Raw genomic sequence first — 72089 nt, 5'->3', positions numbered from 1 at the left:
ACGTACTTGCATTTTATTCAAAATGTGTTCAACATCAAATGAGGACAGCATGCCTTCCCTAGTGCTGTCGCCTTGTAAATTGCTTTGGCTCATTTGAATACAGTGAAATCCAGTATAAATTTAGAAGTAAATGTTACTCCCGAATGTACGAACCATAATTGGCACGTCATTCCATTGCAGCGGTGTTTATGTACGAGGCTCCCTCTTCTTCCAGTCAATGTGTCTTTCAGCGCACAGTAATACACCGCGCTTTCAGACAGTTGGAGACTCCTGATGGTGAAATTTCCCTCCTTGTTTGAAATGTCCAGAGATGCAGAGAATCGATCACCAATATCTTTCGCTCTCATGACCTCTCCATATGTAGGGATGTAGATCAAGAATATCGGAGGTGTACCTGGATCTTGGCGGTACAACTGTAGGGAATATTGAGCACCTGCAATTGTATAGCTGAAATGAATAGTCACAGAATCTGCTTCGAGCTGTGCTACTGTAACCAGCTTTTGTGAGACATGGTCTGCACAATTAACACCTCCAGAAATTTAGAAAAAACTATTCAAATGACGATTATAATAACTATTTACAAATTAAGAATATATATTTTAGCACTGTGAAACACAAATAAAGAGAATATTGCTAATCACATGACGCATCCGTTTTACAACTCGACAACATACCACTTAAGAGAACTGCTACTGTTCGGAATGATGAATAAATGAGAAGTGACATGGTTGTGAGCGAATAGTGGATTTAAGCAGAGAGAGCTAGAGTTGAATTGTATCAGCTCATAGATAATTGAGTGTTTGAACAGAAGAAACAGAAGCTGAACAGTTTTAAATCGAAATAGTGAAAATGTAATATCCGGATAGGGTGAGGATTGTTTCATATCTGGCACAGACACCATGTGACATATAATCAGCTGAGAATCCTTTTGTTCTGCAGACAATACGAACAGAGAGTTAGTCGCCTGACGCACCATGCGATTTGTAGTATGTCTTTTGGCTCTTGAAAATTGCTGTGCCATTCATTATTACAACGTTTGGTCGACAGTTCATCCACAATTCTGCCTCATTTCTAAGTCCGCTTACCAGTGAGATCACAACTCTACCGCCATCATTCGGAAAGAAACCGAGAAATGACGACTCTCTGGCGTACAACAAAATAATGAGGCATTCAGCAACTCTAACCCTGGTCCTTTGTCCTGGTCCTTTGAAGTGTAAAACTTTGCGTTGGGCTAGTGACGTGTAATATTGCATGTTTTTGCTGTTTCATATTGGAGTCTGTCCTGCATAGAGTTTTGTCATGAATAATACACACAACAGCTATAAAGTAATATTTTAATTTAACACACGCAGAAAGAGACCTCGGAAAAACTGGCCTTTCTAATTTTTGAATATATTGACCATTCACAATGGAGATCAGAGATCCGAATGTATGAAGGGGTGGAGGTGGGAATCTCTTGTTGTTTCACTGAACCTCGATAACACTGTGGGTAGCAGTTTGTAATATTGCGTGGCTGATTCAAAGACAATTACCCCAGAGATAATTATTGCAACTCATTTCTTGTTCTCGTTCAAATTGGAGAAAGCTTCTCTGCAGACTTACCTCGTATTTCCCAATCGAATCTCCTCAGAAACGGTGAAGGAGCACCACACAAGTCATGGCACACATCTGTACCAATGACACAGCTAACAAAAGGATGAAGGACATGAGAAGTGAATACAGGGAGCTAGGTTGGAAGCTAGATGGCAGGAAGAACAGAGTAGTAATCTCAGGTGTGCTACCACTCCATGGGCTGGAGAGGCGAGGATGAGAGAGTGAATGCTGATGAACTCTTGGCTGCAATGTCCGTGTAGGGACTTAGATACGTGAATTATTGGGATACTATCTGGTGAAGGTAGGACATGTCCAAGAAGGATGGTTGCACCCAGACTGGAGGGGCACCAATATCCTGCGCAAGTGGTTTGCAAGAGCTCTTCGGGAGGTTTTAATCCAGATTGGCAGTTGGATGAGAACTGCAGCTGCGAATTGGAGGATGAGGTGAACAGCGAGTTACAGCGTGCAGAAAATCTGTGAGTAGGGATACACACTTGATAAGACAAAGTTGCATCAGTGTCATGGGTTAAAATGTGTCCAGCTTAACGCAAAACGTAGCAGAAATAAGGGTGATGAACTTAACGTAGGGGTCAATACCTGAAACAGTGATCTTGTGTCCATTACGGAGGCTAGGACATCACAGGGGCAGGAATGGATGTTGAGTGTTCCCGGGTTTAAATGTTTAAAAATGATTAGAGCATAAGCAAAAAAAGGTGGAAGAGTGGTGTTGCTAATCAGTGATTGTATCACAGTTGCAGAAATGGAGGCCGTCGAGGAGAGTTTGTCTACAGAGCCAGTAAGGTTGGAAGTCAGAAACAGGAAAGGAACAGCCACTTTATCGGGAGTTTCCTACAGACCCTCCAGTAGCAACAGAGACATGAAGGAGCAGATCTGGGGATAGATATTGAAAGATGCAGAGGTAACAGGATTGTTGTTATGCGTGATTTTAACTTCTGCAATATTGATTGGAACCTTCTTGGTTCAAATAATTTGGATACAACAGCTTTTACCAGGTGCGTTCAGGAAGTGTTCCTGACTCAATATGCAGATACACCAACTAGAGGGGAGGCCACATTGGTTTTGGTGAAGGTGCGACATGTACAGCAAGAATTGGTTGCACTTGAATTGGAAGGGTACAAATCCCTCGGCAGGAGATTTCATTGAGCTCTTTGGGATGTTTTAATTTAGATTGACATGTGGGTGGGAATCGGAACTCTCAATGGAAGAGCATTTCGGTGATAGTGATAAAAAAGAAATCCCTGAGCTTTACTGTCGTCAGTCAGAAGGATTGGAGCAGGCGGTATGGGGAAATATCTATTTGGGGGAGGGGGAATTACGATGCTATAGGCAATAACAAGGGCGCTAAATTGGAGGCAGATGTTTTCAGGGAAACGCACGAGAGGAAAGTCGAGATTGTTTGGGAGCACTTGCTGACAGGAATGTCCCAGCATATCTAGTCAAGAGGAAGAAGGAAACTTTGTTAAGTTTGAGGAGACAAGGATCTGATGGGCTTTAGACTTTTGCAAGGTAACCAGGAAGTAACGGAAGAATGGAGTTAGGAGAGCTAGAATGAGGCATGAATGAACATTAGCGGATAGGAGTAAGATATTCTACGCTTATAGAAGGAACAAGAAGCTGGGCAGAGTCAGTGTAGCGATAGTGGAGGAAACTTGTGCCTGGAATTTAATGAAGTAGCGAGGGACTTACCGAAGCCTTTGCATCAATATTCACGATGCAGAGGGATTTTGAAGTTTCTGAGGGCAGCGTGAAACAAATTGATGTATTCGAACAGGTTGATATTATGCAGGAGAATTTGCTGAAAATTTTGAAAAGCGTAAGAATATATAAATCCCCTGGGCCAGACAAGATATGCCATTGGTTACGACAGGAATAGAGTGAGGAGATTGCTGTGCTTTTGGCGCTGATGTTTGTGACTTCACTGTCCACTGGAGGAATGTCAGATGATTGGACGGTGATGAACTATATTCCTTTGTTCAAGGAAGGGAAGAGGTATAACCCTGGGAATTACAGACCAGTCGGTCTTACGTCTGTGGTGGGCAAATAACTGGAGTGCATTCTGACAGACAGGAATTATGGTTAATTGGTAAACCATAGTTTGACTAAAGGTTGCTTGCATGGCTTTGTGAGTAACAAGTCATGCCTCACAAAACTGATTGACTTCTTTGAGCCTGTGACAAATACATTGATGAAGGTAGAACAGTGGATGTGGTTTACGTGGATTTTAGTAAGGCGCTTGCTAAGGTTCCCCATAGCAGACTCATTCAGAAAGGAAGCGGGCATGGGATATTTAGAAATGTGGCTGATTTGATACAGAATTGCCTGACTCACAAAAGACAGATGGTGGTACTAGATAGAAAGTATTCAGCTTGGAACTTGGTGACCAGTGGTGTTCCATAGGGATGGGTTCTGGGACCTATGTATTTAGTAATTTTTACAAATAACTTGGGGAGGAAATGGATGAACGGGTTACTAAATTTGCCGATGAAACGTAGGTTGGTTAAATTGTGGATAGTGTTGAGGGCAGTTGAAGGTTTCAACAGGATGCAGAACTGGGTTGGTAATTGGCAGATGGAGTTCAGCGTGGAAACATGTGAAATGATTCAATTTGCAAATTCGAATTTGAATGGAGAACGCAGGTTTAAAGGCCGGATTCTTGGCAGCGTGGAGGAGTAGAGGAATCTAGGTATCCATATTCATAGATCCCTCAAAACTGCCACCCAAGCTAGAAGCGAAATACGTTCCATCTTCCACTACTCTCTATTCGGAAGGCACATAGTGCATTGGCTTTCATTAGCCCGGGGACTTAGTTAAAAAGCTGGGTGGATATGCTGCAGCTCTACAGAGCCCTGGTTGGACCATACTTCGAATATTGTAGTCAACTCTGATTGCCTAATTGTACGAAAGATGTGAAAGCTTTATAAATGATGTAGAGGAGAGCTACCAGGATGCTGCCTGGATTGTAGAGCATGTCAGAGGGTCATAGAGATGTACAGCACAGAAATAGACCCTTTGAATCCAACTCGTCCGTGCCTACCCGATATCCCAAACTAATCTAGTCCTATTTGCAAGCACTTGGCCCATATTCCTCTGAACCTTCCTATTCATATACCCATCCAAATGCCTTTTAGATGTTGCAATGGTACCAGCCTCCACCACTTGCTCTGACACCTCATTCCATACAAACACCACCCTCTGCACACCCTCTTCATGAAAGTGTTGCCCCTTAGATCCCATTTATATCTTTCCCTTCTCACCCTAAACATAAGCTCTCCAGTTCTGACCTCTCTCACCCAAGGGCAATAAAGCACTTTGTGTATTTATCTCATCTATGCCCCTCATGAGTTTATAAACATGTGTAAGGTTACCCCTCTGCCTCCGACGATCTAGTGAAAACGGACCCGGTCTGCTCTGATTTGATTTTCCAAAATAAAGCTACTTGCATTTACCTAAAGTAAACTTAATCTGCCACCCCTGAGCCTATTCGCCAAACTGGTCAAGATCCTGCTGTAACCTGAGATGTCATATTAAGCAGGGCTGCGGGAGCTCGAGCGTTTTTCATAGGAGTGAAGAATAATGATCACAGCAAGGAAATTTAGAGATACACATAATTGTTCACTTACAAACTCGCTTCGATGGTACCCGTTACTAATTCATACTTTATTCGTCTGTGCCCACATGTGTCCGACGTGCAAATCGAGTAACAGTGTCTGGAGACCATAGTCATGGCTGAAGTGTCTGTAAAGTTCTATGTTCAACTTTACTTTTCAACAGGAAAGGAAAACTGGTAAAAATGCTTAATGCAAAATTACGTTGCTGCTCGTGTCCGGAAGACCTTTAGAATATATTAAGAATTATCTCGACTTCATGATTTTTATGCTAAATGGGTCGGGTCCTAACAGGTATCCTGACATGGATACACAGATAATGGAATCCGTCAAATGCTGAGCATTTATAACAACAAATGAGAGATTGCTGTTTCACGACAGTTATTTCAAATTAACTTAGCAACACTTCGTCTGCACCACTCAGTTTTGTACCAAAACTGAACTTATCAAAGTTGATGTATGGATTTAAAGTATTATTACACAATCACAATAGAGTCGTAAAGTGACTTTATTACAAGGCACACTTTAGAGATCATCATTTCTGCTTCAGACTTCAACAGCATTTTTTTTCTTAACATTGACTGCTCCAATTTTTTAAACGAAATCCATTTCAAAGGCAAACATCGTGGTGACTATGGAAGTTACTAAGGCAGTTATGTTGTTAACTCAGTGGTCTAATGCATGTCCGGCATCATATTACCGAGCTCCAGTAATAGATAATGCTAGTGCACTGTGATGGGCTAGTTAAATCACTGATACATGAGCTAATGCTGAAACCGATGATGGGGTAATGTGCTATATTAAGTGTAATATAGGAAACAGTGTGGCAGACGATGAATAGTTAAGAAAGATAAAGCAAGTACGCTTGGTTGCATTAATGTTATCTGAGAGGTGTAGGAACAACAATATTATAAACTGCAGTGGGACAAAGGCTTGGTGGACAATCAGGTAGCAATTAACTTATTTCTACAGCTTTTCTCTGCAAATTAAAATTTAGCTTCGTGAGGGATATTTTGCGTCTCCTCGTAATTTTTAACAGAACTTTGAGAGATTCTCCAACAACAAATTTGGCACCCCAGATGGAACCAGGAAGAAACCTTTCCCTCTATAAAGAGGCTGTAGCTGCAGGGCACTTTCCAGTTGAACCAACGACTATCATGAGGCAGATAGAATAAAATGATTGGGCAACCACAAAAGAAAGGGTAAGTGTTTTGCTGCTAATTTGGACAGTATTATGTCAAGTAAGTGACGTTCATAGAAACACAAAAGCGCAAAGGAAGCTGCTGGTGCGTCCCTCCAATACAAAAAAATCATCAGTTGGATAGTAAATTACAGTTTGAGGAGACGCAGAGGATTGTTCAGGAAAAGTGCGTGGGGTGGATGAGGAGGTATAGAATAAAGGGATTGAGACAAAATTCCACGTGGTGTGTATAAGTTGGGTGGATACCGTTCTGAAATAGTAAAGAAAAATAAATAAAAACTAATCAAAAAGAAAAGGAAAATCGGGGAAGTGTACGGGCAGAACTGGTAAGGATTATTTTATTGATAGTATTAGTGACTTTGAATCGTATTGAAAGCCGGCAGAATAGTAGTAGACTATCAAAAGTAAAATAGTAGAGAAAAGGTAAGTTTCCGAAAGTGCTACTCGACTGTGATATTCTTTTTTTAAAAAAAAGGACTGGATGATACTTAGACAGACGAAAATTTACATATGAACAATGCCAGAGAGCAGAACGAACAGCTTTTGGAAACAAAGACTTTGGAAGGAAAAGTCTCCACATTTTTAGCGCAGAACAGAGAGCCTTTGGATATGAAGGCTCAGTGAGGGAAAACACTTTTGAAATCCAAATTTAAGAATTAGAATAATCTTCTCCCAAATCGAGTGAAGAGTAAGTAATACACTATCCTGTAATAAAGGGGACAGTAGCGATAGAGGGGAAGTGGATTGGGAAGAACCTGACCCATTCCGCACGGCAACTATCATATTCAATCCCAGTTCCATTATGACAATAAATTTCTGAATAAAACAAGTGGCAGAACAGGCGAGGAGGCAAACATAATTAAAAGCTTTAAAATTGGAGAAAGAGACATTGCGATGTGCAATTGCGATTGTGATTGGAAATTCGAACGTTACTCATGTTACGGGAGCCAAGAGACTATGAGGCATTTCTAAATCATTCCAGGGGTGTTGAGAAGAGACAGGCAAAGAGTGATAGGAGGAGGGGAACAGAGGAGGCAGTAACACAGGCAAGAAGATAGGTACAAGCACAACAAGCACGAAAAGAATGGGAGGTAATGCGAGTAGAGGTAAGAACAATGACTGCAGATGCTGGAAACTAGACTTTGGATTATTGGTGCTGGAAGAGCAAAGCAGTTCAGGCAGCATCCAAGGTGCAGCGAAATCGACGTTTCGGGCAAAAACCCTTCATCAGGAAGGGCTTTTGCCTGAAGCGTCGATTTCCCTGCACCTTGGATGCTGCCTGAACTTCTGTGCTCTTCCAGCATCACTAATCCAGTAATACGAATAGGTTCAGAATTGGAATCAGATGAGTCTCACTGCAACAATTGTAATAAGGGAAAGAAACTCCCACGGGGGAGATACTGCCATTGCGTATAAAAAAAGTGGTTGGGGGGGTGATGGAGACAGCCGCAATTCATTCCTTGGGAACCTAGGATCTGGCAAGATTTAAATATGTGTTCCTCAGTTTACATGACGGAGCAGGAAAGTGGATTATTGCCTTTGAATACCAAAACCACGGTTGTTGGCTGTGAATAATGTGAAGGCACTGCTAAGAAATGTAGTGGGAATTCCAAAATTAAGAGCGATAATGGACCTATCCCGCCTCACGAGTGTGGTGGACAGTCTGATAATTGATTCTGCTGGGTTTGACCAAGTAAGACATAGAGTACGGCAGGCCCTTAGACTGTATCCAACTCAGGACAATCACAAAGCTTTCAGAGAGGATTCACTGGGAGATACTAAAAAAAACCCAGCAGCCGATATAGAAAACTAAATAAAAAGATGGTGGCTTGAAACAGAACAAAATGTGGGAGTTAGGCAATATTGATCACAATGCTCTGGATTGTTATTGTTGACGCAATGACCCCTCAAGTCAAATTTTAGCTGGAGGAGTTAGTGGATTTAATGTCCATTGCCCGCAAAGAATACTGATATCAAGTAGTCTATGCAGTCAAATGATACCAGAAAGGCTTAAGAAGCTGGTTTAATAACACGAAGTGGTGCAAAGAAAGTTGGCACTAATACAGCTCGAGGAACTTTAAATGAAAAGAGAGAAAAGCAAGATGATGTTGTCAGTGACAACTAGGTTGATCGGCGCTAATGAAATGAGCAACGTACAGGTCGAGACTGAACCCACTAACACCTCCTGGCAAGTGCCAGAAAACACTATGCCAAAAATAAAGTTTTGCAGAGACTTTTCCACAGATACCATAACAAGGGCAAAATGAAATTCATCAATAGCCCAAATAGAACTAAGATCTCCAAGAACAGGGACAAACAGGTGTGGGGCCAAAGGATATAGGGAGAAGTTTGTCTCAGAGAGGATCAGAACTAGTGTGTTGGGGGAGTTAGCAACAAGACTTTAAAAAATGAGCTTGCCCATATTGGCCCTGGTCCTCTCGGCCCCAGGGTGGATCTATGTATCAGGAAGGTCTGTCTGACCCTCCACAAATCCCGACAGGCCCGACGTGACCTGTAAATCACTATAGGATGTTTTACGGGTGCCCAAAGAACCAGAGTAGGAAAGATCAATATCCTGTGATAACACAGGAAGTTGAACAGAATCCAATTGTACAGGTCAGCGTAGAAGGACAGTTGATGCCTATGATGACAGATACTGGAGCTGCTTAAGCTTGCATCTAACTGCAATAAGCCTCCCACATTCTCATGCCAGGAAAATACATTGATACTGTGGAATTCTTGGGAAAACCACAGTTATAGATTCATAGATTCATAGAGATATACGGTGTGGAAACAGACCCTTCTGTCAAACCCGTCCATACCGACCAGATATCTCAACCCAATCTAGTCCCACCTTCCAGCACCCAGCCCATATCCCTCCAACCCCCTCCTATTCATATACCCTTCCAAATACCTCTTAAATGTTGCAATTTTACCAGCCTCCACCACATCCCCTGGCAACTCATTCCGTACATGTACCACCCATTTTGTGACAAAGTATCCTTTAGCTCTTTCTTAGATCTTTCCCCTCTCGCCCTAAACGTATGCCCTCTAGTTGTGGATTCCCCAACCCCATGGAAAATACTTTGTCTATTTATCCTATCCATGCCCCTCATAATTTTGTATACATCTATAAGGTCACCCCTCAACCTCCAACGCTCCAGCGAAAACAGCATTGGCCTGTTCAGTCTCTCCCTATAGCTCAAATCCTCCAACCCTGGCAACATGCTTGTAATTTTTTTTCTGAACCTTTTCAATTTCACAGCATCTTTCCGATAGGATGGAGAGCAGAATTGCATGCAATGTTCAATAGTGGCCTAACTAATATCTTGTACAGCCACAACATGACCTCCCAACTCCTGCACTCAATACACTGACTAACAAACGAAAGCATACCAAAGGCCTTCTTCACTACTCTATATACCTGCGACTCCACTTTCAAGGAGCTATGAATCTGCACTCTAAGGCCACTTTGTTCAGCAACACTCCCGAGGACCTTACTATTAAGTGTATAGAACTTGCTCTGATTTGCTTTTCCGAAATGCAGCATCTCGCATATATCTGAATTAAACTCCATCTGCTACTTCTTTGACAATTGGCCCATTTGACCAAGATCCCTGCTTTAATCTGAGCTAACCCTCTTCGCTGTCAACTATACCTCCAATTTTGGTATCGTTTGCAAACTTACTAACTTATGTTCCCATCCAAATTAGTTCCAGCAAGTTTACAAATGGACAGTAAAAGAGTCGACTTGCCTTTTTTAGTCTCTAAGGGGACGCCAATTAAATTGTTAGGTATGGATTGCTTTCCTGAGTTCAGAATTGAATTTGGAATGTACTCAAAAGTACTTCAGTGTAGAAAGAGTGAATTCTTGGTTGGCATTGTGGGAAGCCAGGAATTCCGGTATTTCATATATTGGATCGCACACATAGAGGGTTATATCTGGGACGCTTGGGAAAAATGGAGGAGAGATCTTTTACCGTTACTGTCTAAAGTTAAGCCAACCCAGTCTGAGCTGCATTGCACAGTGGTGCAATTCTTCACAACTTAATTTATTACGGGGTTTGGCATACTGTCAGAGATCAGTTCAGATCATGAGTCTGCTTTTCTCCACAGGGTGGATCAGTTAGAGCTGCTGACTTTGAGGACCAGGTAGGGGTTTGGATGCATGTGTTGGCTAGATAGGGCTGTTTCCTGTGTACTAAGTTGCAGCCATTGTACTTTCTCGTTCTTGTACCTTATAATTCTTCCACCTGTTCTCAATGGCGCGGCCAGCGTCGGTTTTCTGCTTGATCCGAATCACTTAGCATATATGTGTGGCCGTTTTGTCCTTTATGATGCCCTGTCCTCCAGGCTTCCATGATTTATCAACAGATCAGTCTGTGTGGCAGCACATTTGAGAGTATTGTTGCTATGGTACTCCTTCGACTACCAGAACGAGTCACCAGTGTGGTATGGTTGAAATTTGAGTGTTTCAGATGGTGTGGCTTTGTTTTGCTGGGCCACTTTGTGTGAGTATGACTGATGTTGTGACCTGCCGCATCTTTTAATGTCAGTGTGATATATGATGAGTTCGTTATGAGTTCTCAGTCTCTTCCCTTAAACACAACGTGGTGGATGTGTGGCCTGGAAAGGAGGCTGCGTCGGACGCTTGCCTTTGGTTCTGATTATGCCTCCACCAGTGTCACGCTCCTCCTGCATGAGATTGCTGTATTGCCATGGGCTCAGTTTGATGCTCTGCCCTCACCGAAATTTTGCAGCTCGAAACGGGAGTATGTCCCTGGTCTTATCAGTGCATGTGGATAGCATTGGTCAGCCAAAGCATAACCCCAATGTGTTCAAGCTCAGAAATGAGATTCCCGTGATCTAGGAGTCGCTTATCCCTGCCATTATTATTAACGGGAAGGCTGAAATGATTGATTATACCTATTACATTCAGCAGAAATTTATTAATTACTCTGATAACGCTCTCGCCATATTAGATGAGAAGATTAATGCAACTCGTCGGATAGCGTGGCAGAATAGGCACGCCTTGAACTTGTTGTTGGCTGAGAACGTTTGAGAACGTTCGGTTGCAACTGCAGGTCACGTGACACTAGGACTAATTGGACCTGTATTCACTACGAACACTGAATCCTGGCCCAGGTCTGGTTCCTGGGCCCAGCCGCTATGTGGTCCATTAGTAGCTGTTTGGAAAAGCGCAGCCAGACTGACCATATGGTACCTGCAGAGGGGAGCCTGCTGCTGAAGCCAGGGCTGTTTGGATAGTACTTTGGGTGATGGGGGGTGGGGGTGGGGGGTTGGTTCGGTAAGATTGAAATTGTTGCGGGTATAATGTTGCTTGTTGTTGCATTTGAAGTGAAGGGAACTCGATGGATGCCTTCTAACCCAAAATTCAACATTATTGTTTTCAATATATGACAGGATCCTTTTGGTCAAAGGAACATGCACGTGGTGAATATTAAAGAAAATGCTTTCCAGCCCGAGCCTAGCACACTAATTTAAATTCATGACTTTAACAGGCACAGGACTCATTAACCTAATGATAATATGCAGATGTCGCCCTTCACTGCAGCATGCGCCTGTGAGGATCCACTTCCTTTAGATATCACTGGATGTTCTTTGATATAATTTGAATTTACCACATGATGCACCGTCCTGTTGCAGCAGTAGTTAATGTGACAATGCTTAAACTTTTTTTTTCCAAAATATATGCTTAGTCGTGAAATCTGTGAACTGACAGTGCAAAACATTTCCACTTGTCGGATGTGGAATGCAATAAAATTCAAGTTGGCTGTACACAGCATGTTGCACTCTAAGGACCTTCTTTCGAATTGCTTTTTCTCAACTTTGGTTCTGCTTGATGATTATGGGAAGATGTCCAAAACAGTGTATGGTGGATTTCAAATGTGAATCTTCCATTCATTCAACATTTCACATAACTGATGAAGGAACAATATTAAACGTATCACCTGAGAGTGGATCTTACAACATGAATTTGAGAACTGTCAGTTTCTATCCCTTGTTCAGGTGACTTCTCTCAAATCTGTGAACAGAGCACTGAGCCATTGCATTTATATTTGCTACTCAGTCTGTCGTTTCTGTTAGTGGGATGGCTCTATTTCTTAAATATAATACCATAGAGCGAGTCTTACGTTATGAACAGTTCCCCGGTAAAATTAATTTCTCTATCTATGGACAAAGGTCACTGACTGGAAGGATGAGAAAGCAATATATTGGAATAGTTTGTTGGGAAACAAAATTGGAAACAGACCTCCACTGATACGTTGTGCAGTTAATTCTTAGTGTGTTTGTATCCGAAACTAATACATGAACATTTCTCTGAAAAGTTACTAACGTTAATTTATCACGCACTCTTTTGTTCTCACTTTAATTCACTCCACCGTAAATCTTCCTCTGAAACTGGTATTGTTCTTTCTTTTTCTCGGTATGAAAGAAACTTTTGCTGAACTCTAACTGTCACGCTCAGTGCTAGTGCTTTGTAGGGGCTGTATCATAACTCTGTATTAGTGTAGGATTCATAGTAAAGAAATACATGGCAAAGTCGGGGATGATGACCTGATTGATTAATAACTCGTTGTACATCGTGGATGTAGTAAATGTGAAAGAGAATCTTTCAGGAAAATCAGGATTCCTCTTTACAATCTTTCCTCCAACTACATAAACCATGGACTGTGGAGGGTGCCCTGGGAGCTGACTGTACCAGTAAACATTGGGGCTGTAATTGCTTGCCTTGAAGCTGTAGCTTAGTGTGACATTGCTTCCTAATTCACCGCCATTTCAGAGTTTGGATCTTCCATCATGTCTTAGATTACTTTTCTTTTTAGATTAGATTAGATTAGATTACTTACAGTGTGGAAACAGGCCCTTCGGCCCAACCAGTCCACACCGACCCGCCGAAGCGCAACCCACCCATACCCCTACCCCTACATGTACCCCTTACCTAAGGCTATGGGCAATTTAGCATGGCCAATTCACCTGACCCGCACATCTTTGGACTGTGGGAGGAAACCGGAGCACCCGGAGGAAACCCACGCAGACACGGGGAGAACGTGCAAACTCCACACAGTCAGTCGCCTGAGGTGGGAATTGAACCCAGGTCCCTGGCACTGTGAGGCAGCAGTGCTAACCACTGTGCCACCGTACCGCCCCTGACTCTTGCTGACTCCATTCTCGGAAAAAGGTAAAATAATATTCAAAATCATGTTCATTGCCGTCATTATTTTCATAATAATGCCATCTGAGCTGGAAACAGCAAGGGGAAATGGCACATTAGAAAAACTTACTGAGAATTGAGAGAACAATGTGCATTGGCGCCAGAAGATGGCTCGTGATGCACTCCGGGTTTGAAATTCTGCAGTCTGCAGCATATTTTGTCTGAGATCCTAGCGAAAACCGTTGCTCTCAATAACTAACACTTACTGCTGCATCAATCTCTGTGATATCACAGGGAAGGTGATGGCGGAATTGGAGTAGACTCGGATCTGAGTGAGCACATTGCTCCGTGTGAAAGCAGGTGTGCATCCAGAAATATTGAATGTTGTGTAATGTGTGACGGTCTTGTCACTGAGCACAGCATCACTGTCGAGCAAATAGAGATGGAGGGAATAAATGATCACGGATTGCATAATTTCGCGGTATAAATGGAAGCTAATACTTCCATTTTGACTGTGGCTGCTCCTTAAAACCTTTGCGTAATTAGTTTCACCATCACAGCTAATGCCACTTTCTAAAACTGTGCAAATTTGATTATTTCGTATCTGTCTTTGCAATAATATTCTGAATGTTAGCATTGAATAAAAACGCACTTACATTTGAAATGCTAGACTATACTAAGGTTAGAAGTGTAAAAGAACGTGTGCTTCTCTTCTTTGTCAATTGTCTCGCTAGTTGTGCACAGGTCACTGAACGTCAAACACGTGTCCACAATTTGAATGATGGATTCTATAAATCATTTTTTTCTAGCACTCAACAATTTTACAATGTTTTCGTTATGCTCAATAAGATGTGAGGATAATAATACTGTCTTGTCTAAAATCCATATGATTCATCTGTGCGATCATATCTCGTTTCTTCAAGTCAGTAAATCCCTGTCTCACAAATGCTCCATGATCTCTGGACTGAACTCCAAACCCAGCTCCACATTCCTTTCCTCTCTTCCTAGTATTCTCTATTATTCTGAATTCTCTTTTCGTTCTGCATTTGACCTGCCTGCATACTACTTACCATAAAAATGAGACCAGTCCGGGGTTTTAAGCTTTCACAGGATCTTTATTATTAACACAAGATGCGAGATTGATCAATGCGTTTCCAGGTGTTATGGTATTGACGAATTTGTTCTTTCACCGCCATTGACTGGCTTTATTTACTGTTCTGGAATCGTACATATATTCTTCTTGGAAAACACTTTTGAAACGAATGTTAGTTCGCGACTTAAAAAGCAGCAAAATTAGAGGAGAAATCGGCTCGGCCCAAAATCGGGGATAGTTTCACATTAGACTAGGCCAGAAGGAAGCCAGCCAGAGGAATCAATGTAACGGTCTGCAACCTTTGGAGCAGAGGGGCCTCAGCGGTCATGATTGCCATGTGTAAAATTTCGAAAGGTATACATCGGAAGGACAGGAGCAGTTGTAGGCAGAATGGACAAGAATAAATGTTTCCCATTGTTTAATGTCTCAATGACTGCTAGATAAATTTAACGTAAAATGCAATAGGTTCAGTAAAAATGTAAATACATTTTCACTCAGCCAGCGTGTCTCGAAAATCTGAAAGCCAAGTTTTGAGGATGGTAGAGGCAAAAACGCTGTTACATTTGATAATTCTTTTGGCATTTACTTGCGATGCCGTGAAATCCAAGGAAATTAATCAATATTGGAATTTGAGATTAATCACTTGTTAATCACTTGTTATTGACCAGTGCAGTTTTGAAGGTCAAAATGACATTTACATGTGCAGTGAAATTCTTTGCCTCTCCGACTCTATGTCTCACTGTGAACGTCTCTATGCCTAAATATCAGCTTGTGGATTCGTGTGTGTGTGTGTGTGTGTGTGTGTGTGTGTGTGTGTGTGTGTGTGTGTGTGTGTGTGTGTGTGTGTTTGTCTGTCTCTATGAGTATCTAGTTAGGTACAAATTCAACAAATTGGAAATGATTTTGGGAGCATGGGTTGATAGTAATTAAGTATGTTTTAGAAGATGTTGGCAGGAGCAGTGAGACATACAACGTACAAGGTTTGGAGGAATAACAATAACTTGATCAGGTCCCAATTCTTTTCCAGATTCTATCATCTTAAATTTTTGTGCGCTACAGTGCCACCCTCTGCTGGTGTATATTCGCTGCTACACGAGCAGTTGAAGCTGAAATGCTATTCACATCATTTTTCACCTCCTCATTCTCAATGCTCTATTTGTTTTTCAACTAATGATGTTTCCTTTGGCGACTTAGTGTAGAATTTTTCACCCTCTCATTTCGATACACCGTTTCAGATCGTTAAAAAACGCCACACTGCCCGAAATATAACATATTTTCCATTGTAATAATCTTTTCTAAAGTGATGTTACTTTGATTGGAAACAACCAAGTGCAATCGGTCGATGAATAAAAGCACTGTTTTGAACAGACAGAAAATTTCTCCAATGCTCTTTGGTAAAAAGGATAACCTCGTTTTCCTTTCTGTGCTCAGATTGGAGTCCTTAAAATCAGGTGAAATGCTGGTGTTCTAAACAACATGCTGAGATGTGCAATTTAACATCTTTGAACTGGGCGGGATTTCCTGGTTTCGAGATTCAGACACTACCACTACAACTTTAGAACTGTTTTCGTTTCCTAATCATCCTGCTCAGAGTTAGTGCTCACATCAGAAATAGAACTTGCGCTTCTTGCCATAAACACATTTGCCCGAAACTCCAAAGACACATCCAAATTTGTTGTTAGATTTTAACCATGGTGTGTGGGCTCGCTGGATAAACATCATTTATTGCCCATTTCTAATTGCCCACAGGGGAGTTGAGAATCGACTAAATGGCTGTGAATTCACGTCTAGATCAGTATAAGAATAGTAGTTTCCTTCTCAAAACTACTATTCAGGACTCAGATGGATTTTTAAAAAAATAGTAATGCATTCATAGTCATCACTAGAGTCCTAATTTCAGATAGTTATTAGATTCAAATTCCAACATGGTGGGTTTCAGATCGGAATCCCCAGAACATTGCCTTGGTCTCTAAATTAACAGCACTGCGATAATCCCACTGCACCTTGGCATTCTGTATTGTCCAGGACGGGAACCGACAACTAATTCCTGATCAATCGGTTCAAATGTGTGTATTGACATTCAGACATAATAATTAAGAATGACAAAAAATTAGTCTACGCAGCTCCAAACGAAATTTCTGGGAAAGTCTACTTATGATTATTTTCCTTGTGACAATCAATAAATCCTGCACTCATTCATTGGGGCATTCCATCTTTATTCAGCTGAATACACCCAGAAAGGGAGACTCATGTGAAGGCAGCGATAAAACCAAGAAGCACCCTGAGCTGAATGAGATCATAATGAGCCTCATAGCCGTAAATGGGTGAGATCATAATGAGGCAGTCTCCCTGCAGTCACTGATGTCACAGTGGACCTGACCACACGTAGTCAGTTAGATCATAACGGACCTGTCCCTGTACATAATTTGAGGTCACAACGCGCCAGGCATCTTGCAGTGAATGAGGTCAAAATGGACATGACTCCCAGAAAGATGTTCTGTCACTGCGGGCTGAGCCCCTCTACTACCTGGATAAGGTGAACATCGTGAAGAATTTATTCAACAGCATCTGGCTTCTCTCTCTTCTTCGCAACTTAGCCATTTAAAATGTATTCACTAAGATACAGTCAGAACTATTTATGACCATAAGAGGCTTTTCTATTTATTTCTAGTCTATGCTTGTTTCTGTTCATAAAGGCACATCTTAGATTAAATTTCAAACGCTTGATATTGTGTTTGATGTTATTCCTGATGTGAAATAGGCATGTTAATGACAGCTAGGAAAATTAGAAATTCCACATAAATCCTCACGTACAAATTCGTTTGGATGGCTATTGATAACCAATTCCTTACTTATATGCCTGTGCCCACAGATGGCCTGTATGAAGGTGGAGTAACACAGTGTTTGGAGACCATAGTGGTGACTGAAGTGCATCGCTGCAATTGGAGTATGGTTCAGAATCGGGGACGCAAGCTACATGTAGTGCAATCTGGAGAAAACTTTACACCAGCGAAGATTTTTTAAAACAATGTGGTAACATTAGATGATGAGGAAGTTTCAGGACCATATATATGGTAACTGCAGACACTTAAAATAAGTACAACCACTTCAATATAAGCAGTCTCAGTATGATAGGAATAGTCGTGTATTACTGCGTCATGAGGCACAGAATCAGATGAAAGCGAAAAGCTTGGAAATCATTCGCCAGTATTTGCAGCTTTATTTCATTTGTGCCTTCATCTGCTGTTGTAGTTTTCCATCTTCACAGAGATGGAAAACTGGTAGGCTTACTTGTTACACGTTGCTTGTCACAAACAACAGCCCGAACAACAGCATAGAACGTAAAATGTAGAACATTACAGTACAGTACAGGCATTCGGCCCTCAATGTTGCACCGACTTTTTATCCTACTCTAAGACCAAATGAAATTAGATCCCCTTCATTTGACGGACTACCATATACCTATTACTTCTTCCTCCTTTCCAAAAGAACTTTAGCACGTATTATACATTATTGCGAATTCACGAATTTATTTTCATGAAAAAATGAATCAGACCATAACAGGAATCCTGACATGGATACATAGGTAATGCAATCCATCAAACACTGCGTACTTAGAACTGCAAATGAAGGAGAGAAGTTACAAAGCAGTTAACTCACAAACTCAGCAACATGGAATCTGCAACATTCAGTTCTGTACCAATACTGAACTTATCAAAGTCGATGAATGGTTTTAACATGTCAGTATGTAATCATAGTAGACTCGTAAACTAAATTTCTTACGAGGAACTTTTTGGAGAACACCATTTCTGCTTCTTCTTCAAACAATTTGAACGTGGCATGAAACAAATCTCTGGCCATTTGTGTTTACTATGGTGAATTCTGAACACAGTTCTTCTGGCCTAGTAAGAAGATCACTATCAAAAACAAACCCCTCCAAAAAAAAATGCCTTGTCTGATGGTAACCAGATACACTGGACATGGACAGATTGCAATCCTTGGCAAAATGTGGCCTTAATTCCGTGCTCCATTTGATGATGTTCGCAATATTCTGATATTTGTACAAGATACAAATAAACTGAATTTCAATTTTGAACATAGAATATCGAACATAAAATAGTACAGCATAGTAAAGGCCCTTCAGCCCTCAATGTTGAGCCGACTTTTATCTTACTCTAACAACCAACCAAGTTGCATACACATTTTTCACGATAATGTGTGTGCCTATCCAAGAGAATCTTAAATATCTCGGTTTAAATGAGTCGAATGGCACTGCTGGCAGTCCATGCTACGTAACCACCAGGTGCTGTGTAAAGAACCGACCTTTGACATGTCCCCTTATCCTTCCTCCAAAGACCTTAAAATTATGCCCCCATCCTGATAACTATTTCTGCCCAGGGAAAATGTATCTTGCTATGCACTGTATCTGTGGATCACGTCGAAGCTTGTTTTAAATTGCAAAGTTATTAAAAATCAATGAGACACCTTTGTAAGGACACTGATGCAATGTGACAATCCCTATCCTTCATTGTCACTACCACGAATAGAATCGAAAATAAGACACATTCTGTTCTGAAATGAGCTGACACGTCGTTAACTGCTGACAACCGGTAGTGCTCATTTTGTGCTACAGTCATTGTAGCCATTTTTAAACAAGCTTAGACACGTACTCATAGATGACATAAGGCTTCAATGCATATATCAAAGTCACAGATGCAACCAATCTTTGATTAAAAAAAATCATTGCTCTGGCCTTTGTATTATCTGTATCAAAATACATTCAGCTGCTCTGATGAAAAACTCAGAAGTGTGTGGATGCAATCACTGAAACGGGAGTAATGTAAAACCGCAGTACTTCCATCAGTCTCTGTCAAGTATATCTAAACCAAGAGTACAATGAAATACGTTTTGCATATAGCATAATATACTCTCAGAATTTTCAATTCATTTTCAAAATTGCTAATCATTGTAACAGATATTCCCTATCAAACATGCAATGAAGGCATTGAGTGCTCTCCTGCACCTTAATGCATGGTAAGCACCAATATGACAGAAAATCTCACACATTCACTTTTTAAAATGCTAGAACGAAACCTGTTTCAATGGCAAACATCGTGGCTACTGGGCATCAAATACCCGTTATGAAGAAAACATTTTAAGCATTATTGTGTAAACGAATTGTTGATGTTTTCCACCTTGCCTGAATAAGCACAAGCACAAAGTATTCCATGTGTCATGTGCAGTATCAGTTTGAACTGCAGGAGAGTCCCGATTTCAATTTCATTCATTTTTCGCTGTCCTTGGTTGACGTTTTGAAATGTAGAATAGAGAAAGCAGTCAGCTGATTGGCTGGGATAGAGAACAATGCATCTGTCGATTGTTTAGTTGTTGTCCAGTACCTGTGTGTAGAACTACCAGTAGAGACACGGATATCAGGTGCATCATTTTATCTATTGACGCAACCCATTTCAGGGAGACCAGTTTGTTTCAAACTTGCTGCCCTGTCTTGGCAAGCATTTCGGGGCGTGCTTTTTATTTGTAACCAGCGATAATGAAGGATTATCTAGATTTTAAAGGTCAGCTTCCTCTCTTTTTATGAATATTGCTTGATGTGTTGTGGTTTATAGCATTTCTGTTTCCATACTTTTCATTTATTGTCACCATTTCGGATACGCTACTCTGAAAATCCCATAATTTAGCTATTTCTTGCATTGTATATCATCAGAAGAAAGAGATATCAATATATTCATTTGAAGTGAAGGAAAGTGTATGGATGCTTTCTGGCCCAAAATTGAACACTTTCGTTTTCAATACGCGACTGGATCATTCAGTTAAATAAAAACGTGTCCACCGAACATTTATATAAAAGCATTGTTGGCCAAACATCTCGCATTGAATTAAATTAAACAACTGATTAAACTACTGATAATCCACAGATGTCCCTTTTCCTGACAGCAGGTGTCTGTGATTATCCACGGCTGTTAGGCATCAGTGGAATTTAATTGAAATAATTTGAATTGATCATTTGATGTATCTACCATTGAGGCAGTGCATATGGTGACAAAGGTTGCACGTCTTATTTCCAAAAAATGTGCTTAGTCATAAAATTTAGAAACTTACATGACAACATATTTTGACTTGTCAGATACAAAATGTAATAAAATTCACGTTTCCTCTACACGGCATATTCTACTCATCGGAGCTTTTTTATGATTGCCTTTTCACAATGTTTAGTTCTGTTTGATGATTATTGGTGGATGCCTGACACAGGCTAATGTTAATTTCAAACGTGATTCTTTTATTCATACAACATTTTCGGTGACTGTTGAGAAGTAAAATTTAACACCGCATCTGGGAAACGACGTGTGCTGTCTCTGTGGCTTGTTCTGATTATTTTTCGCAATTCTGTGAACAGAAGGATGAAGCATTTCAATACATATTTCCGCATCAGTCTGTCCATCCTGCTAATTAAAAGGCGTTATTTGTGAACTCACATACCAAACATCAAGTTTTACATTATCAGAAGTCCACAAGTAAAATTTAATTTCTCTTGCGGTGTAGAGACTCACAGACTGGAGGGATGAGAAGACAATGTATTGGAAAAGTAGATAGGAAACAATATCAGAAAGAGATCATCTCTGATGAGTTTGCGCAATTCAGTCTTAGCACATTTACATCCTAAGCTAACATATTGATACAACTCTGAAAAGTAGCTAATTTTTATTTATCGTTCACACTTTTTTTTCTCACATTACTGGACTCATCTGTGACACTTCTTCTGGAGCTGAATTGTCCTTTCTCTTTCTAGACGTGAGTGAGCCTGCTGGTGAGCTCTAACTGGTACTGGGTTTTTGTATAGGCTGTGTCATAACTCTGTATTAATGTGGGCTCCAGAGCACAGAAATACATGGCGGAGTCAGAAATGATGGCCTTGCTGATTGTTAAGTCAGTATTCTTCGTGGATTTAGTAAATGTGAAAGAGAATCGTTTCGGAACATCAGGATTCCTCTTTACAACCTTTCCTCCAACTATAGAAACCATGTACTGAGGAGGTTTTCCTACGAGTTGACTGTACCAGTAAACATAAGTGTTGGTATCGCTTGTCTGCAAGCTGCAGTTTAGTGTGACATTGCCTCCTCCTTGTACCGCAATTTCGGAGTCTGGCTGTTCGACAGTGTCTTGCTGACTCCATTCTAAGAAAAAAACGAAAAAGCAACTCCCAAAATCGTGTTCATTACTGTCGTTGTTTTCCTAATAACGACACTTGAATTGCAAACATATGTGCCGAAGGAAATGGAATGTTATTGGAAATAATACTTACTAAGAATTGAGAGAATTACGAGGAGTGCTGCTAGAATACGCCTCATGGTGCTATCTTTGTAGTTAATTCTGCACTCCATGAAACTCTTTGTCGGAGATCCTGGTCAAAACTGTCCCACTCAATGACTACAGTGACGGCTGCAGCGATCTTAGCAGTATCAGCGAGAAGGGAGGGCGTGTCAGATCCATGACAGCAAGCGGAAGCTGTTGGCAGAACTGCAGGAGATTAGGCTTTGAGCAAACTCAATGCCTCATGTGAGAAGAGAAGCTGTGCACAGCTGCATCCGGGCCTGTTGGATGCTGACATGCCTGTGACCATCTTGCCCGCAAGCACAGAATCGCTGACGAAAAGATACGTGGGGAGGGGGGTGGGGGAGAATAATAGATCAAGAATTGCGTAATAATATAAAACAGATTGAGGCTATTTTGACTATTATGTCTTTGATTGCCCTTTGAAACATTTGTGTCGTTGGATTCACAGCCACAGCTTTTGCCATATGCTGTAGCTGTGCAAATTGTTTTACTTTCCAAGTTTCTATGCAATACCATTCTGAAAGTTAGTACTGAATTAACTTCCACTTACATTGGAAATTCTAGATTGTACTAAAGTTCAATGTACAAACGAACGTGTGTTTCTCCTTTTTGTCAATTCTCTTGATCGTGTTCCTGAGATTACTGAACTCCAAGCAAATAAAAATTATTTGGCATGATAAATTCTATAAACCCAGCGTTGCTAGCGCTCAGCAGTGCAATAGCATTTTCAGTAACCTTATTTTGACATGAGGAATATAGTATTTTCTTCTCTGAAATTCACATGATTCATGTATGTCTGATTATTTCTCGTTTGTCCAAGTTAATAAATCCCTGTCTCACGCACGTTCAATGATCACTGGGTTGAACTCCAAGTTCAGCTCTTCATTCTTTTCCTCCGGCCTGCTTCAGTCTCCTCTGTTTTTCTGCTGCTGTCGAGCTCCCTTCTGCATACTGCAAACTAAATCAGTGAGACCAATCCGGGGTTTTGGGCTTCCAGAGAACACTTGTCGTTAAGGAAGGTACAAGATTGACCAATATCTTTCCAGATGCTTTAGTTCTGACGAATTTGCTTTTTCGCAGACATTGCCTTGCTTCAATCCCTGTTCAGGAAACTGGATTCTTATTGTGCAAACTGTTGAAAGGAAAGCAAATTTCTGACTTTAAAAGCAGCACCTTTAGAGACAAAGCAATTCTACCAAAATCAGTATTGTTTTCACATCGCAGGTGAAGCCAACTGCACTGGCTCAGAGGGAAGCCAGCCAACAGCATCAAAACAATCGGCTGTAACAGTCTGTGATGAAATATATTCAATTCACATGTCTTCTTTATTTTCTTCACTTTTTTTAAATGAAACTCTATGCTCAACTATGTATTTGTTACAATGGGGATTGGGACACCGATTAAAAAGATGTCCCCTATCTCGGTAAGATGCTGTTCCCTCTGTGGAAGCGAATTTCTGGATCCTTAAGAAGGATAGGAAAAGTAGAACTGAGTTCGTTTTATGTCCCTGTAAATTCTGAGCGATTCTGCAGGAGCATTGTTATTGTCAGTAATGCAAAGTAACATTATCAATTAAATTTGATATATTGAGCACGAAAGAGGATCCATTTTCATTGGTCATAAACACACTTCCTTAACCATTCGATCAACAGTGACTTGGAAACATGTAACTGACATTCATTTAGGCTATTTCGAAAAACGTTCCACAGGCGGGTCTCTGCTGGTTTCTTGGAAGCAAATCAACAAATACCTCACAATGGCAGAGAGTGGAGTTTCTTGCTCTACTGATCAGATCCCAAATTCAGTGGTACCTCACTCGCTTATTCCAACACATCCAGAAACACCTCAAATTTGAATCAATATCAACGCTGCGTTTCAAAGAGTCTGAAACGTGAACCCACCCCTCGAAAATGGTACCACTCAAGCGCCCTCTAATGCACCAGTATCGTCACTTCAATGAGACAGAAACACAGTAGCAATGTGGGTTCTTTGGCCCCTTCCACCCTCATGTTTCAACATTACCACCCGATGAGTCACGAGCCTCAATACGAGATTACCACCTGAACCCGATAGAATTCCAAATGCTCCTATATCAGATACGCATATCCAGCGAGCATCCACACAAATATGGGTTGGAGAATTCGAAAGATTGACAACCATTTGACGCAATAAAAGATCACACATGCACTTGTTAACACTGCATCTCTTCAAGAAGTGAGTCAAGGGCAGCATGTCAGACCTGGGCCAATGGATAACGTGTCTGATTACAAATCAGGAGATTGTAGGTTGAACACTTGCACAGCTCAAGTGTAGTTTACAAATTCTCCCCCATTTCTTCCAACATTGTTTGCATGGACAATTCATGTTGCTCTGTAGTCACCGTTTTATCGTTATTATTGAAATAGATTTCCGTTTCATGTTTTAATTGTGATAAGTGCTTGCATCATTCCCCTTCATATTGTATGAAGAAGGGCTTAACTACCAACAGAAAATTACAGAAACAAATTTATACTTATTCATACCTGCACCTGATCCTCGATTATGTCATTCATTTCCGTCAGCATGTACTCCTGATGTTATATTGACCTGCTCTCTGTACAAATTCTGAAATCAGATTCCGTTCAATACCCAACACAAAATGAATTACAAAACTGATACACAAAACAAGTTACTCAGTAATCCAAGTTCCATAGAGTGTTCGTTTGCAGATTCACATGAATCAACTTTTCAATCACCTTGCTGGACAAAGATTTCAGATGTTGGTCTGACATTCATTTGTGACTCATTCACTCGGTGATTATGTAAATAAGTTTTTAGTGAGCCGACTATAAAACCCCACTCTTTTATTTTTCCTGTTCTCCTTAACCATTAGCTGAAGGAGAGCGACTCATTGATGGGTTTGTTTGAATCTAATTTTCTGACTGAGAAAGTGCAACACTGAGACAAAATGTAAATGTTTTGCACAACCCTGTATTGCACGCTATCAGTGAATTTATGCATCTGTTTTCAAATTACGAGTTGTGGGTAATATGTCTCTGCAATAAATATCAGATTATACTTGCTTATTTCAATTTAACTTGCCATGTTGACTGACATTCTTCCTTTGTTTTGATTGCAATATTTGCATTTTGCCTGCTCATTGTCCCTGTAAGTTCTGCTTTTATCTGTTGGTTTATATATAAGTTTGCACTTTCTGCCCCAACTAGTCACGCGCAGTTGATTATTTTCCAAAAGAATGCCTTTGCTATATTCTTTGATTAAATCAATGTTCCAAAATGTAATCCTGCCCTGACAAGGTTCGGAACCCTCACTACTTCCCTAAACGTTCTGTGACACAGATCTCAGCAAAGCACAGATGTCGGCAATCAGAACGGAACAACTTCCACTTATCCCAGTGCTGACACTATAGCCCAGCAATTGGAACTCATTTTTTCCCACCGCAATCTTTGAAGCATCCATTAATTCCTCTTGTCTGAAATCCCCCATCACACCATCTGTATCTTTATTTGATGCCTGCTCCTCATTCTGCTTATCCATCATTTGGCACGTCTCGGAAACTGTGACATTAATTGGGCAACATATTCTTGCGGTATCTGTCTCTTTGCTGCAAAGTTCACTGTAAATCTCACTCAAAATATTGACTCAATATATCACTATATTTTCTGTTGCTCCCTCCAATTTAATGGATCCCTGTATTATAACGTTACCTTCAGCTAACAATGCGTGAGATGCACCTTCCAATATCTCCTTGAACCTATCTCTGTAGTACTACTGTAAATCATCTCTATTAAGTAGTTTACGTGACCATTTATTTGTGTGAATTACACTAGAATTCTCGAAACGTGACAGCACGCTATTTGGCCCATCAAGACCACATCGACGTTGCGAAGAACGTCATAGCCAGATCAGCCCTACATTACCCATTTGCACACCCCAGCCCAATGCAGCTAACCTGTACGCTTTTCCAATGTGAGGAATCCAACAAATGGATGGAGTGAATGTTCAAGGTCCACACAAGTAGTCGCCCTACGGTAGATTCGAACTCAGTGTGTAAAGTTATACAGCAGTAGTGCTAACCACTGAGCTCCTCAGTGTCACTCGGCACTTGCCCTTGAAGTCGCACAAACTCATGGTCATGTCACAAAACGTGAAATGCAGCATTCTACCATAACTGAGTATGCATTGCAGTCAATCTATCTTGACTTTTATCACATAAACGGTTGTTCATTTTTTGTTTAAAGTTAAATCACAGCACCCTTGTTTTTGTTCACATTACCTTGAGCTCGCTCGCTTCTTAGCACACTAAAGCAGATATTTTTGCAATGGGACTGATAGTGTCGCCGTTAGTGTCTCCTTCCAAAGCCATATTTCAGTTGTTACTTCACCTGACAAATACTTTGCTTAGAGCATTTGTTTATTAGAGTAGAACATTTGCTGACCCTTATTGCGAACGTGGTTGGATTCAGGAAAAGTTGCACACTGTAGTTACTGCATGCTCCTGAAATTGGAATGGCCACGAACTCAGATGCCTTCCTATATTGGCTAACAGTAATTTCATTTTCATCAGCTATATACCTATTGAAATATTTACGTCATGTTGACGCAATAAGTATGTGTACTCTAACAAATAAACTAAATATGTAAAGTAACCTGACACTTGAAAAAAAAATTGAAGAGAAAAAGTAGACAAATTTACAAATAGAGATATCAAACACCAGCCACTGAATTAATGTGGACAGAAAGCCAGGTTTGTGGAGAGGTGGGAAATAGAATTCACGCTCAACAGTTCTTCCACAGGCGGACAGTAATAATTCATTTTGTCAATTTTGCATACTGAAGGTGTGAAACTGCACATTGACCTATATATTCACTGACCTTGGATGAGGAAGTGGAAATCTGGGTTAATAAGCCTGTCGATTATACAAAGGTGTGTGGAATTGTTGATAGTGTGGATGGCTGTTGCAAACTGCAATGGGACATTGACAGGATGCAAACATTGGCGGAGAAGAGGTAGATGGAATTCAAACCGGAAAAGAACGAAGAAATTCGCTTTGCAAGTTCGATTTTGAATGCAGAAAATAGAGTTAGTGTCAGGATACTTGGTAATTACGTCGGAACAGCGGTATTTTTGGGTCCATGTCCATAGATCTTTCGAAGTTCTCATTCAAGTCGAAAGATTCTGGAAGCAGCGGTATGTTTGTCAGCTTTCATTAGTTGAGGAATTGTGTTTGAGAGCTACGAGGCTATGATGCAGCTACATAGAGGCCTGGTCAGACCACACTTGGAATATTTTGCTCAGTTCTGTTCGCCTCTTTATAGGAAGGATGTGAAGCTGTAGAGAGTGTGCAGAGGAGACTTACGAGGATGCCTCCTGAACTGGAGGGCGAGTCTTATGAAGTAAATTTGAAGGAACTAGTGTTTTCCTCATTGGAGGGAAGAAGGATGAGAGGTGACTTGTTGGACGTGCCCAAGATCATGAGAGGGATAGATGCAATGAATAGCCAGAGACTTTTTCCCAGGGTGGAAATGGCTATCATGTGTGGCACAATTTTATGTTGATTAGAGGAAGATTTAGGGGAGAGTTCATGGGAAGGTTCTTTACTGGAGAATGCTGAATGAGTGGAGTACAATGCAAGCAGTCGAAGAAGAATCAGAGACTTAAGAGATATTTTAGTTTCAATTGGATAGGCACATGGAACATTGTACTCTGAAGGATATCGTAGGTTAGTCCGGACAGAGAGTAGGATAATCGTTCAGCACAACATCGAGGGCCCAATGACCTGTACTGTTCTATATTCCCTATTCGATGTTCTATCATTTATGTCGTACTTAATGCCTTCCCACAGTTATCGCTGAAACTGTCCACCTAATTGTTTTACTCGACTGGACACGATGTCAACGACTCCGATGACAGCTGTGACCTTGATTACACTTAATTTCCCTTTGACATTTCTCTCATTTTTGCTGATATTGCGCTACACCCTCTCTCTGTTTACAGTGAGTTGCACCATGTCTCTGATCTGTGAATTTAGACACTGTCTTAGTTGTTTTTTTTCTCGACACAGTGCCCATGGCATTATGAAAACGTGTTAATTACTGGATTAGACTATGTCTTTGTTCATAGTGCTCCTGGCGTGCCTGTATTGTTACAGGAAATTTCCATGAATTAGTTTTGTTTCAATTGCTCCTGAGGATGATATGAAAATTCTGCATTACATTGACCAAGTCTGCTTTCCTGGTAAATCTGGCAACATATTTTAACCCAACTTCCAGTTTAGCGTGGGCCTCTTGTTTCTCTCGTGAAATTAAACATTAACATTGTCCAATTGTTCCAGAACCAGCAGATCTGAACACGAACTTCAGCACTTGAACACCCATGCCAGGTTTCAGATTGTTCAGATCAAATGAAGAATTTTTCAGTTTCAATGTGACAACACCTGTGTTTGAAAGTCCCAATCACATTAACACCACATGTTTGCAAACTTTATTTTCTAAAAGTTCAAATGCAAATTGATGAAAATATTTTCTTAGTGTTAAAATGTCAGGCAGTAAAACACATAAGGATGAACGCAAAGGAAAACCTAAGGTGATGCTTGACATAATGGATTCAACTGGGAAATAGCAGAAATGAAAAACAGAAAGAAAGTCTGGAGACAGAAAACCAGCTCGATGTCTACCATTGATGGATCTACTTGATACAGAAATAGAGTTTGGATTGTTCATTCGGATGAACCAGAGAAATTGCAACGACCCTGTCGCAAAATGAAATACAATCATGCAACCTGTTTAAAGGCATGAATCACAGTTAATTTCTTGGTTTAGCGAACTGTAAGTAAGGTGTGCGTTCTTATTTAATTGTCCCTCTCGAGACTACCACTCAGAATAAATAAGTGACTATTTGAATATGTCACGGAACGAACTTTTACAGCGACAGTCAATTCCTCTCGATTTTGAATGAGGATGCATGCACCAGTCACTGCCCCCTTCTTTATCATTTGCTATTCAATTCTCGCGGCTGTTGGCGCTACTGGTAAGTCACTGATACTCGAGAAAAAGGTTTTCACCCGATCATGTATTTCCAGAAATTTCATACTTTCCCTTTCATGATTAGGCAGAATTTTTCCAATATTCCACAATTGGATTTTAAGGGAGTTCAAAGGGATTTCCATGCATATATTGCATTCGCGATCTTTGCTTGCCAAGGCATATAATCATGCATTACTTGCAATTTCATTACAAGGAAACACAAACTGTTCTTGTTTCTTGTATTCTGTGTATTTTTTGGAAAAATGTCAATTAGACGCCGAATTGTGATAAGCAACTATGCGTCAATATTAAACCATAACATTGTTCCACAATAACATCCATTCCAATTCAGAGAACTGTAATCTAGCGTTTTAGTCGATTGTAGGATTTTTACTTTTTCATAGTGCAGTGAACTTTTTTTCCACGCTGCAGTACGTGAAGTTGATTTTTTTGTTTCATGCCTTATGAGATGTTTTGTATTATAAACATACATTCAGTGATCATATTAGCTTACAGTGCATGCTTTGACAGGATGTGATAAAGTATACAGTTCCCACCGGATGGTGCCATTTTGAATGTTTTTTTAGGAATTCATTCGAATTTAATTCAAAGACGTTAGTGGCGATGCAATATTTTTATATCATTGTTAAATTGATTCTCTGCATCAATGTTTGGCATATGTTGGATAATTGTATTTTTAAATAATTCCCAGAAAAGGGTTGTTTACAATCATTAAAATGTCCGGTTACATTTGACCTCAAAATACCTCACTGTATTTCGCATTCATCAGTACAAATTAAGTAAACCAATTTAATCTCGGGACACATGCGATAATGCCAAAAGTTTTGATCAACCGAATGCATGAAAGAAGGGAACAGAAACGGAGAAGCCGAGTTCATAATTCCAGATAGTTTTGCGAGCGGATTTCCGAGATAAATCTATAACTGACACATCTTGAATTATCAATTTTCCGACACACGAAAAACAGACTGAAGTTAGTTGAGATTTCAGATCATTGTATGGTTTTACGGAATGGAAGTAGCTGAAAATGTGTTACTGGTTAAATCACATCAGGTTAGGCAGCATCCAAGGAATAGGAAATTCGACGTTTCGGGCATAAGCCCTTCATCGGGAATGATGAAGGGCTTATGCCCGAAATGTAGAATTTCCTATTCCTTGGATGCTGCCTAACTTGCTGTGCTTTAACCAGCAACACATTTTCAGCTGTGATCTCCAGCATCTGCAGACCTCATTTTTTACCCTACGGAATGGATGTAGTCAATCACTAGAATTTCTGAAAAGTCCAAAGATGAGATTGCACAGAATGAGACATCCGTCGAGAAGGGGGTTCACATCTATGAATTGAAAGTTGGCTGGGCTTGGTACGAATAATTCATGAACATCACATTATTCCACTTTCCCTGACTTAGACAATTCGCAGCTGGTTCTTACTCAGTGACCAGAGAGCACTACTTATTCTCAGAACTTATTGCATTGATAGATATTTCATGCTGCACTGGATGTCCAAAATCTGCCTACAGTTAAAGAAAAGAGACTAGAGGTGATATGTTGATGTTTGAAGTTTGCACAAAGCAGCAGGTAATGTTTGGAATAAGTTCAGTTATATTTTTCTCTTTTGATCTCTCACAGCCAACTTGTTGGCGATCATCGTCCTGTCTCGAGGACGGTGCGGTCTTTCCCGATGCATCACCTACTACCTGGTGGCAATCGCGGTCACTGATTTCCTTGTCATCACCATTGCAGTCATCCTTAACCGAATCAGCCGCATCTACTTCCGGGCAACTATCTTGTCTACCACTCCTGCATGCACTCTGAGCATTGTGCTCATCTTTGCCACCTGGGATTGCTCGGTGTGGCTAACAGTCGTCTTTACCTTTGACCGTTTTGTGGCCATCTGTTGCCCGAAGTTGAAGAACAGGTACTGTACAGCGAAGACTGCTTCTTTGATCATCGGAATAGTCTGTGCATTTTGCTGCATCAAAAATATTCCAAACTACTTTGTCTATGAACCCATCTACATTTTAGATGGGATATCCTGGTTTTGCAACATCAAAGCCAACTATTACATCTCACCAGCGTGGCAGGCTTATGATTGGTTCTTCCAGATCTATACACCTTTTCTCCCATTCTTCGCCATTCTGCTACTCAATGCCCTGACCATAAGACAGATCGTGGCGGCCAACAGAGCCCGAAGGAGGCTCCAGGGAGCCGAGAGGCAGCAAGACTTGGAGATGAACAACCGCAAGAGGTCCATTATTCTGCTGTTCAGCATCTCTATCAGCTTTCTCCTCCTGTGGGCCCCTCTGGTTGGTCATTTCATCTATATGCAGCTAACAGACGAGAGCTACTTCGGTGGCCTTGATTTCAGTGACCCTCAGTATATTTTCCAAGAGACAGCCAATACACTTCAGTTACTAAGTTCCTGCAACAACGTCTTTATATATATAATATCTCAAAATATGTATCGAGAGGAGTTGAAGAATATTCTGATCTACTCATTTGTCACACTCAGCAATTGCTTTAAATGGTGAGGGGGAAGAAATATCTCCTCATGTTGTTTCATGCTCAGTATGTACTCCTCCAATGTGTACCTTATATAGAACGTTGTGGAAACCCAGCACAAATAGCAATTTGATAGAACGCCTATTTTCCACTTCTGACAACTAATTGTAATCGATCCCAAGCAAATCTAGAACGATTGGATATTCGTCATTTCTTGATGAGAGGTGAACACATGATCAACATCCCGTTCCAACGCCACTCCCTAAATCCTTTCAGTCTGCAATATTATTGTCCAAGTGACAATTGTTAGTTTATTTAAGACTCTTCCTATTTCATTTCTTCGCAGCTTTTTTCACATCCTTTCATTCTTTACTGTCTCCTTTCCTTCCAGCCTTCCTTCTTCACTCTGTGCTCCTCTGCCATTTTTATTTCTCAGACATATCGTTTCTGTCCAAAACAGTCGCTACTTCATGATCGCCTGCAATGTAACATTATCCTCAAGAAGACCCAGCATCCAGTACAACTGTTTGAACTCAGTCCTCAAGAATGATGTCTTAATTTGATTGTTGATGCTGTATGTTTTACACACTGCTCTCTCAGTGATGAATAAATTAACCTTTCCGAAAATTCAACAGATCATTCCAACTAAATGATGCTGCAGCAGATATTTGCAGCAATCCCCAAAAACATCCTTGGTACAAAATTTAAAATCCAACTCAAATTCTTACAGTGTGAAAGTCAGAGAGAGAGAGAGAGAGAGAGAGAGAGAGAGATTAAACTTGAAAGCCTCACCAGATGCAGTGTCTGTTAGTTATTAACAGAATAGCCCTAAAACCCAACAGCCCAGACTTTTCGCTGTCTGTCATTTAGGACCACTCAAAAGAAAACCAAGGTCTGCATAATCTTGATAAAGGAACAGCTTCATCACACTTGCCCCGTGAAAAATAACGAACCAACAATATCCAAAGGTGGCTTCATTTTCAAACTCCTTAAAATATTTCTGAGTACTTTGAAACACGCATAAACACTATAAACATGCAAACGAGCGCAACCCCGCTCCGTTTTTGTTTGTTTTACTGCTGCCACCGAATGCCTCCATTTCTCATTCGATTCTCGACAATAAGTTGGCAATCGTGCTTTCTCGTCCTACCACTTGCAAACCTTTCAAAATTACTGGCTGTAACAATAAATTCGATCGTAGCAGTCTGTTAGTTTTGTTCATAAATTTCTCCATAAAAATCAATGTGTTCTAAGCAGGGTATATGCTTGTTTCAGATACATTACTGATAATATAAACATTGAAATGTTGCCACGTCAGCACCATGGTCATGTCCGCTTCTCAAAAGTCGATTGTTTCTGCTTTTGAACATTCAACTTCCTGAACAAACACCAGATAGGTCTTTCTATCTACTCATCGTCTTCTTGGAAGAGTGCAGCACCTAAACCCACACCACTCGCTTCGATAGTCACCTTGAATGGCCTTCCGAAATTAGGTGAGGGTAATATAAGGTCAATGGTTTACATAGTTTTGAGGTTGTCAAATGCATTCTGACATTCTGCTGTACACTGAAACGTCTTGTTTATCTTTAACAATTCAGTGAGTGGAACAGTCATATTGCTAAAATTTGGTATAAAGTTTCGATGGCATTCTCTCAATCCTAGGAACAGGAGACGAGTTCTTTTTGTAGATGGTTTGGGAAAACTCTCCAATTACCTCTGTTTTTGCATCCCATGGGGTCATTATCCGTGTTCAATACCATGGCCTGGGAAAGTTACCAGGAAAAAAGTGAGGACTGCAAATGCTGGGGATCAGAGCCGAAAATGTGTTGCTGGAAAAGCGCAGCAGGTTAGGCAGCATTCAATGAGCAGGAGAATCGACGTTTTGGGCACGAGCCTGAAGGGATTCCTGAAGAAGGGCTTATGCCTGAAACATCGATTCTCCTGCTCCTTGGGATGATGCCTCACCTGCTGCGCTTTTCCAGAAACACATTTTCAGCTCAAAGTGACCAGGCTTTAGCAAACTCACTTTTATCCAGGTTTATCGCCAAACCAGCCTTCCAAAGTTGATGGAAAAAGCCTGACAAGTGTTGTAAATGACCCTTCTGTATCACATATAATGAAGACCAGAAATCGCCGGATCATCCATATTTACAAAACATATTGATAAACCGGCATGGACCTTATTGGTTGGTCTCTGAAAAGGGGCTGGCGCATTTTTCATGCCAAGTAGCATGACTTGAAACTCATACAATCAATTCGGCATAAAGAAAGCCGAAAGTGTGTTTTCTATTTCTGACAAAGCTACCAACCAGTATCGTCCAAACCAGTCCAACTTAGAAATATGTCACTTGTCACGACTTCCAACACAATATTCAATCGCAGAATCTGACCTGCATCAGATTTTGTAATTGCATTGACTTTGCAGGAGTCCACGCATAACCTTTGTGTATCATTTGGTTTTGGCACCATTGCTATGCGTGAGCTTCAGTCACTGTAATTCATATCAAATATGCCTTGGAGTATGTGATTAATTTCCGTTTGAACACGTGACAACGTTAGATTGTCATGCCTATAAGGATGTTTCTTAACTGGATAAGCAGTATCTACTTCATTCATAATTAGGTTAGTACGTACCAGCATAATTCCCTTTATCTTCCCATGTGTCAGAAATAACTATTTCAGATATTTTCGGTTTTACTGTGGAAGGTTAACTCAATTATTTTTCCCAATTCATGACAATTTCCTCACTGTCTAATTTAACTTGATGGATGTCTAATTCAGAATACTCTGAACTTGGTTCTTCCCCATGTGTTGTAATCATTAACAAGTTCTCCTCTCGCTTTCCTTCCCTGTTCAATACCTTTTTGATCATATGCACAAGACAGTCGCTAAGAAATATTTATATTTAGAGTACTTATCAAAGAGTTCACCTTACTCAATCTCCTTCAGACTTGATGACGTCCATAAATTCTTACTCTTACAGGTTCGTGTATCACTGGAATTAACATTAATGCATTATCCCCGAGAGCAAAATTGCTCATCTTTGATTTTTGGCTGCTTCCTTTTTCATTGTATGCTGTTGTACTATAAGGACCCGTCTAGCCAACTACCTAGCTCTATTTAATCTTTCCTTAAAATTTGACACATAATACAAATATATGATTTCTGAATTCTCAGTACCAACTTCGCTTTAATCAATTTTAACGGTCCTCTCACTTTTTTACCAAAATATAATTTAAATGGACCCCGTTTGGTCGAGTCATTTGGTCTATCTCTGAACACAAAAAAGCTCAAACGGAATTCTCTTCGTCCAGTCATCGAGATAGTAATGACTATAGGCGTTCAACAATGTCTTAAATATTGGATGCCCCGTATCCACCACTCCCTGCAGTTCTAGATATTGCGAAGTAGATTTGAGTTGTTTTATTTCTAAGCTGTCCAAAACTTTCGTGACTACTCTTGAGTGATGTTCGACCCTTGATCTAATCTTATCTCTGTCAGGAGCCCATATCTTGTGAAAAACTTCACTAATTCCTCCACACTAATCTTCCTTGTGATATTGTTTAATGAAAAAAGCCTTTGCAAATCTACTCGGCACATGCATTATTGTGAACAACTACTGATTCCCACATTTTGTTTGACGTCATTTACCGACGCAATCAATTAAGAGTATCATGAAGATTTCCTCAAATGCACGGATATTTATGAAAGGTCCGTGTTAAATTAACGCCTGTGGTTTTCAAATTACCTGACTTTTATGACATGTCTGGCAAAATTCAAACAAATCGTTGTACAACCCTGGCCAGTTGTATACATACACACACACACGTGTGTGTGTGTGTGTGTATAGATAGATAGATAGATAGATAGATAGATATAGATATAGATATAGATATATAGACTGTAGCTCATGCACCACTCGCATCACCTCATTTCTATTACCAACTGATGCTACAATATGATGAACTTTTGTCCATTTCTCAACTGCCTGAATACATGATGGTCTACATTTCCTCATTAAGACGTCATTGTGAAAATATGAACATTATGGGGCATTTTCGGATTCATTTTCTATGCATTCATTTTGAGATGATTGCTTTAAGTTTTAATCTTTCTGATGTAACTCAGTTGACTTATCTGAGCGAAACATGGTTGCATCGTCATCTATCTGCTCTTGGTTTGTGCCAAACATCTGATCAAACAGGGTCTCTGCTCATTTTTCAAATTTCTTGTATGTACTCTTTGATCTCTCCTGTTTCAGCTGATGTGTTCATGACCTAGTTACCATACAGTCAGGAAATATTACAAACTATGTGCCCTGCAATATATTAATTGCCTGAGTTTTCACTGAATTTTCAAAGACAGTGGACAGCACTGCTACTGGTGAACCAGCTGTATCATTCGCACTTGCATTCCTGGAATTGAGAGTTTGTCCAGTATTCCTTCAACGAATTTTCCACTCTTCACTATATTTTTTAACCTAACTATACCTATTTATGCGCTTTTTGTCTCACCGTTAATTCCTTTATGAGAACTTTATCAGGCAATAGTCCTTCAAAAGTTCGAGAGGATCCTGTGTGTCTTAATATTGTAAACACTTTACATGTTCCTTGTGACGGATGGGAATATACTTTACCTTTGCAGATATATGATTTCAGTAGATTTGGCACTTTCTTCTTAACCAACCTCCGACCAGCTTGCAACTTCTCGTGCAGGACTCTCGCCCCCACTGTGCTTTCTCATTCCACATCAACTAAATTCACTTGTTTATTCTGTTTTCATACGTCTTCCCAGGGCTTCTTCTAACCCACCAACATTATGATTTCAAGACGCCTACTTTATTGTGCAAGTACTGAATGATTTGAACTTCTCTGTCCCCTTCAAAGTTTCGTTTTGAGCGTGTGGTAACTTATCCTTATGATCTTCACCGACATCTACTTTTCCCTTTCCACGTAAGCATTTCTCTTTTCTCAAATAACTATCTCCCACGTATTGAATTTGATTATGGAATTCGAACATTATTTTAGGGATCAACTCATTGTCATCAGCCAATTCAGCAGCTAATCTTGTGGTTTTAATTCTCTTCTACATCACTTCTCCTTACATCAGTAATTTTTAATGCTTCTGTCGAAGTGCCAACTTCTGAAATTCAAACGCTTTCTCTTTCTTCGTTTCCTCTCTCTTCATTTCTCACTCTCGTTATTAACTTGAAAGCATGCACTTGTCATTTAAGTGAGCGAATGCTTTTCTGAAAAGAGAGCCGTCAAGCACCTCTGAGGATTAGCTAGCAGTCTCAGAGTGTGAAGGAAAATTGAAAATATGCAGAACTTGACTGAGAAATGGATAGATGATTTAGTTGCTGTTTTGAAACCAATTCGAATTTAACAAATCGGTTTAAATTATGCCGCAGGATAAATGAACAGAGTCGGGTTTGAATTTATTGCTTTGCAAAATTGAACCAATGAGACAAGCAAATGTTGGGGACATTGAAAAGCAGGCATTTTGAAAGTCATTCAGAGTAAGTGCCTTCGACAGAGTTCCTGCCATCGAGAAAGTAACTGCCGTCGAGATAGACACAAAATATTGAAGCACTCCCCGTCAAAGGTATCTTTTCAGATGAAACATCATCGCAGTAAAAGAATGAAGACGACCCAGGGAGACCTACAGTCAACAGAAGAAAGACACCGGAGACGACAGCCACTGTATGGCTTTGAAATGAATTTAAATAAATGTTTATTGGAACATCATATTGTTGTAGAGTTGGAGGGAGGTACTATGCAGTCAAGAAAAAGACAGGGTACGAGTTGTGAAAGTTGTTTAATGTTCACTTTTAGAGTTAAAGAATAAATTGAGATAATTTTCCTTAAGTAGTGGAATTTGAGAGTTCTCTGCCACTTTTACTTGAACAGATTACGAGGCAATGTAACTTTTCAGGGCGTTTAGTTTAGTTAACTGAAAAGTTTGCCGCAATTGCGTTACACTTTTATCTGTTTCTTTCATTTCCTTTCTCTTCAGCTTGCAGTCGTAATTCCTTGTCCTTCTTCTCTAACCGAAGTTGTATCGTTTACAATTGAATTTTAGCCATCCATAAAGATTCTGTTCGCATTTGCAGGAAACACCAGTGCTGAGCTGTGGCTGCTGGCGACTCTCACTTCCTCACAGAAGAAGGTAGCTCCAACTCCAGGGTGTCAGATAATTCTTGGCCTTAAACACATTTGCAAAACTCGCAAGGTCAGTTCTTCGACCGCCAGAAATCTGTTGGTGACTGAAAGAGCCATTTCTAGCCCAAGAACTGTTTAAGTCAACCAAAATCAACACCTGGAACAAAAGACAAAAGCACCTACCACCTGCTGCCTAAATCCCGATTTAGAACTGCAAATCAAAATCCATACGAGCCTACAATTTGTTATGAAACAGGGCAGACCCCTCAAAACATTTCAAGAAAGTAGCCAAGACCAAAACTTTGCTAGCTATTTTAAGTAGGTGCAAAGTGAATGTTCCAGGAAAAAAATAACTGGTCAAAACCCTTAGTCTTTGAAAAACAGAATATATTTACAGGATTACTGAAGGATACACAACAATAGAATACAGACTAACGAATGGCTTAATTTCACCGAAATAAACAGATCATCCCAACTTAACTGTTGGGATGTTCCAAATACTTGCTACAATTTCTATAAACACCTATTGGCACAATAGGTAAAACCAAACACAAGTCCTTACAGAATAGAAGGTAGAAAGAGAGAGTGCGTCAGCTTGGACCTGCCATTGTGGGTCTAGAAGCTTTTTTGACACTACAGCTAAAAATATAAACAAGAGAAAAGTTTAATAGATAGAAATGACCACAACCCTTTCATTGTGCAGTTTTTTTTAATTGAAAGACACTGTCTGAGGCAATATCTCTTATTTGTTATCAAATTCACCATGAAACAGTACACACCAGACTTTCAGTTTCTGTTGCATTTATGATTTCTCTGATAAAAGGCAAGGTCTGCATAACCTTGTTAAAGGGGCAGCTTCGTCACAGAAGACACCCATTCTAAAATTCTGCTCTCAGTGATATGCTGTCTCGAGGTATCAGATGTTCTCACATTGCTGGTATGTGTTGGTTCTCACTTCATTAAACCAAAGAAGCAAGCATTTTGAAACAACATCTTCTACCAATTGAAAGACATTCCTCAGATTTCAAGTAATGTTTCTCTGAAGACATTTTATCTTGCTGCTCCACTTCATTTCGTCCCAGCTTATCATACAACACAGTTCATTTCTGCAACACAAATTGCCCATGTACCCTCACTCGATAATTGTAATTGTTACTAAGTCGAAAGACGATATGCTCACTTGTTAAATTAGATAGTGCGTTCTGATTTTTAAAATAAATTGAAAGGCAGCAACAGCTGCGAGAATGCAGAACAGTGAAGATACAGACAGTTCCAAAGTAGCTACACCTCACAAATGGCTGTTAAATGATACCAGAGTTTTGAAAAATAAGTCAAATTTAACCAATTAATTTAAATTGTGCTCAGGATACTGAAACACACTTGAGTTTGAATATGTTGTATTGACAACGTTGGACGAATGAGAGGGGACATTGCTGGGGGTATTAAAAGAAACGCACGCATTTTGAAATCTTATCTTTGCAACTGCCATCTGACGAAATAAACATAATGTTTCAAAGAAATTGCATTATTCACTATCCATCAAAAGGTATCTTTTTTCTATAAAAGTAAGATGACCCAGGCAGAAGATAGCAGAATTGGAAGACCGGAAGGAAGACCAGAAGGAAGAGAACATAACACGCTTATGGACTATGAGAAAATAAGTTAACGTAATGTTCAATCTTTGTGTTATTAGAACTGAACTTTGATAGAATTGCTGTAAGCTAACTGATAGTGGATAGGTGTGGGAAAGAGTGTTCGTTTTATTAATAGCTTTGGTTAGTGTTCCATCTTAGAGTTAAATAAATAATTACTTTTAATTTATCTGGTGTGCATAATAGAACTTCTTTCATTCCGACATTTTAAAAGATTACGAGGCGAGGTGAGTTTTTCTGAGCGTTTGTTTTTAATTAGCAGAAGGGTTTGTCTTCTGCATTGTAGCACACCTCACATGAAATCCTCGTGGCATCGCAAACTGCCCTTCTCTGATTCAGGCCCTCAAATCCCATTTCAAACATCATTGTACATAAGCTCAAACGTAACTATCAGCATCTCTATCATCGCAGTTCAGCTTCATCTTCATAATGATCACACCAAAAGTAACTCCTTGTGGTATGACCAATAGGATATGAGATGAAAGTGTGAGGTAATATTCTTGGTAAAGGGATTCAAAACCAGCCGTTTAAGACCATAAATCAGCAAAAAGAGCTGTTATCAATAATTAATGATTACCTAGAATCACTTGTCAGGAACAGACAATCTGGGTGAATGAAAAGGTATAGGGAACGAAATTGTCTTCCTCGCCTGGTTTGGCAAAGCCTGCCTGTGCCACCAGACAAACAGCAATGTAATTCTCTCTTTGCTTCAGTCAGAGGTCTGCCAATACCAGACTATATTCCAACAAAAGGAGCAGTGCTATGAAATATTGTGATTTTAAATAAATTAGCTGGATTCTAACCTGGTGTCATCAGACTTCTAACTTTGTCTAGCACAGTCTAACGATAGCATCGCTATGTTGCAGATAACTGTAAGGATCGGCAAATCAAAATCCACCCATGCCCGAAATTGTGTGCAAAAATTAAAGAAAGAACCTATTTGCGTTTCGCAGTACTCACTCAGAATATCTGTCCCACTCTTGGAGTTCCTTTCAGCACCTTGCATTTTGACAGAAGACATTGGAAATTAAGGTTGAGGGTGTCTTCTGTAACTCAATTTTGTTAAATTGTGGCCTCTCAAATCAAAGTCAGGTTCAGTACGTTGATGCAGAGAGATTTCAACAGAAGGGGCGAAAGAATCTGAAACCCAAATAAGGCGAGGGAGACGCAATCAGATGGGGATAAGAAGACACTGAATTGTACACTGATAAACCAACAGAAGAGACTGATAAGTCTAAGATGGTTGTCAATGATATGGAAAGGTACCAAAATAGTGACATTTGCAACCAGACACACATCCTCCACACGCGCACAAATCGACACACATTTGTGTGATAATTTGTATCTGAAGTGGGTAGACACAATTCCGTATCATTGCTGATTGTCGCTGCTCAGAGTCAAATTGAGTTCAAACTTCCTAAATGCGAGGTCATGCATGTGGGCAGGATAAACAAGGCAAAGGATTGAATAATGGCATGGGACATTGCAAAGCACTGAGGACCAGTGAGACCTTGGCGTGCCTTTCCACTGGTCCATTAAGATAGTAGAATACCTATGATAGTAATTGTGCAGTTAGGTTTATTAGTTAAATCGTAAAGCTACGAACGGTGAACTCATGGTGGAATGGCACGTAATGTTGGAAAGGCTGCAGCGAAATTGTTGTGTTGAGTTTTGGAATCCACAATATAGAAAGGATTTTATTGCGCAAGAGAAGATTTACTAAATGTTGACTTGGCGGAAGATTTCTACTTAGGAAGAATGCATGGACAGACTTGTTTGTTTTCATTCGAATATAGGACATTCAGCAGTCATGATTAGCATGTCACAAAGTATGAGGAGCAGAGATCGAAAAAGCAAGAATGAATGTAGCTAGAATGGACAGGAATGAATGATTCCCATTGGTGGACGCTTCTGTGACTGCTGAAGAAATTTAAAGGAACAGCCAGTGGGGTCACCAAAAATGCAAACTCTTTTTTTATTCTGCCAGTGATTTTTCAGACGCCCCAGTCAGTCATTGAGTATGGTAGAGGCAAAAAGTACACTGTAAACGCTTGCAAATTCTCCTGACAAGTACTAACAATGCGAATTAATACCAAGAATTATACCAAATGTTGGAAGATGAGACTGGGATAGTTAAATTCTCGTTAATGTCCAGCGCAGTTTTGCTAGTCCAAAGAATATTTGACTGTCACATTCTTTGTACGACTCTATGTCTCAATGTGCACTTGTCTACTTTTGAATGTCTGCTCGCGCATTCTCGTGTGTGTGTGTGTGTGTGTGTGTGTGTGTGTGTGTGTGTGTGCGCGCGCGCGTGTGTGTGTGTGTGTGTGTGTGTGTCCATGTCAGTATACATTTTGATATAATTTCAATATATTCGAAATTTTCTCCGAAATTTGTTTGACAGTTATCATGTTTTTTTCAGGAGAAGTTTGCAGCAGAAGTAGGAGATATAATATCTGGAGGGAAAATAATACATTTCTGATGGCATAGCTTCTTTCTGTTTCCACCATCTTATATATGTGCTGTACAGAGCCACATTGGACTGGTGTATATTCACTGCTACACTACCACAATTCGAAGCACATCAAGAATTCGATCAGAAGCCAGTGACACAAAGCACCATGTAAACTGACAACACATTCAACTTATTCACATGGTCACTTTAGAGGCAATGGCATTGATTCAGTTTCCAATGCATCAATCAGACATAAATAACATCCAAGTACAGCGGGTATTAGGCAAGTATAACCTTGGCTTATTTTAAAAGTGAATGGAGTTTGGATTTTATATTCTGATTTTCCCCTGAAGAGTTCACTGACGGTTTCTGGGTGCATGTGCCTGAGATTCCACAGAGATTCAAAGAGGCTGGAGCTCCGACTTCCAGTTTTGCACATCAATGGGAATGCATTCTTGCTTGAACGTGTAGAGATACAGGACTGTCAATTAATATAGCGCACAGACAGTTGAACAGGTGAATTTATTACGCTTCTGAAGTTTTTCAGTGAAATAATCTGTCGCAAAATCTCGACATCCTGAATAGCTGCGGCGGATACCAACGGTATACGTATATATGATGTAGGTGTCAGTATTATATACAGTACATCTATGTAGTTTAATTGGAATGTCGACGTCACTTCTGTCCCAAAATCTGACCAGTGTCCCAGAATCTCCATGTCTCGGATCTGACATAACTGAGAATGCATTACGTCTAAAAATATATTTGGATTCGGACAGGGTAACTCAGGGGATGCACCGGTTTAGTTTGTTAGAGCATTCCAAGTTAACACAACAATACAAACCTGTTAGAAACACACCAAAATAACCCAAAATGACGACTAACCACAATGCTAAATGACAGTTGGATGTTGGGAGTTGATATATCCAAACCTTGCTCTCGCAAGTTGCTGATATATTTGGACATGTCATCTCTGGACTATCTTTTGCCACTACTTGCTCAGTGAAACTGGAAACAAGGAGCTGGACTTCAATGAATAGAGACAGCGTGAGATGGGTTACAGTCAGTTCCCTTGCAGAGGGTGCATCCTCTGGAATTTTTTGAGGATGTAACTCTGAAAATCCAGTGGATGTAGTATACATGGACTTTCAGAAAGCCTTTGATAAAGTCCCACATAGGAAGTTAGTGAAATTTAGCAAAATTATGGCACATGGTATTGGGGCAAAGAACTGACATGGATTTAAAAATGTTTGGCTGACATGAAACAAAGAGTAGTGATAAACGGCCACCTTTCGGAATGGCAGCCGGTGACCAGTGGTATGCCGCAGTGATCATTGATGGAACTGCAGCTTTTTACAATGTATATTAATGATATAGATGAAGCTATTAAAAGTAATATTAGCAAATTTGCTGATGACACAGAGGTGGGTGGCAGCGTGAAATGTGAGGAGCACGTTTGGAGAATAAAGGGTGACCTGGACAGGCTAAGTGAGTGGACGGACGCATGGCAGATGCAGCTTAATGTGGATAAATGTGTGGTTATCCACTTTTGTGGCAAGAACAGGAAGGCAGATTAATACCTAAATGGAGTCAAGTTAGGTAAAGGGGCAGTACAACGAGATCTAGGTGCTCGTGTACATCAGTTAATGAAAGCAAGCATGCAGGTACAGCAGGCAGTGAAGAAAGCTAATAGCATGCAGGCCTTCATAACAAGAGGAATTGAATATAGAAGCAAAGAGGTCCTTCTGCAGTTGTACAGGACCCTGACGAGACCACAACTGGAACATAGTGCGCAGTTTTAGTCTCACAATTTGAGGAAAGACATTCTGACTATTGAGGGAGTGCAGCATAGGTTCACGAGGTCAATTCCCGGAATGGCGGGATTATCTTACCCTGTAAAATTGGAGCGAATAGACTTGCATACGCTTGAGTTTAGAAGGCTGAGAGGGAATCTGATTGAGGCGTATAAGATTGTTAAAGGATTGGACACTCCGGAGTCAGGAAGAACGCTTCCACTGATGGGTGAGTCCAGAACCAGAGGGCACAGTTTAAAAATAAGAGGTTGGTCACAACTGCTGGAAAGTATGCATGAGGTAGATGAATCTTAATGGGTGGACCAACAAATTGAATGTGCCAAATGCCAAGCTCCTGCCTTCAATATTGCTTTGATGATATTTTTGGCATAATGGACTGAAGAAGAAAACTTCTGTGGTCTGATTGAGAGTCAACTTGTCATTCCGACAGAAAAGATCCACTTGGTAGTGAGACTGGATACGACTCAAGTATGCTCTGATCTGAAACAATTCAGCTTCATCTTCCTCTGTTCAAACCTGCTACCAAGTCTGCAAAAATGTCGGCTCTTATTATTTACACATTCCTTACTCCTATAGCTCGCTTAATTGTTCGGTTCTCAAGGCGCAAAAAGCCCACGTGTCAGTGATATTCACTTTAATTGTATTTTATCTCGAATTGCAATATATTCCCTGAGCTTGATATGATGGTTGAGAAATAAATGAGAATGGAAGCATTAAGTTCCATTTCTTTCTGTATTTCTGAAGATGTTAACTGTGCAGACACAGTCGGACAAAATCAAGTAACAGTGACGAAATTTGAAGATTCGTTGAATATTAATTTCATCTCTGTTCCTTATCTGCTGCCTCAAACAAAAGCTGCTTCATTTTGCAATTGAATTCTTGCCATTCCTCTACATTCTAATGGTTTATCCAGCAAGTTTAAATGCTGAAGTGCTTGTATAAAATATCTCTCCTTTCCTCACAGAAGCAGCCAGGTCCAATCCACGCTTGTCTGCTAATTCTTGCAGTTTGGTCTTACTCATGTTTTGCAAAACTTCCAAAGTGACCGCATCCACTTCCAGAAAACGTTTAGGGACTGAAAGAATCATTACAATCCCAAACTTTGTCTACCCAATCAAACAAATTCCAAAAATGAAGACAATGACAACTACCACTCCCTATTTAAAATCCCGCAAAGAGTCTGTAATCTGTTATGGACTAGGCCAGACCTCTCAAAATATGCTTAAGCAGGGACCCCCGACCATACCTTTGCAATTTGTTTCATTAAGTGGACAGGGAAAATTACCTGGAGTATGTTAGCTAGTTTGATTACCTGGTTTCAACACAGACAAAATTATTCACACAATTACACAATGAAACATACACAAAAAAGAAGCGCTACAGAACTTAGTATATTCATACTCGACCTAGTTGTACTGTCCAGTATATAAACAACAGCCCCGATTAGCGTCTTTCTTTATAGAGCTGTAACAATGGAACAGCTGCTTATAGGTTGAAGTCAGAAGGACAGAAGGAGTGAGTTTGGCAGCCTGTTTCTAGGAGTTCCAGACTAAACTGCACAGCTGTGCTGCCGGCCACTCCCCTTTCATTATACAGTTCACTTCTAAGACATGACCAGTTTGACCTGAAGTCTCACCTGTTTACGTATGATCAAAATATCTCTCAAAATCCTTTTTCATCTCTGCACCAAATTGGCCGCCTCGGAGTGGAGAGGGTTTTATGACCCCTACGAAAAAATAATCAAGGACACAGTATTCTTGAGGAAAGGAACAGCTCTGCGAAAAATACCAGCTTTGTGACAAGTTGCTGGATCTGCAAATCTGTTAATGTCGATAATCACGATTCCATTTCTACATTACAATAGTGAGACATGCCTCGTATATTATGTTTATTTGCAGACATAGACAGATCGTCACTAACTGACCGAAGATGCAGTTTTATTGCTCACTGAATTTCGAAACAACTTGATATCTAACTGACCTGAGATACACTTTGATCTTTAACTGTCCTGAGGGACAACTTGATCTCTAAGTTACCAGACAGACAACTTGAAATCCAGTTGGCACACATCTTGGTCATTTCACCAGTCTAAAGATGTGCAGCGTCGGTGGCTCAGTAAAACTAAATTGTGCACAGTGTCCAGGGTTGTGAAGGCTGGACGGTGTGTAGGTCTGGGTGGGAGGCTTTGCAATGTTTTGTGTGGACTTGGTGGCCAAGTCGCCTGCTTCTACACTGTCGGGATTCTATGTATATATGAAATAAGTAGTTTCAGTGAATGAACACTGTTGTTGAATTCAGATTGAGGGGATGATTTCTCACGGCTGCACAGCTGTGCGGTTTAGTCTGGAACTCCTAGAAACATTATTACTATTTAGTCTGATTTTGTGGAGTGGTGATTCCGATAAACGTTTATATAGGATACACGAGTGAAAGATTTTCCGTTGTCACTCAGTGTTAGGAGCAGCTAAACACTGAGAGGAGAAGTTAGAATGAACAGTAGAAAACGGCAATATGCTAGGCATTATAAGGGAGATTTAAGAATTGTGCACTGTTTCGCCTGCCAATTCCTCACAGTAGACGAAATATGAATCTGACATCTGACTCCTCTGTTCAGAACAGAAGGATTCGGTGATGCAAAGGTAGTGTCTGAACGTACTTTGATCGATAAGTTCTCGTATTCAATGTATATCAGATATTTAAATGTTCATGCTGCCGCAAGGCTGTAGTGATTTTTTTTTTTGCGAGGCTCTTTCTGCTTCTTTGTATTGTGTCTTTCTGTCTCTGATAACACACCGTGCTGTTGGACAGTCACAGCTCACTAATGGTGAAGTTACTCTCACCTTTCACATGCTCGACATCAGCAGAAAATTGAGTCCAACATTCTCACCTATGAGAGCATCTCCAACGTTAAGGCTGTAAATAAGGTCGGTCAGGGCCTTATCCCAATCCTGGCGATATGGATGCAAAGAATATCCAGTAGCACTGATAGAATATCTGCAACTATTTGTTACTAAATCATAGAATCATAAAGTATGGAAACAGACCATTCTGTGCAACCAGTCCATGTCAGACATGATCGAAAACTCAACTAGTCCCGTCTGCATGCTCCTGCTCAATGTCCAGCTAAAGTTTTCCTTTTCATGTATCTGTCCAAATGTTTTTAAAATTGTTCAAGTTGCAGCTTCTACAACTTCCTCAGAAAGTTCATTCCAAACACTCAAACCCCCCTCTCAATAATCAATTTGTCTCTTGCGATTTTTATATCTCCCTCTTTTTACCTTATAAATCTGCCACGTTGTCTTAAAATCTCTCACAATAGCAAAAAGACAACTACCATTTGCTCTATCCATATGTCTCATGATTTTGTAAACCTCTATCAGATCACCTCTCAACGTCCTACAGTACAGTGAAAAAAGGTCGCAGCCTATCCAGTCTTTCGTTATAACTCAAATTTTCCATTCCCGGCAACATCTCCGTAAATCTCTTCTGAACTGTCTCCAGCTAAATAATATCCTTCTTAAAAATGGGCGACAGGAACTGGACACAGTCTTCCAGAAGAGGCCTCACGAATGCCCTGTATAAAATTAACATGACTTCTCTATTTATATACTCAAAGGCCTGAGTAATGAATGCAAGCATGCCAAACGCCTTTTTACGCACCCTGTGTACATTTGACGCAAAATGCTAAGAGTGATAAACCTGAATCTCTATGTTGCTCTGTTCTACAGTTAAGCCCAAGGCCATACCATTAATTGCATAACCCTTTCAGTTACACCAAAATGCATTACCTCACATTTATACAATTTGAAATCTATCAACTATTTTCAGCCCATTGACCCACTTGGTCCAGACCCCTTTTAAATCTTATAAAACTGAACCTTATCAGTGAAACTGATTCTTGTGAGACGAAGTCTGCCTTAACTGAACAAAATTGGAAATCGAGAATTTCAATATATTATCAAGATGCATTGGTAGCCAAATCATCTGCCGACTGAAAAATTTCCTAATAAAGAGAAAGTTCATTTAAAACGATATCAGTGAATCCTGTATGTGGAACAGTGCACAGGGTTTACCTAGAATTACAAGTTATGAGAGGTGCAGTTATAAAGAATCAATTTAAAAAGAACTCACGTTTGCAGGCATTTAGTGCGGATATACAGAGAGCAACCTGATTTTGAAATATTTTATCTCAAAAATTGAATTAATGATGAGTAGTATTCGTAGTATCTGCCGAATGGCTTGTTGCAGAGTCAGCAGTTAAGGTCCAACAACTAACTGCTCGTTTTTAAAATCACGTTCTAGACATCAGAGGGGCAGATATGAATGGAAGTGTGCAAGGGCAGGGATTAAATGAAGACATTCAATAATTTAAGTCTGGGAACTGGGTTCAGCGAAGAAAAATAGTTCACTTCGTCCTGTTTACAGTCCATATGAGCACTGTTGGACTGATAGTTCAGCTCCATGAAGTTGATGTATAGAGACGCATGATTCATTTACAGAAAGATATAATTTTTCTGGAGTTAATTCAGAGAATGTTTAATGAAGTGATCCTTGGTCTGAAAAGCTTTTTTCATGAACAAAGATTAAACCGGTTTGGCCTCTATACACTAGAATTCAAAAGAATGAAGGGAGATCTTATTCAAACTGTTGGGTTTCTGATGGATCTTTACAGGATAAATGCTGAGAGGAAATCTCCAAGTCAAGAGAGATTGTAGAACAAAAGTTCATAATCCTAGAATGAAGCAACGCGAGTTTAAGACAGAAATAAGGAAGAATATCTTCCCTCAGAGAGATGTAAATCTATCGAGAATTGTCACATACAGGTTATTGGGCAGAGTTCCGTTGCGAGTGACAGTTAACATATTTTAAAATGCAGCCTGCACCTCAAAATGATGCTAATTAATCTTAAAAGTTTTACTTGTTAAGTGGTAATCATGAGAATGCATATGCTTTCAACATTTGACGGTTTTATTTTTACTCTTACCGACATGAAATGCGCATCTCACTGGGAAAGATGCGATTCGTTGTCCTTCCATAATTGCCTTGAACATGCCTTGCGAATTTACCATCTGAATTTATAATTCACCATGTGATCTGCCTGCAAAGCATAAGTCAGACATACGGGATTGCTGGCGGACTAATATCACCAGAACACCACCATCTGACATCGTGGTCTACAGATTTTCGTGGGTTTTCTTTTTGCGGTTGCTTCTTTCGTTTTTTTCTATTTCTGGTATGTATGTTATCAATCAAATTGTGCCAGTTCTAAATTTAAATGACATGAATTTCATTTATAGTTTTTCGAGTTAAATATTACACGATGATATTGTCCGTGTGTAACGCAGCAGTTCGACTGAACATCACATTATCTACTGTTTTGCAATGGCTGCATCAGTCACCACTCTCCAAACAGGACAGGAGCAATCGAACTGATAAGCAGAAAGGTTTTTTTTTTACTCAGGTTAAACGTTCGTGTGGATATAATTGGACCACTTGGACCTTTAATTGAAAAGACAGAGTATTGAAACATGACAAGTCATTTGCGGTGTTTGGGGAGATTTGCAGCTCAGGTTGTAAGTTTACTCCCCTAGCGGGTAGATCTGTTCTCAGACGTATCGTCACCATGCTAAGTTATATCATCAGTGAGCCTCCGATAAAGCACTGCTGTATTTTTCAGCTTGCATTTTATGTGTATTCGGCTGCTATGGTTGTTGGTATCACTTCCGGTTCTTTTTCTAGTTGGGTGGTAATGGTATCCAAATCGACATGTTTGTTAATGAAGATCGTAAATGTTTTGATTGCTAGCCCTCTAGGAATACCCATGTGCTTATTTGTTTAGCCTGTCTCAGGATGGATGCATTTTCCCAGTCGAACTGGTGTCCATCATCGTCTGTGTGTATAAATGCCAGTGATAGTTGAGCACCAATATCAGGACTCTTAGCAGAAGCAGTTAGGCAGATATTAGAACGATCAGGCCTTTCCACGATCCAGCCAAAGATTTGAGTCTCCGAGATAGCAAATTAGTCATCACGAAATGTAACAAATGAGAAGAAACCCACAAACATACACAAAAAAAATCCCTACCGGTATAAAGTTCGCCAAAGTGGAAGAGAACAACAACAGACTCCCCCCTCCTGGATATCACAATAGAATGAAAAACGATTGGAAAGAGCCACAGACCAGCGTTTACAAATAAAATCCACACACTGACCAGATACTCAACTACAGAAGCAATCTTCCGATTACCCACAAATGGAGCAGCGTCAGGACATTGTTTACAAAAGCCATAACACCTGGCAGCACCAAGGGAATACGAAAAGCCGAGACAAAAACAAGTATGCAGTGTATTCAGGAATACCAGCTACCCAATAAGCACAGTCTGCTGGTTTCTACACGACAGACCTCAACAAGAAGACACAACACGCCAGAGTCTCCAGCAACCCTGCTGTACGTTAAAGACATCTCGGAAATGCGGATAGCAGGACTGCAGCTTCTGGTCAACATGCCACATACTGAAACAGCTCCTGTTAATTTAAAGGTCGGCTTACAATCAACCAGCAGAAGGAATGTCATATACAAAATACCCTTCAAGAATTGCAACAAACGTTACTGTAAACAGACGGGCAGGAAACTAGCTTCCAGATTGCATGAACACCAACTAGCCACTAAAACGCAGGAAACATATGACCAATATCCACACACACATGAAGAGGGAGCCCAATTCGACTGGGACAATTCATCCTTTCTTGGACATGCTATACAAAGCCACCCACTGGCATTGTAGGTGGCCTGGCATTCAAACTGGAACACATCGATTTGGACGCCATGTTCCAGCCTTACAACATGCCAACACACATAAATATGAAGTGGGACAGAACACAAGAGCATCATCGGAGTTACTTACCAAGGTGACACATCGTCTGAGAACAAATTTACCAGCTCAGGAAGGAAACTTGCAAGCTGATGACAATTACTCTACCATGTTCAAACAGCAGGTCAGTGGCTGTGGGCGCAGCACTCACTTTTTCTATTCTATCTTTTTCTGAATGAAGCTGAGAATGTTCTGGGAGACAAACACAAAAGATGCTGGAAAAGCTCAGGATGTCTTCCAGCTTCTGTGGAGAGAAATCAGAGTTAGCACGCCAGGCGTGAGTTCTCATTAACTCACACTCAGCGATTGACTGTCTGCAATCATGCGCTTGTTGAAACTACAATGGAAAGGGACCACTGTCCCTCTCACACGCTTTCAGTTACTCGTGCTGTCTCTCTGTCAATCTATCGGTCTCTCTCTCTCTCTTTTCCTTTCTCTACCTATCTCTATTGTTCGTCTCCATGTCTCTCTCTGTCTCTCCCTCCCTCTCTGCCCCTTCCTCATTTTCTCTCTCTCTATATCTCTCTCAAACTCTGTGTCTCTCGCCTCCTCTCACACTGCAGAGCATTTAATTAATCATGAACATATGATCTCGGTCATGATGTCATGGAAAACAGTTTGCATTATTTGGGATTGACTGAATCTGACGTAGGGTTTCATTGAACATAAAATATTAGTCACAACGTTTGTTGCTTCACTTTCAGTCCAGGATCAATCTGAAAATTCCGCAATTGCGTTCCCATCACCTGCTGGCTAATTTGGTATTGTGATTATATTTGCCCACTCCATCAAACTCTGCGATCATTGCCAAGATTTTGTTTTTAATCATTGAATGAATGTCGGCTTTAGTGACAAAGTTCACATTTATTATCTGTCCTTTAAAGGCTGAACGGCAGTTAAGAATCAAACACAAGGTCGTGGCTCGTGAATCACATGTCATCCTGACCAGTGAGAACAGCAATTTATTTCCCTAAAGTCCGTGAAATTATGACATTAGATTAATTAGCATATATTTTATGGCAGAGGGAATATCTATATCAATCAGAGGTAGTCTCATCAGGGAGAAGAAGAGATCAGCGCAAAAATACAGAACAAAGGGAAACTAAGAATGTCAGAGAAGAATCTGACACGAATTAGAGGAAGTTAATGTCGACGGGTCTCATTGCTTGGTGTGCAGCTGTCATCTGCTGACAATGTTTTCAGTACTGTATTTAGGGAACACACTCAGTTTCTCAGTAAATGAAGGCTGAACCTGGTTACGTTTTAATTTCAGGCGAGGAGATCAACACATTTAAATGAATTGGCATTTTCTTTCAAAGTATAAACTGGATACGACTTGCTTTCTGTATTCCTCGCCAATGATAATGGACTTATATACTATTAAAATGTTTTATTCTTAATCGTGAGTGGCTTTCCAGGGAGCGGTTTTCTTCCTTCGCCACTGAACCACCTTGTAATTGTGACACAAGAATGAGTAAAATGATTCAGTGTCATAAAATTAATCTGAATCTATTGTCTGGAACAGCGAGTACATAAATCTGCACTGCTGCTACTCGAGAACCTACGCTGGCAGCACCCTAATCTGGGACATGCAATCCTCTCGGAAAATTCTGAGTTATTTACTCAAGATACATGGAGGATGATTATAAACCTCCAGAATTGTAGAACATATTCTGTATTAACCTGCACAAAGAAAATAAGCTGAATAGATTAAGTATGCTGATGCTCTTCAATTGAAAGCACCATGTCTTTCTTTCTGGTCCAGAGATAAAGCAGAACAAGTACAACAACCTTGCTTCTGAATTTGGTGAGTGTATACTAAATGGAGCTTTCATACCGGTGAACTGTAGCAACAGTTCTGTCGTCACAGTGCAGAGGAGTTGTGCAGAAGTGCAATAAATGGGATCAACGAAGGTCTGGTGTGTTCATCAGGGCATCAACACACGGAGACAAAGATGTTATAAATATTGCGATTGCATTACACGGAATAAGGTGGAGAATTTTGTGAGAAGACAAATTGAATTTTATTGCGTCTTCTTTATTTGCAATGCTAAATGGTTTGCACCGCAAAACTCATGAATGCATTATACTTATGCAGAAAGAAACATTATCGCATGAAGCCGATATTGCCCATATTGAAGGATTAGTTTCTGAAAATAAAATTTATTATTCGATAATAACCAAAATAAAGGAGAAACCAATAGAAAGTGTGGCAAATGTAATCTGAATATCAACGTGGAAATGCGAGACGCATCTTGGGATGTGGTGTCTGAAGACCCTTCCGGTTGTGACTATGATGATCAAGGAAACTGGATAATAAAGCAGGTCCAAACCACATGGATTCTTTTCTGCCCACAGAATCCATCTGAACGTTGAAAGGCTTTTATCCATACTTAGTAGAGGGGCCAATTGACTAATGAAATCGGCCAAGTGATGGAAGTGTCAATGTGCTACATTTATCGGGATAATACCCATAACACTGAAAGTTTTGAATTTATTGTGAAAAGTGGTAAGCTTGGGGTAGAAATTAAATATATAAATTCGAGGAAAGCCGAGGTCAATATCATTAAATAGGATCTGGCAGATTTAGATGGGGAAAGAAAGCTTGCAAGTACATCTAATTTTGATGAGATTAGATTAGATTACCTACATAGTGGAAACAGGTCCTTCGTCCCAACAAATCTACACCGACCCATCCAGACTCATTTCCCTTCACTGATACACTGAACACTATGGACAAATCATCATGGCCAATTCACCTCACCAACACATTTTTGGATCGTGGGAAAAAACCAGAACACCCGGAGCCAAACCACATAGACAAAGGGAGAATGTATAAACTCCACACAGACAGTCGCCCGAGACTGGAATTGAACCCTTGTACGACGCACTGTGAGGCAACATTGCTAACTACTGCGGCACTGTGCCACCCCAGTGGGAAATTTTTTTATAATTTTTTAATGAGATCTGGAGGAGGACAGTGTTAGTCTCATCAGTTAGATTGCAGATGACACGAATATTGTTGGAGAAGCAAAACGCATCGGTGATTGTCAAAGAATATATGACAATATAGATAGACTGGAAAGTTGGATGGAGAGGTGGCAGATGGAGTTCAATCCAGGCAAATGTGAGGTGATGTATTTTGGGAAGTCTAATTCTAGAGGAAAGAACACTGTAAACGGAAGAGCCTTGGGAAAACAAAATTGATGAGCAAAGAGATCTGGGATTTCAGGTACATTGTACCTTGAAGATGGCTGCAAAGGTGGATAGAGTGGTCAAGCAGGCATATTGTATGCTTGCCTTCATAGAACTGGGTATTGAGTTAAAAGCTGATAGGTCATGCCAAAACTGTACAAGACATTGCTTCGGCCGCATATAAAATACTGTGTGCAGTTCTGGTCGCCACATTAGCAAACGGATGTGAAAGCGTTGGACAGGGTGCAGAGAAATTTTACGAGAATGTTGCCTGGTATGGAATTTGCAAGGCATGAAGCGAGGTTGAGTAAGTTAGGATTGCTTTCCTTAGAAAAATGGAGACGGGGGACCTGTTTGATGTCTACAAAATCATGAAGCGAACAGACAGGGTGCATAGAGATAATTTTTTTTCCCAGGATAATGGATTCAATAACGGGAGACCACGCGTTCAAGGTTAGAGGTGAAAAGTATAAGGTGGATACACGCAACAAATGTTTCATACAGTGGTGGCAGATGCCCGGAATGCATTGCCAACACACTGTTTTGGTCATACAATATCATGTCTGCTTAATTTAATTGAGTATCATTTGGAAAGGCTATGAAATTGATTAATGGAGGTAGGACAGTGGTTTACCTAGACTTTAGTGAAGCCTTTGACAACGTTCCACCATGGAAGCCTCTTCCACAACTTTAAAACATGAATCTGTTGGCAAAATTGTTTGAAAATTGGCAAATAGGAGACAAAAGGTGATGGTGGATCTCCATTTTTGTGATTGGAAGCCTGGAACGAGAGGCCTACCTCAAGAATCGATTCTGGCAACCTTGTTGCTTTCTATGGACATGAATGACTTAGACAAGAGTGCCGAGGATTTCATTAGTAAACCAGTTTGGTTTTTATTTTCCCCCCACAATCGACAACGGATTCACCGTCATTTTTTAATCCTTAATTCCTGATTTTTGTTGAATTCAAATTCCACCATCTGTCGTGGTGGGATTCGAACCACTAGGCCAACACTTAACCCATAAGTGGGACATGGTCTGGTCAAGACAAAGGGAATTCATGTAAATTCGTGTTTGTTGGTTGCCATACACACGATGCGCCGAATAGTTTATTACTGTGCCATATCACCCTCTCATGCTATTGAGCTCTTGTTAGAGTTCTGGAATCCAATGTGGGGTATTCAATGGTGTTTGGTTAAATCGCCAGGCTTCGACCTGTTGTTTGGCAATAAAGGAGAAAAAAAAATGCATAGTATTGATGCTAAACTCTATGTTCTCTCTCACTGGCAATCTCTAATCTGAAGATTGTGATTTATCAAATCTATTCTCACAGGCACGAAGAAGAGCAGGCCCAAGGAGCTAGAACGTGAATCACGTTTTATGCGAGAACTACAGTCAAAGACGACGTTTGAAACGTGGTTTACGTTAGAAAAATGACATATTCTTCCTAATTGTTTCCTCAATAACAGCGGATGCCAACTTTATATCATGTTAGATGCATGGATCGTTTGGAACTTTATAGTATCATTTGAATTACTGTGATCTGGAGGTCGGAACACGGGAGTCGCTACTACCAGTGCCCAGGCAATTAGACACGCTGAATTTCATCGAAGCTGTTGAGTCCAAATAAACCTAATGCCATTTAAATCCCTGACCTTCAAGGTGATATTACCAGCTGCACGTTTATCTCCAAATCATTTACCATAATGACTAATACGATATAAATACCCCCTCCCCCCTGTAGTTTCGCAGGAATACTAGAAACCTACCAAAAACCCTGCCCCACCGTCTCCATCTCCACCACCAATCACACCGTACCACATATGCCGTATGGCATCATGAAGGAACACCACTCCCATTTTCGCCAGGAAATTAAGGATGAGAAGTAAATGGTGACGAAACAAATGACATTAATGTCACATACAACAATATTTAAAACAGCAGGCATAGGTATCAATCTTAAATAAAGTGGAAAAGGCTCTCCTGTATGATCACTGGTCCTAGCCTCTCTTGAAATGCATCCGATCAATTGGAGCTGATATACTTCCCGTCAGTATCATTGCATTCTGGGGGCATAAGACTGTGAGATGAGACATGTCAGAAGACTTGAGGATAGGAATTAAAATCAATGTTTTGAAATACTCAATACCCTTTGCACAGAGCTGTCAGGACAGTGCACTTATTGGTGTCTGGACTGAGCAAGGAACAATCCTGATAGGTAATTATGATGCAGCACTGTCCATCATTTCCCTCATTGATAGAACATGGTTTCATTCTGAATTTGGAATAACCATATCTCAAATATTTTTCTCATTGAACATGTTATCTTTTCAGATATGAGTCATGGATATTCTATCATTCAGCCATTATCCTTGGATATTTATTCAGAAGGAAAAAAACAATGACTTTAATTTGTTTCTGTAAATGGACTTGGAACGACTATTATTTATTCTGGTACAGACAGCATCCGGACTCACAGCTTCAGTTTGTTTAGTGGAAACATTCAAGTGAATTTGAATGTAAAGTAGATTTTTCCGAAGACTGTTTCGGAGTCCAGGCAGTAAATAACTTCACCAGTTTAATTATCCCGGGATTGAAGCTGACAGCCACTTCATTCAATTACTGAGCTCTCTGACTCAGTAATTAAAAAAAAACTTTCTCTCCTGTGTACAAAAGCATTTACATCTCAGATTCTATTTTCTTGTTCTTTTCAACGTTAAATCCAAATTGACCATTTCTGTTTATCTTACCCCAGATCTTGACTGATTTATCTTTGCACGCGCTTGCTTTATTCATTCATGCAATATTAGCCTTTGTCTCCATTAATGGCACATTTGGCATTCAATCAATTACTTGTATGATAGTGCGTTACAATCCGTGAAATAACCGGAACATTAATTTACTGAATCTAACAGTTGGCAAAGTTTGTATTTATTTCATACCAGTCACCATCTTAGGTTACTTAATGTCTGGAATTATGAAGGGCAACAAATGCTGGCTTTATAGGTGACACTGAAAGCAATCAAGTGAATAAAACATACAGAAATCCTAATAGTACTAATTTCTTTTGCAAATTCTTTAACTTTATATTTTATATTTTATGTTCTCCACTTTGTTATAATATGCATTTGGAACATTGCACACGATTGTCTGTTGCAATTTCCGTATTTTGAATTATTTAAGATATTGACGCAGTGGGTATTTAAGCCCATTCTTTAACTCGTCTCTAAATTGGTTTTGAGTTCCAGCATAAATAAACGGGTTAATGCAGGAACACAAAAATATAAGCATAAATCCAGTCTCCTCAATGATAAATGTCGATTTAGTGATATTTGAACCTGAAAAATAGGTAACTTTGCCAATTCGGACATACAGGATCGTTATAAAAGATAACAAATACAACAAGAGGAAACTGCCTGAAATTGCAAAGAGTAGTACAATGGATCTTCTCCTCTTCTCCATCTCTGGATCACTCTGATTGTCTCCGTGATTCTGGGCCCGGAGTCTCCTGCGGGCAATATTTGCGACAAGAATGCTTCTAACCGTCAGAGCATTGAGTAGTAAAATCAGAATGAATGGGAGAAGAGGGTTCAAAATGCTACGAATTAAGTCATATGCTGCCCACTCAGGTGACACGTAAAATATTAATTTTGGCTTGCAGAACCAGGGTACATTGTTAACTGTATACACAGGTTCGTATACAAAGTACCAAAATGCACTTGTTATAATACACATTGCAAACACAATTCCTATGACCCGTGCTGCTGCATTTTTGGTGCAATATTTTATTTTCAGCTTCGGACATGAAATCATCACAAATCGATCAAAGGTGAAAGTGACAGTTAACCAAGTTGAGCTCAAAAAGGCAATGGAAGTTAACACAGTACGGAGACTGCACACTGGACTGATGGATAGGAAACTGTATTGATAGTAAATCCCAGCAATCTTGTTTAATATTACAGCAGTGACCAGGACTAGCAGATCTGTCAACGCCATGAACAACAGATAAAGACGCATACATCCAGACAGGCCGCATTTTCTTCGAGATAGGATTGCAATTACTGTCAAATTAGCTATAACAGTGAAAACACGAAGAGTGAGAGAAAGAGAGGGAGAGAGAACAGGAAAATTACTTCTTTGACTTCTAGTAAATTGTCCATTTAACCGAATGCTTTTGAAACATATTATTCGGTGATATTTACACTTTTCAGTAGATGGAATCGTCACCACATTCAAAATATACTTACAGCTTAAAAATATGTTTGTAAATGGATAAGGAATACTAAACAAGCTGCTGGATTTTAGTAGAGAAGAAGAACAATTCTGAGTCAAGTCTACATTAACATTGATTCGTTAAGTGATCCGGTGAAATAATAATATCAAAGCCTTATAGAAAATTATGTCGTGGGTAAGACAACGAGTGTGGAAGCTGACAGTAACACGGTTTACACATCACTGAGGATCAAATATGGCTCCTCTTAATTAAATGCCGTGACATTATTCGGTGCTATCAATAACAGCAATTGATTTAAGATATATACAGAAACAGAAGAGATGAGTGGCAAACTTACATTTCTCTGAGTTGGGGAAGGAAAAGTGGAAAACATGGAGTTGTAATACCGAGTTCTTCAGCTGATAATCGCAAGAACCTTTGACGTGCCATGAATCATTCTGGTAAATCTTACCTTCTCTGAATTGCTTGCAAACCATTTATAGCAATCCTTAAATCAGGATACCTATACTGTGGACAGTACATTACATGTGGTGGCTTTATGCCTTTGAAATTGAAGCATAACTTCACGATATTAAAATTATATTTCTGCCATATTAATCAGTAAAATCTATCCAGTTCCTCATCTACTTGATGTCTTTGTGTACAACCTCGTTATTCCAGAAAGCTGTCAGCACACTTCACGTGGACATTCAGCTTAGCTTTTATTATTTCTTCTAAATTTCTTTCAAATTATACCCCAGTTATCACTGTTTTGTCCACTCACTTGATGTATTTTTCTTTTATAATCTGCTTATACTGTCTTCAGAACTTACATTCAAACCTATTTGTGTCATTCATTGTGTTCAGCGTCCATAGCTTGTTCCTGTTATCCATGACAATCATAAATGTTGCAAACGCTCGAAGCCTCAGGACTCATCCTTGCCATACAGCAAGCTTTGCATTTTTCTAATGCAAATCTGTTTTGCCTCCTCTTTGATTCCTGCTAGCATGTTTACCTATCCACGCAAACGTAATGATTATTACTCAATGACAATTTATTCTACACTATAACCATTCATTTGGTAACTTACGAGAAATATTTAGGAAATCTACATACATCTTTCTATTGCACGTTAGCCACACCTCATGTAATGATTTCATAAAATTCCAATAAAATTAATTACGATTTCACTTCGAAAAAAAAAACGTGTTTATTGCCATATTACTCTATGCTTAATAGTGCTATTTCAGTGAATTTTACGATGGATTCGTACAATTTTCAATTCAGCCACGTTCAGATAAGTGTCCTGTAGTTTCCTCGATTCTCTCCCAGTCATTTCATCCCCACATCTTGAACAAAGACCGTAATTGTGCTATTTATAAAGATAATGTATTCTTTGCCAAATCTCAGCAATCTTGCAAATCTCTTCAACCATTGTATTTAGACATTCTTAAGATAAAATTTTCTGATTGATCTTTTGAGACCTGTTGTTTGCATAGGACTTGAAATATTTCCTCAATTTTTTTTTTACTGATTCTTCATTTCTTTACTTCCATCCTAACAAATATTTCCAAAGTTAACGCTATTGCTGAGGTATAATTTGTGCTGACTACAGGAAAATGCAATGTAAAATAACAAGGGCAATAATCCCTCCGAATCCAATGCTTTTCTCCTAATTAAAGTTTTATTCACACTCAACCATCCTTTCATATTCTACCAATTTCTTGACCATTCACCATTTTTTTTCACAAAATTATGCTATTTATTTAATTTGTCCTATTTAACATTTTCAGTTAGCTGCAGAATTTGACTGTCTCCTTGGAATATTTATTTCTGATTTGGGTGGATAAGTTCTCATCTTTGTGTTCTGAAACATTCCCTTACTCGTCTTCTAGATCATCACTATTCATGAATCCTTTATTCTAAATTTTCGTTTCATGGATGAAAAGTCTCTTCATGACATTATTGCCCTTGCTTCAGATTGAAAGTCTGGACTTCGAACATTCCTTTTTGTTCAAACTGTGCGCGAATTACAATCAGATTACTATGTCTAGAAAGTTAGTAATGTATCCCAACTTGCCGCAAGATTGACCATTTGGAAAGCCAGCTTGCTGGATGAGGCCAGCATGGGCTGCAATAAAAAAATTATGAAAGTATACTATCAGTCCTTTTTAAAGATGCTATTGCCCATTTGATTATTTGAATCTCTCTGTTCTGTGTCAATATGTCGAAACTATTCATGATGAGGAAAATGTGAGACATTGCAAGCTCTCCATATCAGAAATAAATTCTGCGTTAGTAAACAATATGATGGAAGCATCAACAGTTATCAATGTGTAAGGGCAGAGCTGGGGTGAGAACCTGAAGCAGGGACAACAGTTTGAAAACGTAAACAGTGCTTTTTGAGACAAAGGAAAATAACAATAACCAATCTGGAGTACATATTTTGCTTCTATATCTGTCAACAGTTCGCTAACGACTGGTTCAAGGGTCCAAAACTCTCTATTTGGGAATTACTCCATCACGATTTAATTGACACCATGTTAGCAAAAACTATGACACACACATCACAACAGTGGTCAAGGACAAGACTTGTTAATACCTCATTAATTGAAACCATTTCTCTTACCGATCCCTACCGAATTATTCTTCAGAAGCTGTGCACTACTTTCTTCATCCATTGCTCTAACTTACGTTCAGGCCGACAATGCTGTTGGGAATAGTGTCAATTCCTTGACATTGTATCAACCTAAAGTTGATTACACGAACATTTCAAGAAGCAAGTGCATGATGTCAACGAAGGAAGATGAGTTATTACTGGACCAGCCAGTGGAGGTGTGAATGGATAACGTAAAACACCCACTCTCTCACTCAATGATGTATTTTGAAAATTATTCCGTAACTGTTGCATGGTCAGTAATACAATGGGCAAATATATGGACAGAAAGCTGAGAATAACCCAACATACTGTCTGTGTGGAGTTTGCATGTTCTCCCCGTGTCTGCGTGGATTTCCCTCTGGGTGCTCCGGTTTCCTCCCACAGTCCAAAGATGTGCAGGTCAGGTGAATTGCCCATTTTAGCTGTGATAGTCACGGGTAAATATATGGTAGGGGCACGGGTGTGGGTGGGTGGCCTTCGGAGGGTCGATGTGGACTTGTTGGGCCAAAGGGCCTGTTTCCCTACTATAGAAATTCTAATCTAAAAACGTGAGTGGCACGCTGGAACAGTGGGTAGCACTGCTGCCCCACAGCGCCAGGGACCCGCGTTCAATTCCTATCTCGGGAAACTGTCTGTGTGGGTTTCCTCCGGGTGCTCTGGTTTCCGCCCACAATTCTATAATGTGCCAATTGGTTGAATTGGCTATGCTAAATTTCCCGTAGCGTTAGGTGAAGGGGTAAATGGAGGGGAATTTTTCTGGATGGGTTGCTCTTCGGAGAGTTGGTGTGGACTTGTTGGACTGAAGGGCCTGTTTTCACACTGTAAGTAATCTAATCAGGCCCACACTTCCATGCTGATAACATTCATCATCAGCAAGAAGTGCTATAATACTTTATCCACAGTAACACTGATAATACTTCCATTGCAATAATTTTGTGCCATTTGGCCCTTCGAAATATTCCGAATAATACAGCATACTTGCATCCAAACGTGATAACACGATCATAACTCCCCCAAAATGACTGTGAATAAAACAGGAGAACAATATTTTATTTTTGAGATGATAAAGCGAAATGAGGAATATGTCTGAAAATGGTGAAGTGCCCCTGTGACACAAACGTTGCAGCAGTAAATGAAGCAGGTCATGAGAAGAAATTAACGATTATGCTGGGGAAATAGCACGGTGAATGTGGGAAATTAAATTATTTATGAATAGTAATCTCAGGCAATGACTTGAATTTAAGGTTAACTTGTGAAGTACAGCACTCAAATTAGAAAACAGGCAGTGTATAGAATCAGAAACAATATAAGAGAAACAATTTGTACAGTTGAAGTGGCGGACATCCTTAATTAAAAAGAGAAAATATATATCTTCGAGATGTGTTAGTAAGAAAGTTAGAATTGAAGCAGTAAATGCATGATTCAAGCAATTGTGACTGAAGCTTTGTACTTCACCTGGCACTCCGACTCCTGCAAGAGCAGGATAGTAAATGGCACACACCAGACCCTTCGGTATTCCGTGCATTTCTAACGCAAACTGCAGTGCATTATGCTCTTCACTGCAAAATGTTCACGTTTATAGTTGTTGCCAAGTCTCGAGGGAAATAATTAAGATATTTCATGTTTCATATTAATTGCATTTACTCAACAAAAACAGATCGGTGCACCAGCTGTTCGACTGACGTTTACGAAGAGATGGAATTGATATTTTATCAAGGGCTAAGGTACTGTTCCAACAAACAACGGGCAACGATTATGGAACTACCACAGTTGCATTTCGTCCTTTTACAACATGATGATTAACTGGACTTTGGGACAAAGCAGGCGTGCCAACTTGTGACCAGCCTGAGAAACGCAAATTGTCTTGGAAGACACAACCACCTTTTCACTACTGAACTTATTTTTTCTGCTTGATCACTCACCAAGTGCAACGTGATTCTGAGATTCTGTAATGCAATTGGTTGAGTTCAATCTGCGGATAGGTAATTGAAAACAGGTGCTTTCAGGGTGCGTGAACCCTTTCTTCACTGATACGCAATCATAATTGGCCAATAATCTGTCCAAAGAGACAGCTCCATAGTGCTCCACTCAGCATGAACATGTCAGCAGAGTCACGGTTGTTAATGCATCTGGTTTCGTGGGTGCATTAGTTCATTAAAATTATTTCATTCAATTTATATACACAATTACACGGAAATGTACTTTTGATCAACAAAAGCAGATCAAGTTGAGTCCACCTTACTTGCTTACTTACTTATTTAACAATCCCGCCCATTGATGAAATTACACTACTGTCCAATGCATTACAGGCATTGAAACAGCCATATTAACGATGAACTCCTAATTTTGTAAACATTATTGTGACGTGCGTTGCTGCTTAGATGAAGAAAATCAGCATATTGTGTTTCGATTCGGTTTGGAGCATTTCGACACAAAGAAAAGCAACTGCTATGATTAAGAACCTCGTCGAAAAGGCTGATTACTTGTCTCCATGGGACTCTCGGGTAGCATATTCCGAGAACATCCTGATGACGATCCCCATCAAAGACAAGAAAATCTTATGCCATACTTGGAGTGACATTTTGGTTACATCTGAAGTCACGTGCATTGTGTAATGATTGTAAAATTTCTGCGTTGTAAAAGAATTATGTATGTTCATCGTATGTCAAAGTGTACGTCATGATATCAAGCATAGATAATTCGAAACGATTCGGTATTGGACCTCGTCCTTTCTGTAGTATCCGAAGAAAAGTTCTAAAAGGGTCAAAGCCAGCACAAAAAATAAACAAACTTACTGGATCAACGTTCTGCACTGCTTCCTCAAAACTGTGGAACTCAGAGGCCTACACACTATAACGAACAGCGGAATACAGTACACTTCTCTATCTTGGATGACCACAAAGTTACTTTGTGGAAACACAATTGACCGCTCAATAAATGGGGGATAGTGTATCAGGAAAACCATGCAGGCGATATGGCGCAAAAGAATGGTGACATGGTGCCAACAGCGATGGCATGATTGCAACCCCTGCCTGGCCCCATGTAACGGACGGTGGAAGCGTTGGCTTACTGACTACATCAGAATTACGAGGTCTTGCTGTACGTGAGTATGCGCAGACTGAGGAATGTACTTCGTAGATTTGCTTTTCTGGGTTTGAGGCCTCATCAGGAGACTAATCTAAGCGTTTCATTTTTCCTTTTGCTCGTTCTTCGATTTCTGACTCCAAAGGATTGTGACGTTCACACATTTCATTGTATTTTTATATTTCAGTAGTTGAGTACATATGACAACGAAATCTAAATTGCACCACACGCTGCATCCAAAAGGCTAAGACCATTGTGGAAGACAACACACATCCCTTACTCAAACTCTTTTCCCTCCTGTCATCTGGCAGAAGAGCAATGGGTCTCTCAAGGTCAGACTGTGCAGCAGTTTCTTTCCATCAGGCTCCTTAACACTGTATGATTGGACTATTTTACATCTGAAATTTCTTTGCACAGTTTGGAATTGCTGATAGAAAAATGTCTATTAAATAACATTCTTTTATTACACTGCAATTTGTATGTTTTGCACTTTTTATGCACTTTATGCCGTCATTTGTGTGATCATGTAGTTTGTGCAATCCATGCAGCAACTTGGTCCTGGAGGAATGCTTCTCTTTTTTGTTAACTGCATCATGTGTATATGGAAAAAATAACAAATAGAAGTTACCTGCTCTACACAATTATGGAACAGGTCTGGGCAGATGTGTTTTGCATTCAGAACTCTTGGCTAGAGTAGATATAGTATCCCTGAGTAAATCTCAAAATTTAAGTCTAAATCATAACGAGAAAATTCCGTCTGGCATGCCTCCTCTGGTTTCCTGTCGTCACAAAGAACGTAACATTGCTTAACGATGACAGCACAAAAGTGTTTGAGAATATCCACGATGCGTCTCACTTTATTCCCCATGATGACATTCCTAATTTATCTGCTGCCTGCTATTTATCTTGGCGTCTCATATGGAACAAGCTTCCTGAACAAGTTCTGCCAGCATTGTCCTTTGGATTGAGGAATGAATAATCAGCACAGGCTCTCAATAACAGGTTATTCCTGACAAGTTCGATCGGGCAAGTGGCAGGCATTCTTCTATCATGGCGAAAGTGATCGTTGCTGTGGTTTCAGGACCTTCCAGAATCCCTGCCCACAAGCATTCAACATTGTTGTGTCAGCACAATTTCGTGGTGCAATTGTGGAGAGACAATCACAATGCTGCACGGTACTGGTGAATCTATAGATTCAGTGGTAAAATGTTCATTTTGAACTAAAAATAAATGATCTCATCACTTGGATCGGGCACTATTTATTTGTAAAATCAACAATCAAATATCAATTGTGCTTTCGTTAGAAACCTTCAGTTCATTGTCGAGAATTTCAACAGAATATCTGCATATGTTATTTGGCAGTATGCACGAAGTGATTTCGCAATCCACTTCATGCAGATCAGTCATGCTTTTATTGATGGAAGAACAGACCGATCTTCAGTCCCCACAAGTATACAACCTTACACAACATCAGACTAACTTATACTGAACTTCATAGTATGTGTCACGTTATTCTCCCACATAATAGCAAGAGACAATGATCAGCTTATGGGTACTCTTTATTTGAGTTGTACTGACCACCACAAATCCCTAGCCTCAGCCAATTCTATTTGCTTCACATCACAACAGGTTATGCATGATGGCACTGTGCCCTGAAAGAACGTTGGGCCTTGTGGAATCCTGCAATAGCATTACAGAATTATTCTCCTGAGTGAGTTGCAGTCCTAACACAGGTTTTCAGTTCATTTATAAGTTTAAATCTGCCTGTCAAATGTGCTATAATCATGGGGATAAGTGAAAAATTTTTGACACTATTGTAAGTATTTGAAATACAAGTAACATGAAAGATTGCCACTTACGGCCTCAATGTGGCTCCAGACCTTTAACCAACTCCATAGTTAAGACATTATGCCAAACTGCTTGAGAATGATTTCGAGATTTATCGTCTGGAAACAAATGATGCATACAATCATGTGTCTGAAATAAAGGCGGAGCAATATAGATTAATTAGTAAAACATGGATTAGAAGTTATAACATCAAGCTCAGAGAGACATGGTCAATAAGATATAAAATGTGGCATGCTGCAGTGTAAGAATAACTGGAAAAAGCCCATTGTAATCAACAGTTGAGTATTATGAAAACCGATGCAGTTTGTGTAAGAGTATAATATTAGCTCAGGTATAGTCGCATGCAAAAACTGATGACTACTTCAATACGAACAAATGTGTGGCATGACGCAGTGTCCTTGTGGAAGGTCAACAGTATAGCAAAAATAGTGGTTTATTCGTGTAATCAGTGCTGGCCTGGCAAGAGTTTAGCTTTGATAGACAGAGATCAAGGTTATTGTGTCAGCTCCAGTGTCAGAATAGCCGAAGTAAATCTAGTTTAACACAAAGATTTTTTTTTAGAAAAAAATCCCAAATATCTATTTCTTTTTCAGGTTCAGCATAATTTCTGTCACTGCAGCTGTGCATGTACCAAGGCAGAAATGTGCTGAAGTTCCATATTAATTGCAGTTTGCATTGGAGAAGGACACAAGAAACATTGGCTCAAATGGCAGACAGTTTATTCTGAATGTATTTTTTTTTCCATTTGCCTGTGGATTGGCGAATCACTTTGTCGTGTCATGCCTCGCCCAATTAAGGTGCAGGGATCGATTTCTTTCCTCATACTTGCAGTGGAAATTAAGCGAATTCACCGACTCAAAATCACATCACAGATGCCATGGCTATCAAACTAAGTTGTGAACAACATTCACATCAGTTTCACAGAATGCTGCAGGGTACCGCTTTGAAACTTGCAGCATTCGAATAACATACTGTGTGATCTAAGAGAACTGTGCCGCCCATCAATTATCTCAGTAGATTCACTGAGGAGATCTGCTCGATTCTTTCGAGTATTTCATTGCAACTGCGAGGTTCCGTGTCCCTAAATAGTTCTTATCTGCAGGCCGAGTCTGTACATCATGTAAATCATCATCTGTAGGTGGCAGAATCCTGAAAATCTTTGTTATTTTCACCCTGTATATCTGGCTACACGTGAGCACCGATGAAACAAGTAGACATTATTTTGATTCAAAGTAATGGGGACCACGACCAGGCCTCCTGTTGACATAGCCAAAGGTTAGCAACATTTGTTGCATTCCTTTGCTCTGATTATCAATTAACCACTGTCTGGTTAATTTCCAAGTGCTTTCAGTCAGTCCATGACACTGACCCCAACAGAGATGACCAGGAAGGAGAGTCAGTCTCACCCACCGTCAGCCATTTATTTCATACAGAACTGGAGTCATCGTTTCCCAGACAGATATTTCCTCAAGCAAAGCTAGACCAGGAGAGACCGGAAGAATATTTCGAGCCGAATAAGGTTTGTTGTCCGGATGAATAAAGAATAAAATGCATTTACAATGGAAATTCGAGGTGTAGGAATTGAAGGCATTGACACTATCACAGGAAAGCATATCACTACTACAGAGTGATGGCCAAATACATTGCACAATACAAAAGAAAATCCTACATGTTGTTTACAGAAACAAAGGAAAAAGTCCAGGCATTCTCTTGGTAGCCAAACGTATGGTTCTATCTCACACCATTTGTCACCCATTATTATTTCTAATTTTACTGTTGTATAGCGTTTACATCTGCAATTTTGAACATGCCCGAGTTTGCACAGATGCTACTTTTTATTATTCTTGTGAATAGAATCTGTGTGTAAATGTTGGGAATACTAAATGCAGTTTGGAGTCCAGAGCACAAATTGCCATCCACTTCTAAGAGCTGGAACCTGGGGACACAATTTAGTGTATCCATTAGATTCCGTATCTTTGGCACAATTTCCTTCAATTTTCCTTTTTCTCTTATCTCCTTGTGGTATTCCCCCCATTTCCATGAAGTGATCATCTATGAACCGTGTCCCAGAGTTAACCTGTGAAGATCTCGAGTCTCATAAAATACTGCTTTCAACAACAGAATTTGAGAAATATGTAATACTGTTAATTTATTAAAATCTCTTCTGTAATTAGCAGCAGAGCTGAGGGGTTTGAACCAAGTGCAGACATAATAAACTATCAATGCTTGTTGTTCTGGGCTGACTAAGAGAGGTGTCACTATTTTGGAAATAAGATGCCCTGATTGGACCTGGAATGATAGTGACTGTCATAGAAGGTAAGTGACTGCAAACGCCTCAAGTTTCAAACCCTCTCAATTAATGTTCACTCTTGGTTCAGATGGGAAATCAGAATGGATATCCAAGTTCGGGATGCGTAGTAACCCAGTCTGCTGTGGGAAATGAGGGAGGAAACGAAAATATACTGATCCAACGTTTGCTTTCATTCTGGCTACAGGTACCAGAGGGGTGGAGAACAACTAATGTGGTTCCAATTTTCACGAAGTATGGTTGGGATAAAGCCGAAAGTTGCAGACTAGTCCGTGTCACATTAAGGGCAGGGAAACGATTTAATAATATTCAGAAGAACAGAATTACTCTTCACTTAGTAATCAGGGACAGTTGGCACGGCATGGGTCAGATCAAACAGATTGAACAATTTGAAGAGGTGATCGGGACAGTGCTGTTGATGGAATTTATCTGGAATTCAGCAATCCCGTTGAAAATCTTCCACATAGGACACAGATAGGTTCACCACTCTCTGCGTGAAGAAATCTCGAATACTATCAGTCCTAATTTTACACTGTGTATTCTGAGAAGGCTATCCAATGTTCGAGTTCATCCACAAACCATCGTCTACCCCCACCCACCATACATGCAGACTTTCAATCCATCTCAAAGTGTTTCGAATCAGTTCCCTCTCATTCTTCAAAACTCAAGTGAGTTCAGTACCAGTCGTCCATACCTAACATCAAATGAGAAACGTGCCATCCGAAGAGTCAGATTGTTGAAACATTGTTCCATTCCATCGATGCCACGGATTTCTTTTCCATAGATAATGTGAAAAAGAAACGTTCCACATAGCGTTCCATATCTCACAAAGCACAAGTCTGCTGTAAAACAGCCTTGCTCATTGAAATCCAACACTTCATCCACTTTCCTATAAGCATGATGCTTAACTTCAATGAAGGGTGCATAACGACACTCAGATCCACTTCTATGTCAATATTCAGAAATCTCTCACTGTTTGATTCTCTTGGAGGAATCGTAAAGTTTTTCTCCCTTTCCTCTCTCTGCTTTGCTTTTTGTTCTTCAAAAACATTTCATTCCTTTCCTCTTTCCTCCGCTTTTAACCATAATTGAATCTTTTAAATTTCTAGTTCCCTTTCTTTTCCTTTAGACTGTAACGCAAGCTGTTTCTTTTCAATGGAGTTTTCGCCATTTCCAAAGGTTCTAATGGCTTTTCCCGCAAACTTAAATATCGAAATAAGGCATATTCAACTCTACTTGTCTGCCAATTCCAACGGGTGTACCTTGTTCACCTTTGCGAAGCGCCAAAATTCACTTCTAATACCGGGGAAATTGTTAGTGACTGACTACAACAAGCACTGTTTAATTCAAACGAATTCACCACCGGAACAAATCACACCAGTACGTACATGTCGCTGCCTTTGAGTCCAAAACCCTAATCCAAAATTGGAATGACCAAATAAATATCTGACGACTCTCAGTCTGTTACAGACCAGGCCGGCACCCTTCAATATATTTCAAGAAGGTAACTTAGACTCCATCTTTTACTGTTTTTCGAAGGACAGATGGGAAGTGGATTTTCGGGCTGTAAGGCAGCTGGTCTAACCGCTAGGCTTGAAGCAAAACCAAATTTATTCAAACACTGCAGTTTAAACCTCAGTAAAAGAAAGCATAATTTAGAATAACTTAATTGCTTGAAATCGCAAATGATTCAATACCACAACTTAACTCAGGATTTAAATGGTCTGGCGCTGGAAAAGCGTAGCCAGTCAGGCAGAAGCTGAGAAGTAGAAGAGTCGACGTTCCGAGCATAAGCTAGTCATGAGGAATGTCGCAGCATTTTCACACAACTGACCAATTAATCCTGAGTTTAACAAAAGCATTAAATCGCGTTAGAAGGAAGGATCCTGTCTGTTGAAATCTGCTCCATTCCACTGAGCAATCAATGAATGTCGAGAAATGAATGTCAGAGGTCATGCTCAAAAGGTCGACTCTCCTGCTCTGTGGATGCTTGCTGACCGACTGTGCTTTCCCAGTGTCACACGTTTTGATTCCAGCATCCGCAGTGCTCGCTTTTTCCTCTTAACCAAAGAGCCTTTTCAATTCCAGCATCATCCCATGAACACAGCGCTTGACAAAATGTAAATTCAAAATTCCGGGAGGTGAGGTTTCAGAGAGAAACGCCAAGCTGTATCAACTTCTGAATCATGAAACAGTCCCTCTCAGCAGCAGTTTCCATGAACATTCCAGAGAGAAAGCCAGTCAGGAACGACGTGCTGAAACTTCAAATCCACTTTTAGATTAGATTACTTACAGTGTGGAAACAGGCCCTTCGGCCCAACAAGTCCACACCGACCCGCCGAAGCGCAACCCACCCATACCCCTACATTTACCCCATTATCTAATGCTACGGGCAATTTAGCATGGCCAATTCACCTGACCCGCACATCTTTGGACTGTGGGAGGAAACCGGAGCACCCGGAGGAAACCCACGCACACACGGTGAGAACGTGCAAACTCCACACAGTCAGTCGCCTGAGTCGGGAATTCAGTTCTTCAATGTTAGAACAAAAGGAAAATAAAAAGAAACCTGAACTGTGCAAACTGGTCGCTCCGCTGCTATTTTTATACTAAGTCCACTCCAGACATTTGGGCACCTCTCCCTTTTGGACTTCTCTTAAAAAATATATGCCTATAAGTCAAAATAACCTTGTTAAAGTGACAACGTCGCCACATGACTAAACAATTATTCCTGAGTTTAAAAGCGTTAAAATCGCATTTGAAACAAGTACCCTCCCTGTTTAAAATGCTTTTTTAAATGAGCTATTGATAAACATTAACATCAATTATTAATACTGATCAAGGATGACAGTTTCTATCTGCACACTCTCAGAATCGACGCCAAAATTGCAGTGTCAATCATTCAATCGATTATTTTGTAGTCCAGAAAATGTCTGCTTGTTCATTGGTTTCCGTGGTAAACTGTTGTGGAATCTTTTCTACTCTATCTTTGTTTTGGGGGTCCCGAAGGGAGAGGGTGCCTAGCCGCAAGTCGTGATCCACATGTGTTCCAACGAAACAGGTAAAAAGACGGATAGGCATGTAAGGCAGGATTTCAGAGAGCTCCAGTGGAAGCTGAGAACGAGAACAAACATATTTGTTATCTCTGAATTGTTATTCATGCCTCGAGATAGTGAGCTGAAGAACAGGGAGAAATATCAGCTGAACAAGTGTCTGCAGGGATGGTGCAGGAGGGACGGTTTCAGGTTAAAGAATAATTGGAGTTCATTCTAGGAAGATGGGACCACTTTAAAAAGGAGTGTCTTCACTTGAACCAGAGGGGTGCTAATATTATTGTGCTAATATTGCTAGTGTTATTCCGGTTGATTTAAATTAGTTCAGCTTGAGGGTGAGAACCTGTGCTGTTGTTCAAGTATAGGTGGTTAAGATTAGGGAGGATATGGATGGGAATTCACGGTCACCGGAGTGTGCTGGCAGACAGCAAACAGATTTGAAATCTATCTAATTCAACGTCAGAAGTATCTGGAATAAGGTAGGTGAGTTTCAGGTATCTGGGAATTCGATATTGTGGCCATTACTGAGACATGGTTAGAGCAAGGACAGGAAAGCATGTTGCAAAATCGAGGCTTTGCATCTTTCATTAAGAAAAGAGAAGGTGGTATCAGAGAGGGAGCTGAGCCTGTGTTAGTCAAGGACGACATAACGGTCGCTGAAAGAAAATTTAACGAGGACTCGTCTACTGAGTTGGTTATGCATTCAGGTGAGAAACAGAAGAGAAGTGGTAACACCGCTGGGAAATTTTATAGGCCTCTGAAAAGTTCCAGGGATGTAGAGGTTAGAATTGGTAAATCGATTCTGGGCAGCAATGAAGGGAACAGCGTGATCATTGGGGGGCGGGGGCGGGGACGTTCAGCTCCCCAATAGTAACTGAAAATTATGTAACTCGAATACGTTGGATGGATCACTTTTTGTCCACTATGCGCAGGAGGGTTTCCTGACACAGTATATCGAAGGGCCGACAAGAGTGGACGCTGCACTGCATCTGATACTTGGTAATGAACTAGACCAGGCATTTGATTTAGTGGTAGGTGAGCGCTTTGGAGAGACTGACAATAAGTCAGTTACATTTAGTTTAGCGATAGAAAGTGAGAGGCGCATGCCACAGCGGGAAAGAGTTATAGGTGGGGGGAGGACAAGAATAATGCAAGTAGGCAACAATTAGGAGACATAGAATTG

General features: G+C 40.1%; 1 protein-coding gene across 1 annotated transcript; it reads left to right on the top strand.

Moving 5' to 3' along the window:
* Positions 1-29003: 29003 nt before the first annotated feature.
* On the top strand, positions 29004-31621 carry LOC132807756 (probable G-protein coupled receptor 139). Its single transcript, XM_060821762.1, has 2 exons — positions 29004-29073; positions 30720-31621. Exons 1-2 carry the CDS (start codon positions 29004-29006, stop codon positions 31619-31621), a joined length of 972 nt encoding a protein of 323 aa, XP_060677745.1.
* The last annotated feature ends 40468 nt before the right edge of the window (positions 31622-72089 follow it).

The sequence above is a fragment of the Hemiscyllium ocellatum genome (assembly GCF_020745735.1).
Source record: "Hemiscyllium ocellatum isolate sHemOce1 chromosome 27 unlocalized genomic scaffold, sHemOce1.pat.X.cur. SUPER_27_unloc_21, whole genome shotgun sequence".
NCBI lineage: Eukaryota > Metazoa > Chordata > Chondrichthyes > Orectolobiformes > Hemiscylliidae > Hemiscyllium > Hemiscyllium ocellatum.
Note: the sequence above shows the minus strand (reverse complement) of the source record. Positions and strands in the feature narration are given on the sequence as shown.

Excerpts from the sequence above, each read along its gene's own strand:
- LOC132807756 (XM_060821762.1), top strand. The coding sequence starts at position 29,004 with ATGCATGCACCAGTCACTGCCCCCTTCTTTATCATTTGCTATTCAATT. Across the intron at positions 29,074-30,719 it reads CGCGGCTGTTGGCGCTACTG|CCAACTTGTTGGCGATCATC; the intron begins GTAAGTCACTGA and ends GATCTCTCACAG.